The sequence below is a fragment of the Musa acuminata genome, chromosome BXJ1-7, assembly GCF_036884655.1.
Source record: "Musa acuminata AAA Group cultivar baxijiao chromosome BXJ1-7, Cavendish_Baxijiao_AAA, whole genome shotgun sequence".
NCBI lineage: Eukaryota > Viridiplantae > Streptophyta > Magnoliopsida > Zingiberales > Musaceae > Musa > Musa acuminata.
The window spans coordinates 32,048,120-32,117,416 of record NC_088333.1 but is presented as its reverse complement, the minus strand read 5'-3'; the positions used below and the strand labels follow the sequence as shown (position 1 = coordinate 32,117,416).

At 40.3% G+C, this 69,297-nt stretch overlaps 7 protein-coding genes, 1 long non-coding RNA gene and 1 other non-coding gene across 33 annotated transcripts; 5 read left to right on the top strand and 4 right to left on the bottom strand.

Annotated features, from left to right (window-relative positions):
* Window positions 1-4,992: 4,992 nt before the first annotated feature.
* On the bottom strand, window positions 4,993-8,073 carry LOC135679698 (receptor-like protein EIX2). Its single transcript, XM_065193678.1, has 3 exons — window positions 8,045-8,073; window positions 7,395-7,704; window positions 4,993-7,038 (listed from the first exon to the last, which is right to left on the bottom strand). Exons 1-3 carry the CDS (start codon window positions 8,071-8,073, stop codon window positions 4,993-4,995), a joined length of 2,385 nt encoding a protein of 794 aa, XP_065049750.1.
* A 4,359-nt stretch (window positions 8,074-12,432) lies between these two features.
* On the bottom strand, window positions 12,433-13,176 carry LOC135679697 (receptor-like protein EIX1). Its single transcript, XM_065193677.1, has one exon. It carries the CDS (start codon window positions 13,174-13,176, stop codon window positions 12,433-12,435), a length of 744 nt encoding a protein of 247 aa, XP_065049749.1.
* Window positions 13,177-25,599: 12,423 nt separating this feature from the next.
* LOC135679054 (probable CoA ligase CCL9) lies at window positions 25,600-27,695 on the bottom strand. Its single transcript, XM_065192439.1, has 4 exons — window positions 27,385-27,695; window positions 26,226-27,282; window positions 26,028-26,131; window positions 25,600-25,941 (listed from the first exon to the last, which is right to left on the bottom strand). The coding sequence occupies exons 1-4, from the start codon at window positions 27,586-27,588 to the stop codon at window positions 25,732-25,734; spliced, it is 1,575 nt and encodes a 524-aa protein (XP_065048511.1). The 5' UTR covers window positions 27,589-27,695; the 3' UTR covers window positions 25,600-25,731.
* Window positions 27,696-31,181: 3,486 nt separating this feature from the next.
* LOC135679053 (FT-interacting protein 3-like) lies at window positions 31,182-37,192 on the top strand. 2 transcript variants are annotated; one of them, XM_065192437.1, is made up of 5 exons: window positions 31,182-31,334; window positions 31,437-31,532; window positions 32,583-32,623; window positions 33,190-33,264; window positions 33,889-37,192. In XM_065192437.1, exon 5 carries the CDS (start codon window positions 33,923-33,925, stop codon window positions 36,935-36,937), a length of 3,015 nt encoding a protein of 1,004 aa, XP_065048509.1. In that variant the 5' UTR covers window positions 31,182-31,334; window positions 31,437-31,532; window positions 32,583-32,623; window positions 33,190-33,264; window positions 33,889-33,922; the 3' UTR covers window positions 36,938-37,192. The 2 variants fall into 2 exon arrangements, with proteins under 2 accessions (XP_065048509.1, XP_065048510.1); XM_065192438.1 differs by lacking the exons at window positions 32,583-32,623; window positions 33,190-33,264.
* Window positions 37,193-38,563: 1,371 nt separating this feature from the next.
* On the top strand, window positions 38,564-38,635 carry TRNAC-GCA (transfer RNA cysteine (anticodon GCA)). The gene has a single exon. It is a non-coding gene; the product is annotated as a tRNA-Cys (tRNA).
* Window positions 38,636-42,146: 3,511 nt separating this feature from the next.
* Window positions 42,147-45,713, bottom strand: LOC103973537 (uncharacterized). 2 transcript variants are annotated; one of them, XR_010515157.1, is made up of 4 exons: window positions 45,563-45,684; window positions 45,268-45,430; window positions 44,390-44,587; window positions 42,147-42,503 (listed from the first exon to the last, which is right to left on the bottom strand). It is a non-coding gene; the product is annotated as an uncharacterized LOC103973537 (long non-coding RNA). The 2 variants fall into 2 exon arrangements; XR_010515156.1 differs by lacking the exon at window positions 45,268-45,430 and having other exon boundaries at window positions 45,563-45,713.
* A 1,704-nt stretch (window positions 45,714-47,417) lies between these two features.
* LOC135679052 (aquaporin PIP1-2-like) lies at window positions 47,418-48,944 on the top strand. Its single transcript, XM_065192435.1, has 4 exons — window positions 47,418-47,817; window positions 47,903-48,198; window positions 48,387-48,527; window positions 48,632-48,944. Exons 1-4 carry the CDS (start codon window positions 47,487-47,489, stop codon window positions 48,725-48,727), a joined length of 864 nt encoding a protein of 287 aa, XP_065048507.1. The 5' UTR covers window positions 47,418-47,486; the 3' UTR covers window positions 48,728-48,944.
* A 562-nt stretch (window positions 48,945-49,506) lies between these two features.
* LOC103973534 (protein HESO1) lies at window positions 49,507-62,283 on the top strand. 11 transcript variants are annotated; one of them, XM_009388124.3, is made up of 10 exons: window positions 49,507-49,607; window positions 50,762-50,790; window positions 52,549-52,737; window positions 55,874-56,050; window positions 56,373-56,557; window positions 56,828-56,923; window positions 59,289-59,334; window positions 60,692-60,798; window positions 61,245-61,349; window positions 61,432-62,283. In XM_009388124.3, exons 2-10 carry the CDS (start codon window positions 50,772-50,774, stop codon window positions 62,062-62,064), a joined length of 1,557 nt encoding a protein of 518 aa, XP_009386399.2. In that variant the 5' UTR covers window positions 49,507-49,607; window positions 50,762-50,771; the 3' UTR covers window positions 62,065-62,283. The 11 variants fall into 11 exon arrangements, with proteins under 11 accessions (XP_009386399.2, XP_009386403.2, XP_065048501.1 ...); XM_009388125.3 differs by having other exon boundaries at window positions 49,525-49,742; XM_009388126.3 differs by having other exon boundaries at window positions 49,596-49,611.
* Window positions 62,284-62,836: 553 nt separating this feature from the next.
* On the top strand, window positions 62,837-67,892 carry LOC135679050 (serine carboxypeptidase-like 51). 13 transcript variants are annotated; one of them, XR_010515151.1, is made up of 13 exons: window positions 62,870-63,098; window positions 63,197-63,291; window positions 63,365-63,472; window positions 63,542-63,785; window positions 63,874-63,917; window positions 63,992-64,059; window positions 64,149-64,254; window positions 64,327-64,665; window positions 64,750-64,800; window positions 65,480-65,542; window positions 65,652-65,988; window positions 66,359-66,411; window positions 66,510-66,592. XR_010515151.1 is itself a non-coding variant. In XM_065192433.1 (13 exons), exons 1-13 carry the CDS (start codon window positions 62,963-62,965, stop codon window positions 67,569-67,571), a joined length of 1,386 nt encoding a protein of 461 aa, XP_065048505.1. In that variant the 5' UTR covers window positions 62,873-62,962; the 3' UTR covers window positions 67,572-67,892. The 13 variants fall into 13 exon arrangements, 4 of the variants coding, with proteins under 4 accessions (XP_065048506.1, XP_065048505.1, XP_065048504.1 ...); XR_010515153.1 differs by lacking the exon at window positions 65,480-65,542 and having other exon boundaries at window positions 62,872-63,098; window positions 64,327-64,520; window positions 64,596-64,665; window positions 65,664-65,988; XR_010515155.1 differs by lacking the exon at window positions 65,480-65,542 and having other exon boundaries at window positions 62,872-63,098; window positions 64,327-64,520; window positions 64,596-64,665.
* The last annotated feature ends 1,405 nt before the right edge of the window (window positions 67,893-69,297 follow it).

Genomic DNA, 69,297 nt, shown 5'->3' with positions numbered 1-69,297 from the left:
GCATTTAGAGAAAATGTCTTCTTCTCCCAATCATTCCAATGGTTCATTGGAAGAGAAGACATTCGAAAACCATTTTCAACAATATTCCATAAATTTAAATCCAACGAAAGCAAGAAAACTGTCATTCGAGTTTTCCAATAAGTGTAGTCTGTCCCATTGAAAAAGGGAGGACGAATGAGAGAGTGACCCTCTTGAAAGCCGAAAAGAGCCATTTCCCTTTAGGTGTTAAACCAAATGAGAAAACGAGGCTTTGATACCAATTGTTAGGATCGGGGTCGGCACTAAGAGGGGGGTGAATTAGTACAGTGGTAAAAATTACGGTTTCGAAAATTCTTTCATACGATAAAAACCGTTTACGTTAAAAACTGATCTCCGAAATATCTTAACTTGAAACACGTTTGTTAATGAATTAAAGACAGTAAGCACTTAAATAGGTTTGCAGTAAGGTAATAGCAAGAATAAAATACAAACCAGAGAACACGATAGTTTTAGAGTGGTTCGGTCAACATGACCTACATCCACTTTCGACTTCCTCCTCCGACAAGGTCACTGACATCCACTAGAGGCCTTCCTTTAATAGGCGAAGGCCAATCACCTTTTACACCCCTCTTCTCCTTTTCATGGGTTTAGGAGATAACCCTTACAAGCACTCACACTCCTCTTATAGATTTCTAACTTTGAGTGGATGAGGGAATTTCTAAAGAGATTGCAATAACATTTGTCTACTTTTGAACTCTCTGTGCTTGTGTGCTTTAACCAGGGATGAGAGGGGTAGTTATAGGCTTCAAGTTGATTCAAACTTGGAGCCTAAAACTTTCCCATCCCGGGTTCCTCGGGCACAGGCAGTACTACCGCTTGCGTTGGGCGGTACCACCGCCCAGAGTCAGTTGACACTAACATTGTCCTGGGCGGTACCACCGCCCAGGTCTGGCGGTACCATCGCTTAGGGGGTAGTGCTGGGCGGTACCACCACCCAAACTGGCGGTACCACCGCTTGGCAACCTGCCAGGGGTGGTACAACCGCCCAAACTAGCGATACCACTGCCTGACATAGTCTCGAAGACTGTGCCACGATGATGAGACTTCTTAGGGTACTGTTTGGGCTTCTTATTGGGCCCAACATAGTTCTTACATGGGCCTAGCTGGCCCCTAATTGGGTTGGCCCAAATCCAAGCCCAATTACGTACTAACTATGAAATCCTAAGACATTTGCTAAGCAAAACAAGTACCTATGTCTATTCTTCCAGTGAGCTTCCGGCAAACTCATGGACTTCACGATGATCTTCTTGGCGAGTTCCGACAAGCTTCTCTAACAAGCTCTGAGACTTCTCGGCTGGTTCCTCCAGAACTTCTGACGAACGTCCGGACTTCCGACGAACTCTTGAACTCCCAACGTAATCGCGTCCTTGACTCCGGGACTTTATTTTGCTTCATGCCTTGCTATCGTAGTGAATCCTGCACATATAAAAACACACTTCGATTTAGACAACTAATACTAAGCATTAATCAAGTTGTCCGACATGTCATTGGTCCCTCGATGCTTCGTCTGATTCTTCGGCGCATCGTCATCTCTTGCGGCCTATTACCCAATCGGCCAGTTGACTCTGCAACTCCGATATCCTTAGCACAATATCCGCTCTTCTTAGCCCGATGCCCGAATTCATGGCCCGAAGCCTTCTATCGATACATCGACCGATCCACCGGCCTGACGTCCAATCTTCTGACATGTTCCTTTGGCCCAACATGATTTTTCCTGCTTTAATTGTTTCATCCTGATCAAAGCATCCTGCATCACTCAAAATGCAGATTAAAACATAAACACATATCAATTGGTTTCATCATCAAAATATGAGATTCAACATTTATATTATTTGATGTATAAATATATTATAATATCTATGGATTTGTGCAATGAAAATTGGATCATGATGAGATCACGATAATGAGACCGATTTACCTTTAAACATAGACCATAAATAATCATGATCATAAATTACTCGAGAAGGACATCAAGATAACCAGACATACTTGTGTACTATATACCCATCTATATGATAGAGGCCGCTAATCTCATAGCTACTCGTGTGGGGACACTAGGGCTATAGTGCAAGTGTTCATTGGAGAATGAGTTCACTGATTGATCCGCTCACGAAATATTAGATGGTTGATGATAACTCATTGTCAAACAGTGATTTCGTCGTCTCAATGGTGTACTTGGACCTTAGACTTGAGATACCAAGGATGTCCTATATGAGTACTCCACTCTTTGATATCAGACTTATAGGTTTGGAAGTTTCAAATCTAGTACAAGCAGTCATTGGGAGTAATAGTCAACCTTACTAGGGCTATTGAGTATTGATAGAGGATCATCCACTCTCGGTATTACGAGAGAAATATCCCATATATTCTTGCTTAGATAAATCCTTGACCAAGGTCATTCAGATTAAGAGAGAAGGAGTTCTATGGAAGAATCCGATTAGAGCGAGACTCAAGGAGAAACCGTATGGGCCTAACAGCACAATATCTGGTATACAATCTCTGGGATATTATATGGACGAGGAACTATAGGTACATGGTAACTAAGGACGGATAGATCCAAATGATTGAATTCCCTTATATCATTTTAGGACTACGGTATAGTGGCCTAATATATCTATAGTCGATGAGTCGAGTGAATTATTATGGAGATAATAATTCACTAAGCCAGAAGGAGTTCTGACAGGTATGACTCACAACTAGCTCGATATTGGGTCTAGAGAGTCACACACATATAGTAGGTGTTGCAACGAGTAATGTTTCAGATATGAGATATCGATCGAAACCCATATCTTAATGGATATCCAATAAGCACCTAAATTATTGGATCCTATAGATGAGATCCAATAAGAACCAATGAGAGATTATTGGATAAATATCCACTAATCTAATATGCTTTGGTAGTTGGAAGGAGATTCAATACCCAATAGGGCAGAATCTATTAGGGTTAAGTTGATAGGAGGCCTCTATAAATATTTGAGAACCAAAGGGTTATAAGTTAGGCTTTTTGGTTACCACCTCCTATTCTCCTCTCCCATTCTCCTCCTCAAATAGCAGGTGTAGAGATTTGGATAGTGATTTGAGGAGCGTCTTCGTAGCCCTCGCCGTATGGCTAGAGAAGAGGATGCTTGATCTCCTTCATCCTCTCCCACATATCTGTAGAAATTCAGGGATATACGATTTCCATAGGTAACACAACTGTCTTACACATGGTTTTCAGTTTTACGAATTTTTTATTTACCAATCACAACGATGAACACTTTTAGGAAAATTTGATAATTTTGTTTTATGTTATTCCGTTGCTGTAATGTCGCCCTTAGATTTTCCTATATCATTATCATCATAGATGGATTTCATTAAAGGAAAAGATTTAGATCTCTCCAAATAGATATATCAGAAAAGTACATTAGAGAGGATAAATCATAAATTAACATGTTAAGATCGTAGAGCTTATTACAAAAATTCTTTACATAAAATCGATCATCTCTCTCTCTCTCTCTCTCTCTCTCTCTCTCTGTTCTTTTTCTATGCCATCACTCTTTTCACCGTTCACACATCACACAGCACACGTCTCCACTTCCCTTTTCTTTAATTTTTTTTAATAACCGATTATATTTGGGCTCAATGGCCCTGTTGTCTAGTCCTAGTCCACGGTCTGAACCCAATAAACACATCTCGATGACACGTACAATTGAATCAACCTAAAACGTATCTCAATGATACGTGTCTAAATCAATACAAAGCACATCTCGATGGCATGCATGGCTAGATTGGCCTAGAGTATATTTGAATGACATTGTAACCGAACTAACCCACAACATATTTCAATGACAGAAGCAGCCTAATCAACCCAAGGCACAATACAATGACAATTACGACTAGAACAATCGAGCAAACAATTCATGATTTAGTTCTGTGTTGATAGGTCAATATGGATCACATCCCAACTTGCTCACATTGTGCTCAATAAACAAAGAAGTGGGGGAGGCAACTAACACAGGGGTAGACACATGACCGACACCTCAGTGTCATGCAATTGATGCCTCATCGCCACATGCCTAAAATTTCATCACAAAGTCGAGTAGACTAGATGCAATCACATTCTAGATTCGATGCACCATGGTTGCAATTAAATCTGTAAGAGGCACACCATCTTTCCTGTAATGGATGACTATCGTACGAGTAATAATATTTGGAGTTCATTATAAAAAGACTTCGTAGATGCACCATGAGACATTTTTATTTTAAAAAATATAAACTAAATCCTTCAAATCGTTACTGACTTAGATATCAAAGGGCCATCGTCTTAAGCCACTTCTGATAACTTCAAATTAAGATTTAGATCAGACAATTGACATAGCAAAAATCATGATATATGTTACACTACGAATCTCTCTCTCTTGTTTTAAGTTAAATAAAACTCGTGTCACAACATGATACAATCGGATTTAATCATCCGCGGAGGATCATCGATCAACTTCGAGGATCGAAGTACAACAACGACATAACAACGCCTGACAAACAGAGAAGAACATGTATGGAATCCTTTGACCGTCGAACGAACTGTGGTTAGATCAAAGGGGCATTGAAATGGACATTATCGGCTCTATCCACCCCTACGTGGATGAACAACGTACACCTGACCGCATCTTGCACCCATCAAGTTGATAGTTTGGTTATTCACTTTACACATGATATTAACTTGCATATATGTCATATTAAAATTATGAAATGTTGGGATATTCATTGTCAAATATAACAAAGTAACAATACCAAGAGGGAGAAAAAGCTTCAAGTTTGTGAAGATATGGACTAAAACCTTCTTCTTACATGCTTATGTCTCAATAAGAATGAGAAGAATCTAATAACATGTGAAGGCAAAAACACTACTGCCAGAGCAAACTTGTGTGGTTGCCAGATTGATCTTACGGCAAGAACAGTCTTGCTCTATCTCGTTCATTTTTGTCGGCTTCTCACCCAATAGTAAAGCCCCGAGAAAGATATCTTATCAACCAAGCGAAAGTACGAAATCCTCCAAGCCTTCTTCAACGACAGGATGCCCCAAAATGTCCAGAATCCAACCACAAATCCTATCATCATGCCAATGAAACACCATAGAGTCTCAGACTCATCACTGTTTCTTGTATCCAACACTGGTTCATCAGATCCTGGTACTTCATCCCCTGTGCACTTCTTCGTCAATGGTGTTCCACAGAGATCAGGGTTGCCGGCATATATGGTTGGATCTGTAAGAGTCTGCATCTGGTTGCCCACCGGAATCCTCCCTGATAGTTTGTTATATGACAGGTTCAAGTAGCTCAGATAATTCAACGCAGAAATGCTCGATGGGATCTCCCCATCGAGTAGGTTCTTCGAGAGATCAAGAGATTCTAGCTGTTGCAGGTTGCCAATCTTCCTTGGAATACTTCCTTTCAAACTGTTACCTGATAAGTTTAAGCTCTGCAACCCAACAAGATCTGTGATGCTATCCGGGATTTGTCCATGTAGATCGTTTGCAGACAGGTCCGTGGACATCACCAAAGAAAGTGTGTTGCTGTATTCTAGGTCTCTTCCTTTGATGGTCACCAACAAGCTCTCTTGATATATTGCCGTCAGCTCGATCCCTACGTAGTCCACTGTGTTACCTGAAGCAGTCGTAACGAAGAACTCAGTGATACGTTTATCTGTTGAGACCATGGCACTTAGATTGGCAATCCAGTGAGGAACTGTTCCTGCAAAATTGTTCCCTGCAAGATCCAACACTTGAAGTTCGGAGAGTAGTCCTAATTGATCTGGAATAATTCCACCGAGCATGTTCGATCGAAGACGAAGCATCTTAAGATGTGTTAGGCTTTCTCCGATCCATGGTGGAATGCTTCCCTTCAAGCTGTTCTCTCCAAGATCAAGGATGTACAGGTAAGTGCATTTCTCCAAAGAAGGTATACCCCCATGAAGACTGTTGTTGTTCAAGTGCAAGGATCCCAGGAAGCTCTCCGTGCCAATCCATTGAGGAATCGTTCCCGATAAGTTGTTGTTCGCAAGATTAAGGACAGAAAAGAATCCTAATCCTGTAGTGACTTTCGAGCAGCGAGGGATTTCTCCTGATAAGAGATTACTCGATAAGTCGAGCACTTCCAACATCTGCATCTCACAGATGGACGATGGAATCGTACCAGAAATATGGTTTCGCGAAAGCGAAACGCTCCACAAATCAGTCACGTTATTGAGTATTGGACGAAGATCTCCGGAGAAGGAATTGTCTGAAAGATAGAGGTAACGCACCCCATTGCCAATGCGAGGTAGTGAGCCATGGAATTGGTTCGACTGGAGATCGATGATGGCGGCGTTCTTAAACGTGAAGGTGTCGGGAATGACGCCTCGTATATGATTATGCGAGAGATTAAAATAGTAGACTCGTGATGATGAGTTCCAAAACCAATCTGGCACGGCTGCAGAAATGTTGGCGTCGGACATGTCCATCGTCGAGAACATCCTCTGCGTCCGCAGCCATGCCGGGAACTGCGGTCCCAGAACACAGGAGCCCAGGTGAATGTTCTTGAGCTGGAACTGAGGAAGCCAACTAGAGCTGAATCTGAGAACCAGCGAGTTCGAAGACAGGAGCAGAGCTTCTAACTTTGTTACGTTGCTGAAGTGCACATCGGAGACGATGCCAGAGAGTTGATTGAAGCCGACATCCAACACGATTAGCTCCGAGAGCTGCCCGAAAGATTCAGGAATTGGCCCCTGTAACATGTTGCCTAGGTAGAGGAAGCTCAGTGACGACAGGGTTCCAAGAGATGGAGGAATGAGACAACAGAGCAAGTTGTCCTCAAGATGCAGAGACTTTAAATTCCTGAGCTCCCCAATCCAATCAGGAACTGCACCACCTAGAGCATTGTTCGCCAGATTTAATACCTGCAAGCTGTTTCTGACACATCCAGACAACTGCTTGTCAAAATTCGAGATGTCTGCACTGATCCCATTATGTGACAGGTCTAGAATCTGCAAGTTGCATAGGTTTTTAATGTTCCAAGATGTGGTATCATTGAAATCATTTCTACCGAGTTTTAACAGCTGAAGGGAAGCCAAATTCCCAAAGCCAGAGATCGGGCCTTGGAACTGGTTGAAGGAGAGATCGATACTATTGAGATTGCTGATGTTGAACAGGGAGTGATAACAGAGAGATTTTCTATGATAAAAGAGAGATATTCTCAACTGCATAGCAGATGAGATTTCCTCAACTGCACGAGGAAATCTCTCAGTTAAAGAAATATCCTCTTTCACTATGTATAAATAGACTTCATTCTCTCATTCTATCATGGTATCAGAGCGGCGTTCTTCTTTTTGAGTCTTTCAACCTCACCCATCAGCTTCACGTCAGGCCATGGAAGCTGCTGCTGCATCATCATCTTCCCACCTTTCATCGCCGCCAGTGCCCTGTCACTGACCCTTTGCTCCAGATCTGTCAGATCTGCTCTGCTTACGCGTGCTGGTCCATCGACCAGCTCCTGGCCTTCTCCCTTCAACGCCTCCGCCACCGCTGTCCTCGACTCCGGCAACATTATCCTCACTGCTTTCGAGAGGACCTTCTGGGTGCAGGCCTCCCAACAGCCAGCATCCTGCTCTGCCTTCGCAGAGACAAGCAGCCTTCGGTAACTTTCCACGCTGCTGCCTCATTGCCAAGGTTCCTCACTGCTGATCTATTGCACACAGATCTGCAGTTGTCTTGCAGAAAGCTGATCACGCCACTAGCTGCATAACTGCCCAGAGTCCCTCCTATAGAACTGCTGCATAGAAATCTATAGCTTTACACCATCTTGCATAGGTCTTTTCCTTTAACGAAGACCTTATTCTTTCACAGATCTTATTTGCCACCACCTAAGGTGATATTGATCTATACCAACACTTCTTTCTCCCTGATCATATCTTCCATATGTCATCATCATCTACCTCTGATGCTCCCATTACTGTTCCCGCAGGGAACCATAGTATCTTCCCACATACAAACCTTATCTCCATAAATGCAGCAACCCTCATCCCCTTCAAATTATCCAACGGTGGTAACTACGCATCATGGCGTGCTCAATTCTCTAATATACTATTTGGCTATGATCTTCTAGGCTATGTCGATGGCTCTCTTCGTTGTCCACCGGCGATGCTCAACATCCCAGGAACATCCGATCCAGTACCAAATCCGGATCACAAACTATGGTTACGCCAGGATCGCCTCATCCTTCAAGTAATTCAAGCCTCGGTCGCTGGATCCCTTGCCCCACTCATTTCTTCATGTGACACTACTGCCGAAGCTTGGTGCAAGTTGCAAACCACCTTGGCCAATCGTTCTCGCACTCGCATGCTTAGTCTTCTATCCAGCCTCATGAAGATAAAACAAGATAAAACAAGAGGGAAGTAATATTAATGATTATCTACATAACATAAAGGTTATTATCGATAACTTGGCCTTGGTAGGTCATTCCCTCAGTGATGAAGAAGTTACTGTTTATATCCTCAATGGCCTCGGAGACGAGTACAAGGAATTGGCAGCAGCAATACGGGCGCGTGATTCACCAATCACATTCGAAGAACTTTTCGACAAGCTGATTGACTTTGAGATATATCTCAAACGCGAGGACAAACCGCCAAGACCATCCATCACAGCTCAAGTCACTCAAAAAAGGAGGGGCAATTCGTATAACAAGATTGTCAACAAAGGTTTGACCAAGACACATTCTGAACCTATGAGCTCTAAACCAACTATTCCTCCTCCTCATCCTCAACATTCCAATCACAACAACCAAGGTGGCTTCTTCAATCATCCGCAGTCCTAGCGCCCTCACTACACAAACCAACAAAGAATTGTTTGCCAACTATGTGATAAAGTCGGTCACTCTGTAAAGGTCTGTCGATCTCGACCCAAACTTCCTACTCAATCACATTGGCCTCAAGCAAATCTCACGACTACTCCAACGACCAGTGATCATAATTGGATTGTGGACTCTAGCGCATCCCACCACATCACCTCAGATCTCCAGAACTTGTCCATCCACAACAACTATGGTGGCACTAAGGACATCATCATCGGTGACAGTAAAGGAATTCTTATTACTCATACGGGTTCTACACTACTTAATTCACCTACCACAACCTTTACACTCGATGATGTTTTATGTGCACCTTACATTAAACGAAATCTCATTTCCGTTTCTCAAATTTGCAAACAAAATAATACCTCCATTTAATTCTTTCCTAACTCTTTTCTTGTTAAGGATTTGAGCACGGGGGCATCATTAGTCCAAGGCCAAAGTAAGGACAATGTTTATGAATGGCCGTCACTTCCACAAATAAAACAGCCCACTGCTTGCTCCTCTATTGCAGCTTCAATCGATGTGTGGCATCGTCGTCTCGGTCATCCCTCTCTCCCTATCCAAAATAAATTACTTTCTCGTTATTCTCTTCCTACTCTTACAAATAATAGGGTTGTCACTTATTGTGATGCTTGTCTTCATAATAAAAGTCATAGACTTCCTTTTAGTGTTTCTTCTATATCATGTTTTAAACCATTTGAAATTATTTATACTGATGTTTGGGGCCCTGCTCCTGGCACTTCTTTTGATAAGTTTAGCTTTTATGTTATTTTTGTCGACTATTTTACTAAATACACATGGCTATATCCTCTTCGTCATAAATCAGAAGTTTCAAAAGTCTTTACCAACTTTAAAAAGCTGGTTGAAAACTTCTTTCAGTCTACAATTAAAACAGTCTACTCTGATAGTGGAGGTGAATTTCAAGCCCTCACATCCTACCTCTCAACTTGTGGCATCCAACACCTTAAGTCACCCTCACACACTCCTCAACTAGTTGGCTCTGCTGAACGTAAACATCAACATATCGTAGAAACTGGTCTCACACTTCTACATCAAGCCTCCATGCCACCAACTTTTTGGTATGCCGTCTTTCAAACTGCTGTCTACCTTATTAATCGTTTGCTCACTCCAGTTCTTCAATACCAGTCTCCATTTGAAAAACTATTTTCCAAATCCCCAAACATTCAAAAACTCAGAATATTTGGTTGTTTATATTATCCGTGGCTACGTCCCTATGCCCCACACAAGTTAGCGCCAAGATATAAAGCTTGCATCTTCATAGGATATTCTCTTGAGCATAATGCCTTTCGGTGCTACGAACCACAATCTCAAAAAGTCTTTATTTCACGACATGTTGTTTTTGTTGAATCTGCCTTTTCATTTCAAAACCATGAATCTCCTACCATTCATACCACTCCGACAAATATTCATTCCTGGAGTATACATTCGATCCCCTCAAACGAACCTCCTCCCACACCATCCAGTCCTATTGTTGAAGATCCACACTCTTTTGTTCTCCCGGTTCAACAACTCTCAACTCCCCTCATTCCTTCTCCCCTTCCTTCTTCACAAGTCTCCCCTACCACTGAAGTCGTATCCTCAGAAACACAACAACTTTCTTTACCTAGTGTCATCGATGTATCTCAACCTCTCTTGCATCCTATCGATGCCTCTCCACCACTCTTACCAATAACACAACCTGTAGTTCCTAGCCATCCAATGACAACACGCTCAAAAAGTGGTATCTTTAAACCACGTCAGGTTCTCGACCTCCATACTATCACCAATTCTTCTCTTGAGACCAGTGAACCCACCACAATTACTCAAGCACAAAAATCTTCACATTGGCGTCAAGCTATGTGTGAAGAATATGATGCTCTTCTACATAACTCCACATGGACTCTTGTACCCTCTCATCCTGCACAAAATATCATCGGGTGTAAATGGGTATTCCGAATTAAGCGAAACCCCGACGGGTCCGTTGCTCGATATAAAGCACGATTAGTAGCCAAAGGGTTTCATCAACGACCTGGAGTTGATTTTACAAAGACTTTTAGTCTTGTAGTTAAACCCACAACAATTCGGCTTATTCTAAGTTTGGCCATCTCCAGAGGTTGCAATTTACGACAACTAGACGTTAACAATGTCTTTTTACAGGGGACTCTAACTGAAGATGTCTTTATGCAGCAACCCCCTGGCTTTGTTCATCACCCGTATCCGAGACATGTTTGCAAATTACAAAAAGCCATTTATGGTCTCCGTCAAGCTCCCAAAGCTTGGTATACTGAACTTGGATCGTTTCTGATATCAATTGGCTTCATCAACTCCAAGTCTGACACCTCTTTATTCCTCCGACAACATCATGGCAATACAATATATCTTCTATTTTATGTAGATGATATTATTGTTACAGGCAATGATCCCTTGGAGGTTCAGACATTTTTAAATCAATTGGCTGATCGATTCTCCCTCAAAGACTTAGGACCATTGAGCTACTTTCTAGGAATGGAAGCAACATTTACATCCTCCGGTGTCTTCCTCTCTCAAAGAAAGTATATTCAAGACTTATTATCAAAGACAAATATGCAGGATGCGAAAGTAGTTGCTACTCCTCTCTCTACTGGTGAATCACTCAAATTATGTGATGGTAGCCCTACCACGGACTCAACTCAATACCGACAAGTACTTGGCTCCTTACAATATTTGGCTCTCACCCGTCCAGATATCTCATTTGCAGTCAATAAATTGTCTCAATACATGCACCAACCTTCTGCTATACATTGGTCTACGATTAAACGAATTTTGCGATATCTTAAAGGGACCCTTAATCATGGTCTCTTTCTCCGCAAAACCACTCAGCTTCATCTCCATGCCTTTGCTGATGCTGATTGGGCAGAAAACTTTGATGATAGAACCTCTACGTCAGGGTATGTCATCTTTCTTGGGTCTAATCCAATCAGCTGGAGTTCTAAGAAGCAAAAGACAGTAGCTCGGTCTACAATTGAAGCTGAATATCGTGCTATTGCTACCACTGCTGCTGAACTCAACTGGATCACAAATCTCCTCAAGGAACTCAAAGTTAGCTTTACTCATACTCCCACAATATATTGTGACAATGTTGGAGTTACCTACTTATGTGTCAATCCAATGTTCCACTCACGCATGAAACACATCGCCATCGACTTTCACTTCGTGCGAGATCAAGTTGTCAGACATCAACTTCGTGTCTCTCATGTCCATACGGCTGATCAACTTGCAGACTCACTCACGAAGCCTCTAGCCCGCAAACTATTTTTGTTTCATCGATCCAAGATCGGTATCCTTGATAGGAGCTCGATCTTGCGGGGGCATAATAACAGAGAGATTTTCTCTGATAAAAGAGAGATATTCTCAACTGCATAGCAGATGAGATTTCCTCAACTGCATGAGGAAATCTCTCTGCTCAGTTAAAGAAATATCCTCTTTCACTATGTATAAATAGACTTCACATGATACTAGTTGAAGTGTACCTTTTTGTTTTATCCTTATAATTTCATTCTTCGTTCTCTCGTTCTACCAGGAGTAGAGGACCCAAATAATTTGAGCTAAGATCCAGGGTTGTAAATGATGTGAAGTTAGCAGATGGAGGAAGAGTATTAGGAAGGCGAAGTAGCTGGCAATTGAAAAGGCGCAGCACTGACAACTTCGGGAGCTTGGTTACTTCGTCGAACAAATCGCCTGCTGCCGAAATGTTAATGGCGGACATGTCGAGGTACCTCAAGGAGGAGAGACGAGAGATCCGGTGGAAGTTATCGACGACGAGAGGACGAGGAGGGAAGGAGAGCCAGTGGAGATCAAGGTACTGCAGGCGAGAAAGGTTGCCGAGCTGATGTGGAATCGTGCCGCCGAAGGTTGCGTCGGAGAGGTTCAGGTACCGCAAGCTCGTCAGCGAGCCGATGAAGCGTGGGATGCTTGCTCCATCGAATCTGTTTCTGCTCAAGTCCAGGTAGCTCAAGTGCTTCAGCTCGGGCAGAGAAGGACTGATCTCCCCGGACAAGAAGTTGTCGTCGTCGTCAGGTGAGGGTGAGGGGTTGCGCAGTCGGAGCTGGATGACATGGCCGGTGCGGTTGCTGCAGCGAACGCCTCGCCATCTGCAGCAGTCGTCACCCGCCCAGGAAGACAGCCGGCCGCTGGGATCGATCAGGCCTTGCTTGAGCTTGAGAAGAGCTGCCCTTTCATTCCCTTTGCAACGAGCGCTGGAGTCGCCTGCTGCCGCGGCAGAATGGATGATTCCCATGAACAGAAACATGAAGAAAAGGGTTAGAGGCCGTGGCGCTCCATTCTCCATGATCATACATACAGACAGGAGCTGAGAGAAACATTCGATATATAAACAGAAGAACTCTTTATGTCTTCTTCTCTCACTGTCATCGTCTGTGGGCAGTTGGCAGAGGAGACTTCCGAGCTTGGTGTTTTTTTCCATGCTGACTGGACAAGCAAGGCCGCAAATTTCTGCAAAAGACGCGTTGGAAAGGTTTTATAATGGTCAAAGTCTTCCTTCAGCCGCAGTGGAAGAGTGGCTGTGACTGATCTACCCATCTCTCACGTTCTCAACACTGAGAATTAAGGATCAAAGTGATCAAAAACTGAATTTTATTCATCTGATATGTTTCGACGGACGTGATGGTCCAGCAAACCTTGATAGGTAGAGTTTAGTAGACATCTACTTTACGAGGTGTGCATTACATGAGATTTTGTGCGAGAATGCAACAGGGTGCCAGATGTCCATGCACACATCTACTTTACGAAACCTATAACTACATATAAATCTCTTTACAAAATTAGATATTATATCTTCTCCCCTCCTTTACAATTTGGTCTCCAAATTGAAGATATTACATCCATAAACTAATGTGGATATTTTTGCTCTAACTGGCCTCCATATTATCTCGTCAGGAGTGTGGCGTTGCCAGTGTAACTTTTACCAGAGGTATTGTCTTTGTTCTTAGGTTATGTATATTTTATTGTAGAATTTATATTGATTGTTCAATATAAGTAGCATCCTCTCTAGTTAATTGAAGAGATTGATAAGATAACATATATAGGAAATCTGAAATATATTTCAGAAATATTGAGTGTATGTTTGACAGTGTTGGCAACAAAGTAACTTGGTAAGTGATTGAACTTTTTTTTTTGAAGAAGAAGAAGAGCTTTTTTTTTTTTCTTTTCAAATCTCATGACCCTTTTTGTTGATGACACTTTTAAAACATGATCACCTATTTTAAATTTAAAATCTTATCTTCATCGATCAACATAACTCACTTTGAGCTATTAGCAATCTTTTACAAATCAATTGAATGATTTATCTCTTTGAATCATTTGATGGCCTAGCAATTTTCTTTCTCTCGTATCGTCCTAATTTACTAAAGATCGACATCTTCTTCCATACAATGCTTCAAAAGAGGCTATTTAGATTTCTGAGTGATAGTTGTTATTATAAGCAAACTGTAGATGTTTATTCTGTTAGGACTATGACGACACTAAGAGGGGAGGGTGAATTAGTACTTATATAAAAAATTTTCGATTTAGAAATTCTTGTTCAATGAAAACCAATATCCGAAAGATATTAACTTGAAAATACATTCGTAAGCATAGTGAAAGGAAGAAATCAGTTTATAATGAAAATGAAAAGCTTAAAGTAAATATAAACCAGATTTATAGTAGTTGAATCATCGTGACCTACATCTTGGGTTTCCCGGGTCTTGGTGGTCTCACTGCCTGTGTTGGGCGGTACCACCGCCTACAGCACTGACACTAGGCGGTACCATCACTTGACAACCTAGGAGACTATGTTTCGAAAGTACCACTGCTTGACATGGTTTGGGAGATTATGTTTGGGCGGTACCATTGCCCAATCTAGTGGTGCCACTACTTGGGCCAACTATGGGTCACTGAATGGGCCTTTCAATTGGCCCAAAATAGCCTTAATTCGGGCCTAGTTGGCCCCTATTTAAGTTGGCATTGTTACACCCCAAAACCAACTCAATTAGACTCTAAACTAACTTGATCTAGACATAATCGATTACAAGCGTGAATCCTATGTTGTTTGGTATATCATCGGTTCATCCGACGTTTCGTCCGATCCTTCGATACATTGTCCTCTCCTTCGATGTATTGTCCAATCAGCATGTTAACTCTCGCAACTTCCGATCTCCTCGGCGCAATGTCTGATCCTTCGGCCTGATACCCGAACTCACGGCATGAAGTCCTTCTGTAGACACGTCGACCGATCCTCCGACTAACGTCCAATCTTCAAACATATTCACTTCGACCCAACGTCTAATTCCTTTTGCTTTAATCAAATTATCTTTTATGATCGAAATTAGTCCTGTGTCACTCAAAATGCAGATTAGATCATAAACTCATCAATTGATTTCATCATTAAAATTTGAGATTCAACAATATCCTCATTTTTTATGATGACAACCAATTGATAACGGAGTTTAAACTAAACTCTGTTGAATCTCGGATTTTGATGATGAAATCAATTGTAAATTGTTAGATCTAATCTATATGTTGAGAAAAGTGTGTAGGATTAACTACGATAGCAGTAAGACATAAAGCAGGAGTTGTGCCGGAGTCAAGATCGAGATCTCGTTGGGAGTTCAAGAGTTCGTCGAAAGTCCGGACGTTCGTCAGAAGTTTTGCCAGAACCAACCGAAAAGTCCAAGAGCTTGCCAAGAGTCCGTCGGAACATTACTGGTAGTTTGTCGGAAATTCACTGGAAGATCGCCGAAAGCTCGTCGAAAGCTCGCCGAAAGAGCAATTGACATACCGAAATAAGATGCTTTGTCAATTATCTTAATTATTATAGTTAGTTTGTAAATTGAGTTAGGATTGAGAGTTAATCCCACTAACTTAGTTAGAGGACAAATTGGACCCTTAATAGGGCTGAATTGGGTCAGATTGAATAGCTCATTCAGCCCCTAAAATCATGGTCACCGATGGCACCGCTTGGGAGACCCAGTCTTCCAAGTGGTCTGGGCGGTGGTACTGTTGGCAGTTAATGTTGCCAGTAGTGGTACGGCCCAATGTCAGACTACAGACGGTAGTACTGCCTAGTAATGGTGGTGGTACCGCCAATACCCCGAAATTCGAGGATATGACACTTTTGGCTCCAATTTTGAAGTTATTGGGGCCTATAAAAACCCCATCATTTCTTACATAAAAGGGCACGAAAGTGTTTAACATATTCTTGAATCTCTGGGGTGTTAAGTGTTGTAAAAGTAAGAAAGAGTCCTCCCATCCCTCTCTTAGCTTTGTAAACATCCAAGAAAGAGGAGTGAGGCTTGTAAGGGTTATCTCTTAAACCCGAAAAAAGGAGAAAGAGCTGTAAAAGGTGGTTGGTCTTCCCATATTGAAGGAAGGACTTTAGTGGACGGCGGTGACCTCGATGGAGGAGGAATCCAAAGTGGATGTAGGTCACATCGACCGAACCACTGGTTTGTGTTTCTTTTTATGTAATTTACATTACTGCAAACCTCTTTAAGCTTCTCTTTACATTTTTACGAAAGCCCTCAAGTTCAACATCCTTCCAAAATGGTTTGAATCGAAACAAATATTTTATGAAATCGATAATTTTTCGCTACACTAGTTCACCCCACCCGACCCCCCTCTTAGCGTCGCTCTTGATCCTAACAATAACAATTTGTATCATAGCAAGGTCACTCTCATTTGGTTTGAAACCCAAGAGAGATGATATTTGCCGACAACCAAGAGGGTCACTCAATCACACGTCCGCCCATGTTCAATGGAACGGATTACATTAATTGGAAGACTAGAATGAGGATTTTTCTTATTTTTATGGATTTCGAATTATGGAACATTGTAGAAAATGACTTTCAAAAGTCTTCTCTTCTAATGAATGATTGGAATAAGTTAGAGAAGAAGACTTTCGCTCTAAATGCCAAGGCTATGAATGCCTTGTTAGGTGTTATGAAACAACTTTTGATATTTGGCACACATTCGAAGTTACTCACGAATGCACTGGTAGAGTAAAGGAGTTGAAAATTAATCTTTTAGTCCATACTTATGAATTATTTCGGATGAAACCGAATGAGACCATTGAAGACATGTACACCTGATTTACGGATGTCGTCAATGGTCTAAAAGGACTTGGTAAAAGTTTCTCGAATTTTGAACTTGTTAACAAAATCTTAAGATCCCTCCCAAAGAGTTGGGATCCTAAAGTAACGGTCATTCAAGAGACCAATGATTTAAATAACTTTCTTCTCGAAGAACTAATCGGGTCACTAATGACCTATGAGATGACTTGTAATGCTCATGAAGAGCTTAAGAACAACCTTCCAAAGAACAGGAAGAATATGACACTAAGAACTTAAGAAAACCACTTGAAAGAAAATTTAAGTGATGAGGACTATAATGAAGACTTGACACTCTTGACAAGAAAGTTCAAAAAATTCATAAAAGAAATAAATTTAAAAATGATACTAAAAATAAAGTTGAATCCAAGAAAGAACAAATGATATGCTATGAGTGCAAGAAGCCGGACACTTCAAAGGTGAATGTCCCCAAGCAAAGAGGAAGCAACTAGAGAAGAAAAGACCTTTAAAGCAACTTGGGACTACTCAAGTGTATCCAAAGAAGAGGAGCCAACCAACATCGAGCAAGTTGCTCACTATGCGCTAATGGCCATTGGAGATGAGGTAAATAGTTCATTAAATACACATTTATCCTTTGATGAACTATTAAGTACTTTTCATGATTTATTTTATGAATGTAAGTTAATTAGTAAAAAATATAAATTGTTGAAAAAGGAGTATGTTTCTCTTGTTAGTGATTTAGATAGATTAAAAGTTGAGCACAATGATAGTTTAGCTCCATGTACGAAATATGATGAACTAGAAATACTTCAAAAGGAAAACTTGCTACTCAAAAAAACCTTAGAAAATTTTGAGGTTAGTAGCAAGTCCTTGAACATGATCCTTGCCAATAAGGGTCACATCCATAGGAGAGGTGGAATCGAATTTATGAGCAGCTCTCATCAAAATCTAACCACCTTTGTTAAAAGCCCTACCTTGCATGTTTCATCCCACACCAAATGTAACTTTTGTTATAAACTCGGACATGTTTGTCACGCCTCCCGAATTTAATATAGATCAATAATACATTCCATGATCCAATCACACATTTGAGGACACTGAGAAAATGTTCAAGCCATTTCCATATATTCCATAATCCATAAGACCTGTGCAAATCGTACCATCATATCACGTAATGATTCACAAAATCCAAAACCCACTCAACTAAACCATAACCACATCATAAATCCATAGTTGTGGGAATCTATAAAATCATAAAAACTAATGTTTACCATATTTTCATATCATTACACAAATCAGCTTAACATTCCTAAAATCCCAATATGATGGGTACTTTTCAAATATTTACAAGATACATCAATCTAGATTTGTCGTTGATACACACAAAAGGAACTTATACAACATCAACTTATCAAGTACGAAAGATTTGCCCCAAAACCTTCTAGCTTTCCACTGTCGCTTGTTGATATGATGGTATGATTATAAATTGCACAGGTCTTATGAATTATGGAACTATGAATGTGAATGACTTAAACGTTTTCTTAGTATCCTCAAATGTGTGATTGGATCCTGGAATGGATTGTTGTTGATTAAATTTGGGGGGCGTGACAATGTTGCCTATAAATGTCCACTTAAGAGATATAGTCCACATAAATTGATTTGGATTTCTAAAAGAACCTCAAATGACTCAATGCAACATGATAAGATATGTAGATCAATTTTTGAGCCACCCAAGGTCAAATGGATACCTAAAAATCATCCTTTTTAATAGAAAAATATACCATCATAAGCTAGGAGCAAGAGATGGTACCTTGATAGTGGATGCTCAAGGCACATGACCGGAGATCCATCTCAATTCTCTAAACTCACTAGCCTAGACGAAAGATATGTCACCTTCGGAGACAACAACAAAGGTAAAATTATTAGTAAAGGAACCATAGATAACAAATCCAACTACTTTATTAAAGATGTATTGTTGGTTGATGGTTTAAAATATAACCTTTTGAGCATTAGTCAATTATGTGATAAAGGATACATCATTAGATTTGAAGCCAATGCTTGCATTATTGAAAAACCATACAAAAACATATCTATGATTGCCCTAAAATAAAATAATGTATACACTATCGACATTGATGATCTTTATAATGAAATGTGTTTTTCGATTTTGAATGATGATGCTTGGCTTTGGTATAGGAGATTAGGTCATGCTAGCATGAAACTAATCTCTCAAATCTCATCTAAAGAACTTGTAAGAGGAATTCCTCACATAAAGTTCGTTAAAGACAATGTGTGTGATGCATGTCAACTAGGAAAACAAATGAAAGGTAGTTTCAAACCAAAGAACCAAATAAGCACCTCTAGACCATTGCAATTTATCTATATGGACTTGTTTGGACCAATTGCTACATCAAGCCTAGGAGGTAGCAAATACGTATTTGTCATCGTGGATGATTATAGTAGATACACATTGACTTATTTTTTGGCACGCAAAAGTGATTGCTTTAGGTATTTCTCTTAAGTTTTGTAAACTTATTCAAAATGAAAAAGGTTTTATGATTTCATCAATTCGAAGTGATCATAGTGGTGAATTTCAAAACTGTGATTTCCAAGATTTTTGTGAATCTAATGGATACAACCATAATTTCTCCACTTCGAGAAATCCTCAACAAAATGGAGTAGTAGAAAGAAAAAATAAAAACTTACAAGAAATGACAAGAACCATGTTAAATGAACATAGCCTACCCAGATATTTTTGGGCCGAAACCGTAAATACGACATGCTATGTCATGAATAGGGTTCTAGTAAGACCATTACTTTCGAAAACTCCTTATGAGTTGTGGAACAACGAAAAATCCAACGTTTCATATTTTAAAGTCTTCGGGTGCAAATATTTTATTTTGAATGAAAAAGATACCTTAGGAAAGTTTGATGCAAAATCCGATGAAGGAATTTTTCTTGGTTATTCTTCTATTTCTAAGGCTTTTCATATATTTAACAAAAGAACTTTGGTTACAGAAGAGTCTATTCATGTGGTTTTTAATAAAGTTTCTGAAACTAAGAAAAATGATTTTGATGATGATCTTAACTTTGATACTTTAAATTGAAATTAAACCATTTCTCAATCTAGCAACTTAGATGCATTTTCTTCCAAAACATCCTTACCCAAGGAATGGAAGTATGTAGATGCTCATCCTAAAGAGCTAATCATATGAGACACATCAAAAGGGGTTCAAACTCATTCTTCTATTAAGAATTTTTATGCAGTTTTGTGTTTTGCGGAGTTTTTGCGCACCAATCTTCGCACGACGACGAACATCTTTTTGGGAATCGGGGATTTTTTGTTTTCTTGTTCTTCCGCTGCGCATATGATGTCGCCCCCCATGATTTCCCAACAGTCCGGCATGTCATTGGTCCCTCGACGCTTCATCCGATTCTTCGGCGCATCGTCCTTTCCTGCAGCTTATTGCCCAATCGGCCAGTTGACTCCGCAACTCCGATATCCTTGGCACAATACCTGCTCTTCTTGGCCCGATGCCCGAGTCCACGGCCCGAAGCCTTCAGTCGATACTTCGACCGATCCACCGGCCCGACGTCCAATCTTCTGACATGTTCCTCCGGCACAACATGATGTTCCTGCTTTAACTATCTCATCCTGATCGAAGCACCCTGCGTCACTCAAAACGCAGATTAAATCATAAACATATATCAAGTAGTTTCATCATCAAAATACGAGATTCAACATTTCATTCTTTTCTTTCTCACCACTCACTAATTTACTTGCTCATTGCCCTCAATACTTATGAATATTTTCAAGTTTAAATGTTTTTTCATATATAAGCTTTATCAAACAAATCTTTGAATCAACATCATTTTTATCGAAAGTACTAATTCACCACCCCTCCCCTCTTCTTAATGCCGACTTGATTCTAACATCGTATTTATACAGGACATCCATGGTATCTCAAGTCTAAGGATCAGGTACACCAATGGGACAATGGAATCGCTGTCTAACAATGAGGTATTATTAACCATCCAGTATTCCATGAGCGGATCAATTAGTGAACCCATTCTCCAATGAGCACTTGCATAGTAGCCCTAGTGTCCCCACACGAGCAACTATAAGACTAGCTACCTCCATCATATGGACAGCTATACAGCACACCAATCTGTCCGGTTATCTCGATGTCCCTCTCGAGTAACCTATGACCATGATTATTTAGGGTCTGTGTTTAAAGGTGAATTGGTCTCATTATTGTGATCTCAACATGATCTGATTCTCATTGCACAAATCTAATGATATCACTATATATATATATATATATATATATATATATATATATATATATATATATATATATATATATATATATATATATATATATATGCAGCAAGCAATATAAAGTGATAAAATATCAAATAATATAATGAGCAAAAAGAACACGTATCATCTCACACATGTCATCACTCACGTGATTGGCTTATATAGCACATATGACTAGCATGCATCTACGTACAAAGCACCTAAGGTGCCCTCAACGGATGAGTTCTTTAATTTATTCTTTTACATCAAGACAATCCTCAGGATCATAGTCATGGTCCTAGTGGAACTTCTAGTATTTAGACTTGCCACAACTACTAAATAGGGACACTCGATGTCCCGTAGTAACCATTTCTTGATCTAGAGGAAGACCTTAATCCAACTCGTATCAAGGAGGGAGGGGCAAGGGAGGGATTAAGTCCGGGCACAATCGAGATGGCCTACTCGATTGGGTCTTCTTTACCAATGTGACCTTAGGGTTGGGGACGGGATTGGTCGCTCCAAATTTTGGACACTTGTGTGATTCCTCATGCTTTCCTAAGACCATTGCCTTAGTCATAATGTACTAGTTAGAGCATTCAAGCATATTGGGACATGGTTTTCATGTGCCTCTCTATTAGAGACCAAAAGAGCTAAGAAGGCCTTAGCCTGAATATAAATGCTTACATGGGACTGAGGGGGGTGTTTCAGTGGTCCCTCAGGCATCATTTGTGAATATAGTGATAAAATCAGCAAACATCTCCTCAGCCTATTGGATCATCAAAAGGGTAGTGGCTGAATGTTTGGGGTGTATGTTCCCGACAAAGTGTTGCCTGAACTCCTTATTCAGCTAGCAAAGGAGCTCATTAAGAATGGTTTAAGATGGGAATACTATTCTCGTGTCATGCCACATAATATTGTAGGGAAGGTGTATCATATCAAGATGTTTTATGCTTTCATCAAATGCCTCGAAGGTCGATAGTCAAAAACTCATCAGTATCAACTCCTCTTAGATCTTATAGACAAAGGAGACTTAGTCAGGAGAAGTCAGTTGAATCTCTCTCCTTTGTTAAGTGGAATTATCGATGCATGTCTTTCAAGAGCCGATCCATTTGTTGGATTTGTGTTTGGAGAGTGTAGTTCGTGGAATCGGTAAGCCCTGAGTGGGGATGGTGAGATCCATTAACCTTGGGAATACGAGATCGCAATATTCATTGGGTGATCGATTAGCTAGGGATGTCCTAGGACGACAAGGGTCATGGCTAGCTGAGGCATCTCGTCAAGCATTGGAGGGGATATTGGCTATTGAGGAGCTAGGCCTCGAGCTCTTGTGGTGGGTTTAGATATGATTTGTGAGAGGGATTCAAGGGAGAATGTGTCTCTTGTGATATGTCAATTGAGGGAGGTCAAGACTCTACCACAAGTGTTAGTACTAAAGTAGGTGGAGGAATAGGAGCCGAGAATGATGTGGTCCCTGTTGGGAGAGGAAAGAGATCATAGTTTGAATTATCCTTGACAAAATATAGCGTATGTTGCATCTATTTTGACAAGGATAATTATGGTAGGTACTAGTTGTTATGCAAGTGATAGTATGTTACTTGTTGAGGGTACGATTTGTCATGTTGGGCCAGGAATGCTCGGGCCTTGGAGATGACGAGGTGCATCTCTTTTGGACTTAATTATGATCATGATATATTGAATCCATGGTAACATCCGGTCCACCTAATATTCTATTGAGATTTTGGTTACGAGATGACGAGGTGTCGGTCCCATATCTACCCTTACATTAGTTTTATTTTTTATTTAAACTATAAGCAAATAAGAATTTTGAGAAGAACAGTAAACAAAATAAAACATGGATTTTATGCACAAAAGCCAATATAATTATCTTAAAATATAAAAAAAAGATTGTGTAGAAAAAAGTTTAAGCTACATACACCATCATCCTGCAAAAACAACGTCTTGAAAAGTGTGGGCCATTTGAGTGGGCATGCGAACAGTTGCTTGTTTGCCTGAGGTATGATGTTATAGAAAAGTAGTCCCGTAAGCTGGATTCTAACTTACGTGTACACATGGAAGGACACTGATGGACTTTAGCTAACTCTGTCACTGGAAATTGATAGGGAACGACTTCACCACCCTAATGCCTCAAATTGTAAATTAGATTTGTGTGCGAGTCTGAAAGCTGTCTTACAAGTCCTTTTCAATGAAAGGAAACTTAACTCACTCTTATTGATTGCTTGAAGAACTCAACAACACTCTGATAGGCTGCTGTCACTACTGCTGCTTAATTCATGCCATGTCATGTGCTCATGACATGTCATATGCTGCCATGGACCGACTGAAATAAAGTGTCTTGTGGCTACTTATATGGTAAGTTCAAATATATTAATTGCCAGGAAAATGAAACATCAATTAGCTTCCCACGCAGGCTCGAATTTCTAAATCTATTTATTTTTAACGAAGAAACTGATCCTCTAATTTGTTTTCGGTTCTTCGCTCTATAATATGGGCGAGTCTTATATTCGTGACACCTAATCATTAATAATTTTTAATAAAAAATCAAATAGATGTATATTGGATAGTGTTAGGGGACGAAGTTGGTGAACTCGAGTGATTTGCATCATATCCATCTTACGCTAGAAGCCTTTGATCTTGTAATAAAATCAATGTCGAGCGTGATTCCCGATATGATCTCTTGGACGTCTAAGTTACACTTTTAAAGTAAACTAAGTAATAGAGGAAGAGAAGGGTCAAACTTTATTAACCACACACAAAAATAAATTCGAAGAAAATTTTCATTTTGAGTTTCAATTCAATTGACATAATGACTTTTTTTTTTGGACTTGGACACCATGTGTTAAGTCTTGATTAGAGGTGAATATTTTTTCTAATCAAATAGACTTTTCATCAAAAGACAGAAATATTATAAATGGTTAAATTGCTTCTCATATAAACTTGATAATGTTACTTTATATTTCAGTTGTCCAATCTTTTAGTTATTTAGATCTAATCGGAGTCCAACGTTTAAGATTATCGCTAAGTCTAGTGTTAAAAAAATAAAAAGAAAATTGATAAGTGATCATGCAAAATAGATGTATAATATTCTCAAATATGTCAAACTTGGAAGCTTCTTTTCATAATGAGCTTTTCTATGCGTAGAGGCAGAGGGGGTTAATAAAAAAAAAGAGATGATAATACGAAACAAGAACGTTATTTGGCTGTGAAGACAGACGTATGTTGAATCGTCCAGCGTTACAATCAATAACATGACATCTCAAGTCGTTGTCACAAGTTTTTCACAAAGATAGATGAACATCCTCGCTTTGACTGAGTAGACATCATAGTCATAGAACGACGTATCATTAGATCGTCCATATGTAATGTTACTTCTTCTCCTTCTTAGATAATAAGATGAGAAGAAGAAGAAGAAGAAGAAGAAGAAGAAAGAAACAATCATCAAAACGAATCTGACTAATAATATTCAACAGCTAAATGGAGAAGCAGTGGCCTCAGATCTCTTCCGTGACCGACAAGAAAAGGAGCGGAGATGCATGCATTGTGTGGAGCGCAACTCGTGGACTGAATCTTTGGGGATGATGATATCTCATCTCAGAAACAATGCAGTCCACTTAAGCAGCTGTTGCCAAGACACCTTATTTCTGGTCGGGATCTCACGGTGCAGGCGATGGGAACCTACTATTTTGCTACTCGATCCTATCTATGTAAAGAAAAGGAAAAACTTATTGATAAAAGTGAGGACAAAACTTTATTTTTTTTATTGTTATTTTCTACCAAATACTCTTCTCATTTTTTTAGAAAAATAAAATTAATATTTTAACTGCAAGAAAAAAGGTAAGCCAGCCATCTTTTTCTTTTCTCATTTTTTATTTAATAAAAAATATTAATCACGCGGGTAGCAAAATGAAATGACAGATCAACTAAACTAATTTTATTGGCTTCTGAATCAAATCTTACTTAAAAATATTTTTAAGAGGAAAAATGTACCCAAATAAAGCACAGACGTCACTCGTTCCTTTGACCCGTTGACCCATGTGATTGACCCATGTCACTTCAAACAGCGCGGTTGCGCATCGCGTGACTAACTTGCAACCATTCCCTCCCCCCTCTTCTTGGCCTCGAGAGTCCGAGTCGTGCGTTCGAGCGTCAGTTCCCACCACCCCGTGCGCCGAACCAAGACAAAACCCCGCGACCACTCCCAAGCACGGTAGGTAAGCAGTCGTGATACACCTTTGCGCCCAAATCTCACCGGTCCGCAACAGACGAATAGCAATGGTTTACATGAAAACAACATATAATGATATTAAAAGGGATTCTATTACATTGGAAATACGATATTTTTTGGGCGTTTTTTTTCCTTTCATATGATTTTGTCGTAGCCTATTAGCAGACCGGAAGCAGTCGAATATTAAGCTCCGGCCCTGGGTGCCTTGGCGGGCGGCACGAAGAACTCGGCCACCGTCCGGCGCTGGATCTTCCCCGTCGCCGTCTTCGGCAGCGAGTCCGTTATGAACACCCTCTTCGGCACCTTGAACGCCGCCAGGTTCTTCCGGCAGTGCCTCAGCACATCCGCCTCGTCGATCTCCGCGTCCTCCTTCGGTATCACCGCGCAGTTTATCTGCAATCCATCACGCATACCGGTCAATAGCTGCCGTCTATTAGAGAACCGATGGATCAGATTTAACCAGGCGACGAGCGGCTTACCTCTTCCCCGTACTTGTCGTCCGGCACGCCGAACGCCACCGCCTGCGCGATGTCGGAATGCTCCAGCAGCACCGCGTCCACCTCTATCGGAGAGATCTTCTCGCCTGTGATCAGCAGTGGACGAGAACATCAGATGGCTGAGATTACACTAGATCGTGGGATGCAACCTGTTCGAGGAAATGCGTGTTGGGGGGGTACCTCCGCGGTTGATGAGCTCCTTGATGCGACCGACGAGGTGGAGGTAGCCATCGCTGTCCAGGAAGCCGACGTCGCCGGTGTGGAACCATCCGAAGGCAAAGGCCGCCTTGTTCGCCTCCGGATTGTTCTTGTAGCCCCGGGTCACGTTGGGTCCGCGGATGCACACCTCCCCTGGCACGCCCGGCGGGCGGCGGGCGCCCTCTTCGTCGAGGATCGCCATCTCCAGCCCCGTTGGCCGCCCCACAGCGCCTGGCTTCCGCGGGCCGTCCTCTCGCAACGGGTTCGACGCCATTTGGTGCGCGGCCTCCGTCATCGCGTATGCCTCCAGCACCGGCGCGCCGAAGGCGGCCTCCAGGTGCTCCAGGATCGCCGGTGCCAGCGACGCGCTGCAGCTCCGTATGAAGCGGAGCTTAGGGTAGGCGGGCTCGGGCCGGGCTGCGTGGCGGTCGAGCAGGATTTGGTGGATGGTGGGCACCGCGGTGTACCACGTGGCGCCGGAGGCGAGCATGTCGGCCCAGAAGGTGGAGGCCGAGAAGCGGCCAGCGGCCGGAAGGGTGACCGAGGCGCCGGCGACAAGGGATGAGAGGAGTGCGGCGACAAGGCCGTGAACATGAAACAGGGGGAGAACGATCACGGTCGAGTCGGACTCACTGAGCCGGTACACGGACCGGATGTTGGTGACGGACGCGGCCAGGTTGAGCTGGGTGAGGGGCACGCCCTTGGGCCGGCTCGTCGTGCCGGAGGTGTGCAGGAACAGAGCGACGTCCGAGGGGTCGTTGACGCGACCGGCGACTGGGGCGACGCCCTCTGCCGCGGGCCTGTCTCCCGGGAGGGTGAGCTCGAGCAAGCCGGAGGGGTCACGGAGGGAGGCGGCGGCACGGGGGATCCCGAGCTGGGCCGCGGCAGCCTCCGCCGCCGCGTTGCCCTCGGCATTCGTCAGCAGCAGAATCGACTCAGAGTCGGAGAGGTAGAACACGAATTCATCGCGGGTGTAGGCCGGGTTGAGCGGGGCGGCCACGGCACGGGTGCGGAGCACAGCCAAGAACACAATCACAAGCTGCACGAAACCGAAGCAACACATCAGCAGCATGATCGCGAAAAACCCAAGGCGAAGATCAATCAAACCAAGGATAAAAATAAAAAAGGACAAGCAACAAACCTCAACGGTGTTGGGGAAGGCGAGGGCGACGACGTCGCCAGGGCGTACGCCGGCTGCAGCAAGGCGAGCTGCGGCGGCGTCCACAAGTTGGTGGAGGCGGGCGTGAGTGAGCTCGTGGCGCCCGGGGACGGTGATGGCGCGCCGGGAGGGGAAGTCTCCGGCGGCCTTCCGCAGCAGCCCGGTCAGAGTCGTGAGCCCTTCCATCGTCACCGCTCAAGTTACCACATAAAGGAGAGACGAAAACAAATAAAGAACCGCTGCAACACAGACAACCACAGAACAGACGAAACGGCGAACGAGAGAAGAGTGTGGAGGGAACGGGGCGGAGCAGTCATATATATAGCCGCGAATGCGGAACACGTCAGGAAAGGAGCGACAACCTCCCCCGCCCACAAACCCACCACCTCCTCTCTCATTTTGATACGTGTCGCGCGTTGGACGATCCGCGTTCCGCATGGCCACTTGTGGGCGTGACCTCGGCGATGACGGCTGCCACGGGTATACGTGGAGGTAGAGATCGAGGGGATATTTTTCGTGATTAAGATCAGAGCCGTTCATATCTTTATTTTATCTGTTTCCCAGGAAACTGCCTAAGGAGCGGTGGGTGGGACATGACGGTGGAGCAGATCGATGACGTGAGGCAGGAGAAAGGGTAACGGAGGGACTTCACGTGACGTCTCCGGCTTTATCTCCAATTCAGATACCACCTCCACCTGACGCACCTGCCTGACGGAGTTTGTGTGTGCCAGCGTCTCTTTTATAAAAGCCTGTGATAATTACTTCATCGAGGAATCATTGGTTACTGTAAGTAAATAAAGATGAATATAATAACAATAATAATAACAATTCTAATTGGTCGCCCTAAAGTCGGTCCGTGGATTGACTCACTGCAACACTTGATTCCGGTCAAAGGTGCAAGATTGGTTGGCGACAATGGCTTGATTCAGGTCAAAGCTCAAGTCGTCATGAGACAAGCCGAACAGTATCGCTATAGTGACTGATATGCATCAGAACTCCATGAATTCATGGACATCATGGATGGCTTGCAACCCGAAGTTTCTCGCTTCAAGTTGGGACAAACGTGTCGACGACAGATACTAATTAGCAGGCAAGCGCCTGGATAAAGAGCATATCCCAATGGGTTGGGGATAAGCATTGGAAAACGGCTCATCGATCCATGAAGAGGCAACCAACCAGCAGGTTAATATTTGCTTTCTCATTGAAGATGGACGGTTCAGATCCGTTAATATGATTATGATGGACGGTTTTGATTTGAGTATTTTCCAAAGTTCCGTGTATGTATTTGACACTTCACTTAGTGTGTCGGCTGATATTAAAAACCTTTGTTCAAAGTCTAAAGCATGCACATCTGTTGGTAGACTAGGAGGCAACTTTCATGTTCTTCGCATGGCATGCCTTCTTGTATTCATAATACTTTAAAAATTGAGTCAAGTGAAACTAGATTTAAATTTTAGGATTTCTTTCGATTGTATCATTATACAAGGTAGACAGAGAAGCCGGAAATCCGCCAGGTTTACATCTCAAACCTGCAAATCCGTAATGGGAAAGGAAGCCCGAAAGAAGGGTGTGAAGCTGGCTGCATAGGTATGTGAATCTGGACCTTACAATTGTATGTATGTGGAATCACGTCACCTGCCTGATGCAGAGAAAGGAACACACGATAAGAATCTACACTCATCCATCGCATCGCATCGCATCGCATCGCGGAAGATTCTGGCCTCTTCCGAGTGCCCGCCTAGTGGCATGCGTATTTAATCTGTCTTGGCCAACATTAGAATGCACACCAACGATTTATTATCAGCAGACGTGCCAAAGTCACTCAGAAACTGTTCGACTCACGATGGCCACTATTAAGCCATGGATATTTCTGCTAGTTCTGTGGCAGGGGATGCCTCAGGCTCTCGTGGGCCCCCGTCTCCAGCATTCCACCTCCACCCAGTGTGCCTATCGAACGACATCCTCACCATTTTACATCACATCAATGAATACTGGAACAGACGGCAACAGCAGTTGTGGAGGAGGACACAGACTCCTCAGGCTTCGTTCGTCTCCGAGGCCGGCTGATGACCTAATCGCTTGCGTCTTCGAATCCCTCCTCCACCCCCTTATCGTTGCTCCAGGAAGGCGGACAGCGAACAGCGTCTTCGACGAAGAGATTAAGTTGACGGTTTTGCCCCTGATTTATATCGCAGCTACGGACACGGAACTAATTGAAATCGAGTGCTAAACGGACCACAAGCACGTAATCCCTTATCCTCGATTATTATTATTATTAAAAAATAATCAATATTTTTATTATTTTTAAAATAAAAATAATCAGATGTGAAAACTTTTTATATCAAATATTATTCTTGAATAGACTTACAATTTTTTTGGTACATCCATTCGTAAGATCGTTGGGCTGGGCCTGTTATGGATCCATCATAGGTCCATCTTTCTGTTGCTATAGCTAAATTTCCCGCCAATTCGCCAAGGCCGACACGCCGCATCAACCGAGAAACTTCGTCGGGTCACAGTCGTAGGATCTGACCAGCTTCCGGTCCACCGACCACTCGGGCAGCCCATCGTCATTTACCACCACGTGGTCCTCGTGATGGGCCCGTCCTCGTGACCGACACTCCTCGAGCCCGATGTCTGCCCCCGCCCACCGCGCTTGACCGCACATGAGAGAAAGCGGATAACCCACACGGTCGAGCCCGTCGTTTCAGCGTGCGCAAACCACCTCTCCCCCCTCCATCTCCCTCGCACGACGACCAAGGCGGCGGTCGTGATCACGTGTTCGATCGATGCCGCGAGCGATCGGATTCTGCTGACCTGACGAGGTATCTCCTTTCATAATCGATCATCTCGATCGAGGCTATTGTTTTTAGGGCAAGGAGTTCTCCCACCACGTCCCACCCGCAGCACCATGTGAGCGGCAGTGTTTCCCATGCCGCACCGACCGAGCAAAAGAATGCGCGCAACCTGTTCGATCTTTTGCGTGCACACGCCACGGGGGCCGAATCGGCCCTTCGAAGCTGTTAGTCGTGCGTCAGGAAAGGGACGTCTTCCGTGCCATTTCCTTTTCCTTAAGACCCCCCTTTGCTTGCGGAATGAGAAAGAAAAACGGGGAGTCCTCCTCGAATAATCGCGTCTATTTTTCTCGTTCGATAGTGAATAAATACCGAAATACTTCAGTTGTCATAAATCTAATAATAACATTCAATAACGCTAAATAATTTTCTTCATATAATTACCATAAAAAATAAATATCCTAAAAATAACATCGGTGCTGATTTGGTGGCGAAGAATGATCGTAGATGCCAATTTTGTTATTTCATCCAACTTCGGGGTGAAATATATAGGCAGACACGCTCGTCGGTATTGAATTTCCACACGACTGTCCATCCTAGTTTTCATTCGATACAACAAGCGGGACCCACATTTATGTTCAGTAATAATTCAAGGTAAGCGAGTCGGGTTCGTGACATGGGTGAGTACTTAAGCATCGCCACCATTAACTCCGCGGTCTGCGAGCTGCGGGTGCTCGATGCCAGCTTTTACTCGCCCATCCGTCGGAACACTTGGCCGACATACTCCACAGTCTACCGACTTCGAAGATCAATGAAGTCCTCTGTGGGACCGACAGGGTATCAGGTACGGGTGGTGTGGGAATCTGATAACGTGTGGGCTTTGTGCGCTACCGACGCCCAACGACTCCAAATTGAAATTAGACCGTTTTATCCATTTAATTACTTTTAATTTGATTTACTTTCCGTTAAAAGCGACTACGAAGACTGAGAACAGCTGCTGCTATATTAGCATTCCACGAAGGAGTTGGGAGAAGAGATCCAAAGGATCAGAAGACAAAAGAGGGAAAGACGACATCGAAAAGGCCATAAAGAAAGAGTCGACCGTGTTCGCCTTCCCCCAGGGATATGGCCGCAGGGGTAAGCTGCTTTTCCTCCTCCTCCCTCCTCTTCCCCACCCGCACCCACTCCGTCCTCACTTCCTTGCTAATCCCTTCCGTTTACTTCCTCCTCTTTTTGTAGAGCTTGATGCTGTAACTGCTCCAGATCTCGACCGAATCGACCCCCGGAAGTGTGATTCGAGGAAGCAGGGCGAGTTGTACAAGTTCAGCTCGGAAGGTGAGGTGCTTGCGTCTTCGATCCGACTATTTTCGCTTCCATTACGCCATTGAAGTGGTTTCTCGAGAAAAAAATGAAAATTTTATTTTGGCTTTGTCGATTGTGGTTTCGCTGGAAGAAAAATTGTTCAGAGCGGCTGGCAGACGGAAAAATGGGTTCTCGTGGTAATTTAGGGACAGATCTGAAGGGGAGTTTGTTGATTAGAGCGGGATATGTTCGTTATAGCTTATGTGAGACCGTGAAATTTGGGTATCCATTGATGGCTCGGGTGCTACCTTATTTTTCGTTGTCAATTGCTTTCTTTTGAAAGGTCTTTCATCCTTTCATTGTAGCTGCAATAAGCAAGCTTGGCCCTTTCTTCCCACACCACTGGCTGTTTGTATTTCCCTTGGTTACCTTCATAACTGGTGAGCTTTTCCTAAATAGATCTGGCTATTACTGTAGGAAAACGGAAGCTTTGGTCCTTCGTTAATTGTAGACAGGGAAGATTTGCTGTTTTCATGTTAATTTCCTGTCTTTGTGCCTTCCTGATCACATTCGTCTCATAAGAAAAGATGCATCTGTCACATTCAATGTGTTGCTACCGGAAATCTATTTGTTAAAAAGGAAGGCATGATTGTTTTCCCGTATACAGGGGGGATCATATGTGTACCTCACCTGTCTGTATAGTACATCATTTGTGTAGGCTTGCAAGTCTAACAGTGTAACTTTACTGTGTTCCTCTCTTTGTGCATCCTGTCTATGCTATTTCTCGTAAAACCTTCTCTAGACTTGTAACTGAAAAATCTATGGTGGAAAAATAAATTTTAGTGAATTTTAATTGATCATTCCATTTTCTTATTTGGAGATACATCTTTACCATTGTTGATGAGTGCTTATGATATTTTGGATCTCGAACTTTTGACTCCTTTTTCGTGTGCCTCTGTCATTGTGGATTAAACCATTGGTAACTTATTTCATTTACTTAGCTTCTTGTTTATCAATGTTTAATTAGATGGAGTGAAGAGTTTCACTATGCCAATCTAACAATTTTTTGTCTTTTACTTTCAGGTAGGCTATTCTTCACTTCCTCCTTAGGCATTAAACTTCTGGTAAGCAATTGTGCTTGAGGTTTGTTTGTTTTTTTTTTGTGAATAATTACATTGAATATCATATTATAAGTATGTTAAGTTGCATCATTTGACAGACTCCAAGAATTTCTTTTACGTACTTTTATTGGATGCTATATTTGCACCACATCCGGCTATTATGTTATCATATATCAGTTTTCTTTGCTGGCTTCTCACTTGTGGCTCTCGTTTTATGTTTGGTTAACTCTTGTTTAATTTGATATGTTGTGACAATGACATCTTTTTTTCTGAATTGCATTGGACAATGTATTCAAAATTTGTTGAGTTGCATTGTTCCACATGTATTTATATTTGGTGCTGTCTGAATTTGCTATGTTGTATTTGTTCTACATTCAACTACTGATTAATTACATTATAATTTATTGGTTCTCCTTAGTGGGTTCTTACTTTCAACAATCTTTTTATGCTTGGTTGGAACTCTTGTTAATTTGATGAGTTTAAATTATGATGATTTTTTTCTTTTTTTTCTCTTTCGTTAATTTTGCTTAAATTAATGTGGTTGTCCTTCTTCCGATTATCTTTTGTAGGAAAAGGAATGGTTCTTTCACACTGCATGAGATCCAAATAATCTGCGGTTTCTCAGTGTCCAATCTTTCAAAAAGGTAAAGTTTTGATTCTCAATGTCTAGTTTCCCATGCAAATGTTGTTATGTGCTACGACCAATGCATATTGTACTGGTTAATTAACACACTTGATAAGAGAACACATTCAACAAGAATTCAAACTGGTAAGTGGTTGTATAAATTTGCAGAATAGCAAACAACATTCAGCAAAAAGGCTTTGTAAAATGCAGTGGCTGAATGATATTATTCACATAATAACTCAGAAATTCTTTTCAATTTTCTATTTCTATTCTACAATAAACTTGTCACAGGCATTTACGTTTGCTAATATATGGTACTAAAAAAATTGTAATCATGTAATTGTGAATCCTTTTTTGTATTGATCAGTGTTGCTTCTATATTTCTAGACTATCTAGTTTGTTTATGGTAAAATGATCCCTGATCTGTTTTCGTAAGTTGAATTTTCTTAGTCTTTCAATGCCAAAGAATGTCCCAGAGATAAGGTATTCGTGGTTAATAATTATCAACATAGGTACTTGTAGTTATAATGGCCAGATTTGGAATATCTTCTTCTGCTCTTTGCTCAGCATGAGAATATCTTGCTCTTTTCTTCACCTTCCAGACATGACTACTTATATTGTCTTGAATCCTTCAACTATGTAGAATTTTGACGAAACTCCAGTAAGTTTTAATAGAGATGAGCAGTTATAAATTGGGTGTGGAAGTTGTAAGTGCCCATGACCTCATGCCCAAGGATGGGCAAGGTTCTGCCTGTCCGTGTGTGGAGCTTCAGTTTGATGGCCAGAAGTTTCGTACCACCATCAAGGAAAAAGACCTTAATCCTGTCTGGAATGAATGCTTCTACTTCAACATTGCAAATCCTGCTTCTCTTCCTGAACTTGAACTTGAAGCTTTTGTGTACAACGTGAACAGAGCTACACATTCCAGGCCATTCCTTGGCAAGGTCCGAATTGCTGGAACCTCGTTTGTTCCCTATGCAGATGCTGTAGTCATGCACTATCCATTGGAAAAGCGTGGCATATTTTCACGTGTGAAGGGAGAACTTGGCCTTAAGGTTTTCCTTACTGATGATCCCTCAATAAAACCTTCTAGTCCACTTCCAGCAATTGGTCCTCACTCAAATGATATTCCTCCAAGTCAAGCACATCAAGTACCTGCCCAAGTCTCAATATTAAATACAAGCTCACCTCCAGAAAACAGATCAGAAGCAAGGTATAACTTTCACAGTGTCCCAAAAGAAGTCCACCAGCACCATTCTTCTGCTCCAATTAGTGAGCCAGTGAGGTATGCAGCTGATCCTATGAAACCTGAGCCTCAGCCCCCCAGAATTGTCAGGATGTACTCATCGGCGTCCTCCCAACAACCAGTGGATTATGCACTAAAAGAAACTAGCCCTTTCCTTGGTGGTGGTCAGATTGTTGGAGGCCGAGTTATTCGTGCTGATAAGCCAGCTAGTACATATGATCTTGTGGAACAAATGCAATATCTTTTTGTGCGTGTGGTGAAGGCAAAAGATTTGCCAGCCATGGATGTTACAGGAAGCCTAGATCCTTTTGTCGAAGTGAGAGTGGGTAACTACAAGGGAACCACAAAGCATTTTGAGAAGAAGCAGAACCCAGAATGGAATGAAGTATTTGCATTTTCTAGAGATCAGCTGCAGGCATCAATTGTTGAAGTTGTGGTCAAAGACAAGGATCTGGTTAAGGATGATTTTGTTGGTTTGGTTCGCTTTGATTTAAATGATGTACCGTCACGTGTCCCACCAGATAGTCCATTGGCTCCAGAGTGGTACCGGCTTGAGGATAAGAAGGGTGATAAAACAAAGGGTGAACTGATGCTTGCGGTTTGGATAGGAACCCAAGCTGATGAGTCATTTCCTGATGCATGGCACTCGGATGCGGCGGCACCTGTTGGTGCCTCTGCTGTTGGCTCTCACATAAGGTCGAAAGTCTACCATGCACCCAGGCTATGGTATGTTCGAGTCAACGTTGTTGAGGCACAAGATATTGTAATGTCTGACAAGACCCGCTTTCCCGATGTTTATGTCAAGGTACAACTGGGCAATCAGGTCTTGAGGACAAGAGCAGTTCAGGCACGGACATTCAACCCTCTTTGGAATGAGGACTTCATGCTTGTGGCTGCAGAACCCTTTGAGGATCACCTCATTCTCTCTGTAGAGGACCGTGTAGGACCAAACAAAGATGAGGTGATAGGCCGTGTTATTATTCCATTGGGGTCTATAGAGAAGCGAGCTGATGACCGTATTATCTATGGTCGGTGGTTCAGTCTTGAGAAGCCTGTTGCTGTTGATGTGGACCAGCTAAAGAAGGACAAATTTTCAAGCCGGATTCACCTCCGTGTCTGCCTGGATGGTGGATATCATGTGCTTGATGAGTCCACCCACTACAGCAGTGACCTCCGACCAACAGCAAAGCAGCTATGGAAGCCATCAATTGGGTTGCTTGAGCTTGGCATACTTAATGCAGAGGGGCTTCATCCCATGAAGACACAAGAAGGAAAGGGGACGTCAGATACATACTGTGTAGCCAAGTATGGGCAGAAATGGGTCCGTACTCGTACTATCATCAACAGCCTGTCCCCGAAATACAATGAGCAGTATACTTGGGAAGTTTATGATCCAGATACAGTTCTTACAGTTGGTGTCTTTGACAATTGCCAACTAGGAGAGAAGGGTTCTAGCGGTAACAAGGATGCAAAGATTGGCAAGGTTCGCATACGTCTTTCAACTCTTGAAACAGGCCGTGTGTACACACACTCATACCCGCTTCTAGTTTTACACCCTTCAGGCATCAAGAAGATGGGTGAACTCCATCTTGCCATACGGTTCTCATCGACATCATTGATTAACATGTTGTACACATACTCAAGGCCTTTGCTGCCTAAGATGCATTACATTCGGCCATTAACCATGATGCAACAGGACATGCTGCGGCACCAAGCCGTCCAAATAGTAGCTGCACGACTTGGCAGAATGGAGCCACCCCTCAGAAAGGAAGTTGTCGAATACATGTCTGATGTGGACTCCCACTTATGGAGTATGCGTCGAAGCAAAGCAAATTTCTTCAGGCTTATGTCAGTTTTCTCTGGCTTGTTTGCAGTGAGCAAGTGGTTTAAAGATGTCTGCGCATGGAAGAACCCCATCACCACTGTGTTGGTGCACATTCTGTTCCTAATGCTCGTATGCTTCCCAGAACTGGTACTTCCTACTATATTTCTGTACATGTTCATGATAGGCATTTGGAATTACCGCTATCGGCCACGGTATCCTCCACACATGAACATAAAAATTTCTCATGCGGAGGCTGTGCAACCGGATGAGCTTGATGAGGAGTTTGATACATTTCCCACCAGCAGGAGCGCAGAGCTTGTTCGAATGAGGTATGATCGGCTAAGGAGCGTTGCTGGAAGGATACAAACTGTGGTTGGAGATTTAGCGACTCAAGGGGAGAGGGTCCAGGCATTGCTTAGTTGGAGGGATCCACGGGCGACAGCTATATTTGTGGTATTCTGCTTGGTGGCAGCACTCGTGCTGTATGTGACCCCATTGCAGGTGTTAATTGCCCTGGCAGGCTTCTATGTCATGCGGCATCCGAGATTCCGACACAGGATGCCTTCTGCGCCTGTAAACTTCTTCCGGAGGTTGCCAGCAAGGACTGACAGTATGCTTTAGATGGTATGAAGTTAAATGTTTATGGTGTAGTAGTATTTCCATCGTCGTAGTATGATAGTTAATAGCTGCTTTATTATTTTTCTTTCACGTTGTGCTCCTTTTTCGTTCCAAGTCTTAACCAAACCGTCCATGAACATTGCTAGTAAAATGTTGAAAGTTCTCTATGACAGAACGCAGCTTATGTGCGAGTTCTTGAGACTCGAGAGCTTCCGCTGCAGGTAAACAGTTGATGACACACCAATTAGTTTTTCTCTATGTGCTCTTGCCTTGTGCTCCTCCTGTTTGGAAGTCTTTAAACAGTTGATGAACATGCGTGCAAATAATCCACGGGAACATCTTTCTATGACACTGGCACTTGATGTGCTGAGTTCTTGAGCTTTGTGTGACAGCTTTCAATATGCAATTGTTCACGGTTGGTCTGTTTTCTGTGTATCTTTGTGTTTCTGAGCTATAAAGAGTTGATGAGGGTTGCAACTAATCTACCGAGACTTGTGTATCACACAGAAAACAAAGCTGGATCAAACCTTTAATGATCCAAAAACATTCAAGGGGCTCACAAAATGGCTTTGACTTGTTGCGACTTTTACTTGTCATAAGGACTTTTGCAGCAGTGGCATATAATTAATTAAACGGTTGTAAAACACTTGGATCATCTGCTAGAGAGCATATCCATGCTTGATCACAAGTAGTCTACTCTCTTTCAAGCTAAAAAGATGCGACAGTCGAGTGAAATGATCCCTAACAGGAAACTGTAGATAATGTATATGTGCATCTTGGAATTATTAAAAAAACTGTCACACCCCATATCACAATAATCCTATTTATGACACCGAAGACGTACCAATTGGGACGTGGACCGAAACACGGACAATCCCTTTTCGAATGGTCCGATATGGTCGACGATTTATTTTCCTTCTCTCTCGTAAAACAAATAGAAAAGGAAAAAGAAATATAATCATTAATGTAATTCCTTCTTTCTCTTTTGTCTCTCTTGTAAAACAAATAGAAAAGGAAAAAAAAATCATTAATGTAAAGAAAGAGTGAAAAGAAAAAGAAAGGAAGAGAGACACAATAATCCACATGGCGTAAACGAAATCTAGATGCAATTTATCTTTTTACATGGGGTAACAGGGATTGGAATCATTCTCTATCAATCATCTTCTTATGGCTTCAAAGATCTGACAGACACGAGGTTCAACACCCGTCATGATAATAATAATGATGATGATGACGATGACGACGACGATGATGATAGTGAAATAATAATAATAATAATAATAGTCATAATAATAATAATAATAATAATAATAATAATAATAATAATAGTAGTAGTAGTAGTAGTAGTAGTAGTTATGTAATATTTATACTATAATATATGAACAATAAGAGCTAGAATTATTACTTATATTGGAATTTATAGGGAAGAAAAATGATTTATAAATGAGATCAAATACACATAATATTTACAAAAGAAAGTATTCAGTCATTGGGAATAATCAATATACTTATAATGCCGATATGATCAAAATAAAGAATTAGATTAAACTCTTCCGGAAGAATTAGTCATTATGGGACTTGTATATTTGTATATTACTTTACAGAATTAATAATTATTTAAATATTAAAGGGTCCATAGCTCAGTGGTAGAGCATTTGACTGCAGATCAAATGGTCGCCGGTTCGAGTCCGGCTGGGCCCTATCATAGTTTTTTCTATTATAAACTATGTTTTTTGTCAAAAAAAAAAAAATAGATGTGGGTGAGGTATTTAAGTCACTATTAAATTATTTCTTGGATAAATTCATAAAAAAAAATTTAACCTTTTGAAAAATTCTCATAAAACACTCTTAATTGACTAAAAAAGATCATTTTATCTTTATCTGTTTTGTTTGATCCACCGTCACTCCGCTCGTCAACCATTCCTATTTTTGAGCGGGTTCCTCGCTTCCTTGTCGATGGCAATATCTCCTTCCACAAAGGCGCAGTGACCCCCGTCGCCCTCCTTCCTCGTGGTAAGGTCTCTTTCCTTGATGATGGTAAAGCCTTCGCCTTCGTTGAACTTGCCAGCAATAAAGGCATAGTAGCCTTTGCCGGACCCCATTGGATCTAGTAATAAAGGCACAACCTTCGTGATCATCATCTGTAGCCCCATTTTGAGGTATTTATATCACTATTAAATTATTTCTTAGATAAATTCATAAAAAAATATTTAACATTTAATTTAAAATGTCTAACCTTTAAAAATTCTCATAAAACACTCCTAATCGACTAAAAAAGATCATTTTATCCTTGCCTTTTTTGTTTGATCCACCATCGCTTCTGCCCGTCGGCCATCCTTACTTTTGAGTGGGTTCCTCACTCGATCGCCCAATGATAAAAGTACAACCTTTGTAGCCCTCCTTCCTTATCGAGGGCAATGTCTCCTTCCACAAAGGCGTAGTGACCCTCGTCGCCCTCCTTCCTCGCCGAGAGGCAAGGTCTCCTTCCTTGACGATGGTAAAGCCTTAGCCTTCGTTGAACTTGCCAACAATAAAGGCATAGTAGCCCTTGCTAGACCCCATTGGATCTAGTAATTAGAGGCACAACCTTCGTGATCGTCATCTGTAGCCCCGACTCACTATCGACCATAGGCAAGGAAGGAGGGGGGGTAACTCGCCCTCACTCGTAGCCTTTGTCATTGCATGTAAAGGGGTCGCGCAATGTCCTCACACCTCCTCATTGCCATCAACAGCCGATAAGGAACATGGGAGCACACCCTCATCGTCGCCCATAACCCCCTTCATCGGAGCACTTTCACATGCAGTCTCTGTCGTTAGTTGCGAAAAATATGCCTCCATCACTAGTCTAACGACGGCTAGTATGCCTTTGTTGCTAGAGAAATGGGTCGATCGATGTGTTGGAGGAACTACCATGGGCTAGGCAAAGAATGGTGGTCAACGTGGGTAAAAAAAAAAAAAAAATGCTATATAGAAATTTTTTAAAGTTGAAGCACTATTTGAGAAATTTTAAAAGTTAAAATTTTTTTACAAGAATTTGCCCTTATGTTTATATTAAAATATATTAGGGTTTTTTTTTCTAATTTTACATAGATAATTTGGCATGTTATCCATTTAACCTACAATACTTATCTCTAAATCTTTTTACCTATATTATTATAAACTATATTAGGTTCTCATAATTTTACATTTTACCTTATATGATTTGACATATCATCCATTTAACCAATAAGAGATATCTTTTAACTTTCATTACTTTATTCTAAACGAGATATTAGGGTTTAGGATTTTTCTTGGCATCTACTTATTTTTTTTAAGGAAGAAAAAAAAAACATGTTGGATGTGGGCCCTACTAAGGTTCTTATGCCACTATTAAATTATTTCTATATTTAATTATATAAGGGTCTCCTTTTCAAAAAATTTACATATATAATTTGGCATATTATCCATTTAACCTATAATACTTATCTATATATCTTTTAACCTACATTATTATGTTCTAATCTATAAATTAGGGTTTAGAATTTCTCTTAACATCTCTTTGGTTTTTTTCTAGGAAAATAGAACATGTATGGATGGATGGCCTATATCAATTATTTCTTATAATATATTTTCTTATTCTTAAAAAAGGAAAAAAACATGTTGGATTATTGACCTATGTTACCTATCTCTTTATCTTTTAACCAACATTATTATCTTCTAATCTTTCTTTTCTCTCTCTTTTTTTTTTTTTTTTGTGCTTACCCATGTAATTTGGCACATTTTGTTGGCTCCTATTCAATTATCTTTTAGGTTTTATCTATATAGTTTGATATCCATTTAGCCTATATTACTTATCTTTGTATCTTTTGACCTACATTATTATCTCCTAATAGATTAATTACATATTATCTTATGTAGTTTGATCTCTTTAGCATATCAATCCGTAGACTTAAAAATTTTACATTGGAATCCCTATAGTTATGAAAATAAAATATCTAGCTCCATTTACCCTAACGTCATCAGTTTTATCGATGGAAGCACGAAAACGATAGACAAAAAGATAATTTCAATACCCTAGTGATGTTTTCAGTGGTGGTAGACAACGATACCACTAGGGGTCGTATGTGGCTATTGTGGATGAGAATGGAAAGCGACGACGGGAGTTGAGGTAGAGGGAAAGAAGGAAGAGGATGACGTAGACATCGATGCTTTGCATCTATGTTAGTGTTGCTCAGCAATTGTGTCGATGAATTGGGCTTTGCGTTTAGTGACCCGAGCAATCCATGATACAATAGTGACAATTAGCCTTGCAGGCACTTCAAGGCACACTTCCAATCGTTAGAGCACCACCCAATTGCCCCTTTCTATTGTCGCATCCTACTCTCGGAGCTTGATGGCAAACCACAACACGGTTGCGAGGGCCACCCATAGTGGTAGGGTCGCGATCATTTACTAGTGCAGGCCAACCACGAGGGTCGTTGCTTCCATGCACCATCATCCGCTCCACAACCCCATCCTCCAACTTCAGCCTAATAGGACGACCTCCACCCTCTCCTCAACCTCCTCGCATCGTTGCTTCATGGTCTTCTGCAGTCTTCTGCCTAAGATCTATGAGCTTCTTTGGCCAAGGCATCATTGTAGACTCGGAGGTGGAGAAACAAGAGCTAGAGAACAAGGAAGCAGTATGATCAAGATCGCAAGAAGCGCAAAGGGGGTAGACTCATTGCGGACCTATATCGAAGATGTTGTAGACAGTGTCGACGGAGTGACAAGTGACACAAGTGACTCGTGTTGAGCCACAAGGAAGTTGGTGCTATGGACGAATGTGTCGCAAGCCCAATAAAAGAAAGTCGTATCCGACTCGCAATAGATCGTCACCCTTTCGCCACTCTGTATTGGTGTCGCCACTCTCTTTTAAGAACATTATTTAGTTCTTAGCTTTTTTTTCCATAGAAAAAGAAAAAAAAACATATTATTGGACTCATCACATGAATCGGTGCCAATGGATCAAACATGAGAGGACTCATGATATGCAGCTGCCACCAAATATGGAATCACAACAATACAGCATAGAACCTGCATCTAGTTTTCAATCCACCACAGCAACCAAAACTTAGTATTGCTATAACCATATTGACATAGGAGACACTGTCATGTTGGATTGGTGATATGAATCGGTGCTGCTTGATCAACATGAGAGGATCTAATCATAACAGAGTTGACAACAGAAAACTAAGAGGGGAAATCACAAAGTACAACATATAACCTGTACCTAAATTTTCAAGATGCCACAGGAAACCAAACTTTGAACTAATACTAAATCAAATGGATTCCCAAAGAGGTCTCTATTTGCTTGTGAGGAAGTAGAGAGTTCATAAGACACTTAAAACCATGGCTATTTACATTCATGTATTAAGTGCTACAGGCAATATAATAAACAGACCTGATGACCAGAGTTGCTCTTGCTTGATTTAGGCAGCCAAGATCACTATTTTGAATGTACATCTTCCTCATTCTCTCGAGTCCCATCTCCTGAGCCAAATACAAACCTCTTAAGAGATGATTCCATGGATTTGATAGCTCTCGTAATCTGAAACTCAGCGAAAGAACATGTCAATTAATCTACTGTGGACTGGAAGATACCAACTATTAGAATAATAAATTATTATGATTTTTTTAAATAGATCATATAATTGAGATGTCTCCAACTCAACAGGCACAAGAAAATGAAAATAAAGTATATACAGATTAAAAAACCAGTTTGCCAGACTGAAGAACTTGTAAAGAGGGAAAAACTCACAATGAAGGAATGTGATGGGAAATTTATTGGATGCTTTTAGAAAAAAAATGTCATCAATATGCTAAAAGAAAAAATCTATATCAGAATTATACACAGAACATGGTGAACATGAAGATGTTCTATGATAGAAACTCTGCAAAAAAAAAAAGATAGGATGTCTATTTTTTATTCTTTCCCTTTTGTGACAAAAATGTTGCAGAGCAACCTAGATTAAATGACAAGCAATTACAAGAAAGAAGCATGGCAAGCACCGTGTCAGTCAGCGGGAAACTGCCTGGTTTCCTCGAAAAAGGAAGATCTCATCCTACACCTAGTCAAATTAACCAAAAGATCAGTAGACCCATGGGCTTCTCTATTGACATGCTGAACTTTTATAACTTTCTTATGGAAATGACAGCTTTATAGACAAACATGAAAAATACCAGGGCACTTAGAATTCAAATATAAATGCGTTCTAAATAATTTGTAACAAAACTAAATTATTTTGTAGCCAAAATATCTGACTAGAGACTTATTTTGGCCAATAATTTTGTTGAACTAGCACCAAAAATATCTACACCAGAGCTAACAAGCCTTGCTAATATAATTGCTTGAAAGCCCGATTAATATGTATGGAGAAGAAAAAACCACAAGGTCAGGTACGAGTTTCCTTTATTAAAGAGAGTCATAAGGTCTGATGTGAACTGATGATTCAACTCAAAACAAACAAAACATTGCCTAGTTATTAAGATAATTTCAGAGCCTTAATTATAATATAAAAACTCACCAACGGCTGCATGTTATAAATTATTTTACTCCTCAAACTTTCACCACAATTCAGCATACAAAATAGGAAAAAAAAAGAAATACACACGTTGTTTTCTGGGTTGGATAATATAGAGACGTACTAGGATGTCAAACACAACTAGAAAAAGAGGGCATATATGCTCAAAAGCAAAAATTCTTAATGTCTCCGTAAGAAATTTTCATTTTTCATAGTGAACTCAAAAATTTGTTCTTGGATTGTCACACTAAAGCCTTATTTTCATATATGCCCATTATTTATTTTGTTTCATATTTATTTTGCCATTAGGGTATAAGAAGTTCACTTGAGTTGCCATAATGTGATTCATTTATACGACACAGAGAAACAGGTGAGCCAAGTGACTGGTGTGGGCATCCAGGTCGTGATCTTCCACCTCAATTTGCGCTGTTGTCAGATTCCTGCTTTTAGTGGCTTTTCTCAGTTAGCTTTTCTATTTGCTCGTAATCATTCGTATATCAGAACTCTTTTACAAAGCAAAAAGCTAATTGTAAAAAAATCAAGAAAATTCAATTTATCCTAATTACCTACGTGGAGAATAAATAAAGAACTAGAAAAGTTCTGATTGCTACGTGATAAACTGTTCGTAATCCATCTTTCAGCAGTATCAGTCGAGCTAATTTACCAGCCTGAGTAACAAAGAAAGGACCAAATGTCATCATATCATCCGTATAGAAAATATTAAATCAGGATCTAGGGTTTTAGCGCTGGGAAAAACCAGCCTCATCCGACCCAAAAAAAAGAATTAACTCGTCGTCCCTATGAATTGACTCCTCCGTCAATTTGACAAACAGGAAGCGGGCGTTGGGTCTCAAAGAGAGCGAGACTCATGGGCGGCGTAAAGGGAACGAGGGAAAGGAAAGAACGGACTCACAGCGAGGAGAGCGTGGTCTTGAGGACCGTAGTCGGCGGTGATGAGGAAGTAAGCGGCGGTGACGGTGCCGGCCATGGCGGTGCGCCGTATTAGTTTGTCCGTCCTCGGGTCCATCGCTATCGCCCTCTATATCTTCGCTTCCACAACACACGGAGCTTGCGAACTCAGTCCGATGACTCCGAGGAACACCCGAAGCACCTAATTGTCATAAAACAGTGCTGTTAACGGGTCGGATTTGTTTGGTATTCCAATATACTCATCCCTTTATATCGGATTCGAATCACGGATTAAAGTTGAGACACCTAAATAATTAATTGGATGATTGTCCGAGGAAATATATCTTTTAATTTCTTAAATGATATATTGTTTTTTTATGATTCTCAAACAGTCATCTCTTATTTTTAATGTTCTAAATATAGTCTTTCAAAAAACCATTATCTTTTTCACCCAAATCGAAATTTTTTTTTCATCAACTATTTATAGTGTTTTGTAGATTAATATTTATCATAAAATACTATACAGTATTTTAAAAATATTATTTAATGCTTAAAGAAATATTTTTATGTGCGTATATATATATATATATATATATATATATATATATATATATATATATATATGCACACATACACACGCGATTAAAGAAATAAGAAGTAGCGTGAAACTTGAATTGAGGCCTCACTGAAAAAACATTATTTTTGGTTATATAAAAAAACCTTTCTCTTTGTCCCAAAATGCCAAACCATTTTCTTTTGAAGACGGACGCACAACTGCATTTTGCAACTTGTTACAGATTTATACTAAATGAGACCCCTCCAAGAAATTGCTTTTAGCAAATACGTGCATCAAATTTTGCTTTAGAGAATGAAACACACAACTGATCGATAAAAAACGTCAGATCTGTAAAGCTCTTCGTTTTTCTTCTAATAATTAGAGCTACAATCTTTGCTCAGAAATCCTTTGCAGTTTTAAGAGATATCACACTGGAGACGACGCTCCAATCACTCATCGTCCTTTTTCAAGATTTCATCATTGCAAAGCCTGAAATATGGAGGGAAAAAAACTCTCATTTTATGATTGAAGGAGCAAAGATCAAAGTAAAAAACGAAAACGAGTGACGAAAACAAAATCGAAGAATTCATCAGTTGAGACGCAACGCGGCGAAAGAAAAACCTTTTCGTAATCGATGAAATAGAACCCTCGATCCGAAATCTCAGCCGTCTGCGGTGCCGATGGAAACCCTAGATTTTTGAGTGAGTGTCCAGGTCTGTTCGGCGAGGGATATATCGAGGCAGAGAACGACTCAAAGCCATCCGACGCGGTATTTCGAGGAGAGAGATCTGTCTGATGAAGTCCATCAGGCAATGTTCCATCGTCCGATCGGTGAGAGTATTAGGCACAATGGCCGTCGACTAACACGGTGTCTACCCTCAACCTTAGCCTTACCCTCGAAGAGATCTTCATGTTCAAGAATTCTGATCCAAAAGGACGACCCTTAGCAGTCCGACCGAATCACCCCGGAGAACTGTCAGGGGTGACGTGCACTGCGCGGAACATGGGTCCCACGCTCACGAACACAAATTGGTGTCAGTTTTCTGCCTTTTTAGAATGAAAAATTTTTACGAGAGGATTTTCCTAGAAAATAATCCTATTTTAGGGTAATTTTTAAATCAATACTTTTCATTTTATTTTTTTTTCAAATAATATCTTTAATATAAAAGATCTAAAATACTCTTTAAAAATTTTTCCATCAAATATTTATCCCCCCCCTTTTTTTTATCAGTTATAAATTATAATTATGTTTTTACTTGGTTCGTTTATAGTAATTTTCAATGGTATTTTTATTAAGATACCGAAAATATTACTAAAAATATTATAAATTACATCATATTGTATATCTTTGATTATTATTGTTTGTAGACAATTATAACATTATTTTTTTATTTTGTAATTAGTATGATTGAGGTAAAAAATTTATCTTAATTATTTATGGTATCTTCAAGTATATTTTATGATATTTAATTGTGAAGGTCAAAATATCATAATAAATTAATTTTTAATTTTATTTAGGTTATTAGAAATATCTAATAGTTTCGAGTATGTTTTAATTCTATTTAACTTATTTACATTTTTTTAAGTTGATCTATTTTAATAATTTTATTATGATGATTAAAATATTGTGATAAATCAAATTTATTATAACAAGCCAAAATATTATAGTATGTGAAAAATTTTGAGGAATAATTTAAATATTTTTTTAATTAGGAATACTATGTAAGAAAAATCAAAAGAATGGTCCTACTTAAAAATATCTAAAATATAAGTATTTTTTTAAAAAAATCGCTCTTTTTACAAAGGTATTTCTAATTATATTGTAATTAAAACTTGAGCTTGTGTTTCTCGTGTTAATTTAACGAAACTGAATTTTGGTGACCGGATCCCGATGCATGCTCGGGTGATGTCCTCTTCTATGCGTTGTTACTTACAGTACCATATCACGCGCGGGCCCCACTCAAAGACGCTACCGCCGCGTGGATTTACTTTCGTCGAAGGGATAAGACGTGGCTGGCGGCTTCGGTCGGCCATGCGTCGGTTGATGACTGGTGAACGGTGGCTTCCGGTTGTGACCGCCAGTCGGGGCCGCGTCCGTCCCCGGTTGGTGTCTCGCCGGAGGCAGGTGAGCGGGTCCCCATCGACGTTGGGCGGTTGGAATTAAGTGCACAGTCTAATTAATTAAGCGCAAACCATATTAACATATTGTTAGTGCTTAGTCTCATCCAAATCCTCCTCTCCTTAATATGTGGCCAGGAAAACAGGAGCGGCTGTAAGAATTGGCAAGGAGTTACCTAACGTGTACTGATGTAGACATTTGCCACTCATTATTTGAGAGACCGCTATACTTTACTAAGCGGTCGGCTCAATGTGACGAACTGATTAGCGCACCAACCTTATCCCATTAGTTATTGTACGCAGAGAGATGTCAGCACTTCTATAAAAGCCCCAGCTTAGTCTTGATTGCTGGTCAGGCCACACAACATTTCTTTCCTGTGCTCATCATATAGTTCTAGAGTCCGGGGAAGAGTGTCCTCGGGGTAAGATGGAGGGGAGAGAGGAGGATGTGAGGGTGGGAGCAAACAAGTTCTCGGAGAGGCAGGCAATAGGGACAGCTGCCCAGAGTCAGGACAGGGACTACCAGGAGCCACCACCAGCTCCACTGTTTGAGCCAGCGGAGCTCAGCTCATGGTCCTTCTACAGGGCTGGCATAGCAGAATTCATGGCCACCTTCCTCTTCCTCTACATCAGCATCCTCACCGTCATGGGTGTGGTCAAGTCCAACACCAAGTGCTCCACCGTGGGCATCCAGGGGATTGCCTGGGCCTTTGGTGGCATGATCTTTATCTTGGTCTACTGCACCGCTGGGATCTCAGGTGAACAAACACATCCTCTGCTTGTTTCCTTCCTCACTTGTGATCACGGCAATATCTTCGACTGAGTTATGCTCTGGGTTTTCAGGTGGCCACATCAACCCGGCTGTGACCTTTGGGCTGCTCCTGGCCAGGAAGCTGTCCCTGACCAGGGCTCTGTTCTACATGGTGATGCAGTGTCTAGGTGCCATATGCGGTGCAGGCGTGGTGAAAGGGTTTAAGAAGGGGCTCTATGAGAACAATGGAGGTGGAGCGAATGTTGTGGCCCCTGGTTACACCAAGGGTGATGGCTTGGGTGCTGAGATTGTTGGCACCTTCATCCTGGTTTACACAGTCTTCTCTGCCACTGATGCCAAGAGGAGTGCTAGGGACTCTCATGTGCCTGTGAGTTTCCTTCCTGTTTTAGCAATATCTATTTGCTTGTTGCATTTCATATGCAACTTAGATTAATGAGCACTTGTGAGCAGCCAAATGACCTAACATGCATAAATATTTTGATCGACTTGCATGATCCACCATAGCTCCTTGTTTCTGTCCACTGTGGGGCTTATATCTTGTGGAGTTTCTTGCAGGTTCTTGCTCCCTTGCCTATTGGATTTGCAGTGTTCCTTGTTCACCTGGCCACCATCCCCATCACCGGCACTGGCATCAATCCTGCCAGAAGCCTTGGAGCTGCAATTGTTTATGACAAGAGCCATGCATGGAATGATCATGTAAGTCTACAAGGAAGTGATCAAACGATCTTTTTTTTTTTTGCTCCTTTCATAGCTATTGACTGGATCATGAACACTAAGCAATTCCTTTTCTCTCTCCTCAGTGGATTTTCTGGGTTGGACCGTTCATTGGAGCTGCTCTTGCTGCTATGTACCAACAGATAGTTATCAGGGCAATCCCATTCAAGAGCAGGCCATGAGCTTTCTTAAAATTTCTTGGTCTCTGTCGTGTCTCCTTTATCTATCTTGTCTGTGGCTTTCCTCCGTTATGCTTCTCTGTATTGCACCGCAATTGTTGCCTAGTGTGTATATTTAATGTCGCCATGTTGCTATATGGTGGTTCTCTGTATTGCAGCAAAATTGTTGCCTAATATGTATATTTAATAATGCTATGTTGCTACCTGTGTTTGAAGTTTATTTTCTAGCATTTTCTTTGACTACTTCTAGCATGAATAAATGCAAGTTGCTGTGGATGAGATGGTGCTTCAAAGTTTGATGATCACACCAGCAATTGGTTACTATCTCACCACTTCTGACCATATATAACAAAACAATGAAGCCAATGCCTTGACGCGTTAGCTAACCGGACAGAACCAGAAGACTGACCCACTCTTGGCGTATTATTCCATCCCCTATCTCTTTTTGCTTCCTCTGATCAGATATTTAGTTTTAGCACTTAATGAATAATTTCCTTTTTATTTTAATTAAAAAAAAGCCGATGGCTTGATGAACCGAATCTAGGCCGTGACCCGCAGCTTGAGCCGGACTAGCAACAGCCTAGCCCGTAACGCCGTTGACTACGAACCCGGTTCAGCTTACTGCCCCGTCGGGTTTGGGCCAACCTGCTTTTGATCCGCACTGGAGATTATATGCCGTAACCGGCCCGAACCGACTCTGGTGCACGACCAACTTCGCACCCAAGTCAGACCGGACCATAGTCGAACCACAACCTCAGCCCTGCTCTTGGTTTATCTCCTTTCCGTCTCTAAACGATCGACCGAGTCGTCTTCCCCCTCTCCTCTTCTGCCTCGGAGCAGCCCGTGCGCGTCTCATCGTTCTTCATCGCTCGTGAGGAGGCAGGCTGGTTCTTTACAGCCCTCTCCTTAGATTTCTTGTTCTCGCTTCCCTCCTTCCCTTCCCTCGTCTCCGTCGAGGGTCTCCCTTTGTTATATCTCCGGCACTTGGATCCGAGTTCTTGAACCCGCGCTCGTGGAGGTTCTTGACGTTGACCTATTCCCGTCGTGTGTCGTTCAAGATGCAGGATCGTGCTCTTTTCTTACCTTTTACCAAGAATTTCAACTCCGAGTTCTCCTTTCTCGCTTAGATGTGGTGCATTGGATTTCTCAATGTGATTCTTGGAGTTCTTTTATTTCCTTGTACCAAGAACCTCTACTTCGACTTCTCCTTTCTTGTTTAGCTGTGGCGATTTTTTATCTTTAATATGATTCTTGTCTCTTTTTCCCTTTTCCAATCTCTTAGTTATTTGAATCTGAATCTATGATTTATTTCTTGTGGAGCCTCTTGCTTGTTTCTATCGTTTCGTTCAAGAATTAGACTCTGATGCGTTCGATTCCTTCTACGTTTTGTTCTGTTCTTGTTTAGCTGCTGATACAGCGCTTAAAACCTCGATTTGCGTGCATATGAGGTGGATGCATGATTAATGTTTATTTTTCTTCTTCAGTCAGTTCATGGTGGTACTTAAAAGTCTGCAAAGCCTAAAAAAATTTATAGATGTTTTAGTAGACGTAATAAAATGAGGAAAAGTCTCTAAGAGACATTTTGTGGCTCGGCTGCGGCACACGTCTAGTACGCCTGTCGTGTAATACTTAACGGAGGAAGTAAATAAAAAAATAATTAAACCATGGACTAATTGCAGAAACCAATCACATGAATTTATGCTTCTTAGACATCCAATTGGATTTTCGGTTTACACTTCTTTAAATTAGAGCATTTCATGTATTTTTGATATTTTAATGCTACATAATTAAATTGATGAGATTTTGAGACTTAGTGTGTCTATTTTTCTACGCTTGAAATTATTTGGCATGCAAGCAATTAGCATGTAACTTTGTATCAAAGGAACTAGTGGTCTTTTTTGACACATTAAAGAATGGGAACCTTTCCTCTTGAGGAATGGAGTGTTCATAAGCTGAACGAGCAAGCCTTCTAGTAATGCTTTTATTAGATGCCTTTGCTTTCTACATGCATGATGCTAGATTCTATCTTATTTGCAGGTTATGCGACATGAGCTTGGATGCCTCAGGTACTGCATTTATGACTTATATGCTCCTGTGTTGTCAATTATTTTGAGATAGGTCATTCTGTTTCTCGTACATTATTGCTTGTCCCACTTCAACTGGTGCTTTTACAATATCCTGGTTGCAAGTCGATGAGACCTTCAGTGTAGGCACGGATGAAAGCTTCCAGACAGGATGAACATGTGTGTTATGACTGTACAAATCTATTCAGATCTTTGGAGTTGAAATGCGAGAATCCACTCCTTTCTTTTTGTCACATAATTGGTAAATAATATAAATTGAACCAAAGATGATCTCATTTGTTAGCACACGCTTGTAGAATTTACCACAGAGTCTCATGTCTGTTAAAGAATAAAAGAGGGAGAAAATCGAAGTAAGCAGGATTACCTAAGGGCTCTATTTAGCAGGTATTGACTTCTGTATGGGTGTCTTTTGACTGATCAGATATTGGACCATGTAGGGTTCTGTTGTTGAGCTTTAAAAAAGGGCTGTTGGGCTGTTGTAATAGTAGCTTTGTATGCTGTTTTATGACATGTAAGATAATGTTGTAGCTTACTGTTGGAATTTTTGTTAGCTGAAAAATTTTATTGGCCTGAATAATTAAAATTTGATTCTTTTGGGTTGAAGATAGAAAAGAACAGTTAAAAATTTAGATTGCGGAATTTAGGTAGTAGATTTCTATGAATGTTGTAAATCAATTTGCGTCAGAGAACATATGCAGTAAATTTAGGTTGTAGGTGTATGTAATACAAGAACACAGAGCGGAAGTTCAAAATATAAACGGTGATAGGGAGTTCAGAGTTCGGAATTCGTTCCATTTCCTTGGGATCTTGCTTATTAATTGAGCAATGGTCTGATTATAATGGTGCCTTTCACACCAGAAGTGGAAACATGAAATTGACTTTTGTTGCCATAAATTCAATAATAAATCCTTGAAAATTGAATATATAATCCCGTATATGTGTTTTACGATGGTACCATGGTTTGTTTAAAACGAGCCATTGAGACTGATGATAGTTGTGATTTGGTGAATGTACTTGGGTCCTACATAGTTGTCTTGCTCTACACTTGATAATTGGTATTATGTAGCTGTTTGATGCTATTTAACACTTGGAGTTGCTTACAGTTAAAATAATCCTATTCATTTATTATTTGCATAATTAATTCAGTGGGTCCACTATATCTTTTGTTCTCAAGGTGCAGAATCCAATTCACTTCCCGATTAAATAATGCTTTTCAAAGCAAAACAAATACTTCTGAAGTGTCTTACCATACTAATGGTGTAAGATCATTTATGAATACTAATGAATACTTCTGAACTATCTTACCATGCAATGGTGCAACCTTGGATGAGCTTTGACGAGGAAACATGTCATTTGGCGATGATACCTTAGATTATCCAATTTTTATTGTTAAATATCCGTTGCTGGACCAATTAAAATTTTCTCGGTGAATATTAATCGATTGCCAGTTCTTTTTATGTTACAATAACTTTTTAATAACTACAGTTTTTGGAAGGCAACACTTTAAAATGTGTATAAAATATATTTCTATATTTTGCAATATTTTTATATTCTTTTAGGAATTATAGGTTATTGGAAGAAAAACAAGTTGTTGCACCAAAATTCAGTTGGAAATTAAAGCATTTGTAGTCTGTACTGATGTGCCTTTAGAATCTATTGCCAATTGTTTTGTTTGATTTCAGATATTAGATGTGGTGCCTTGGATATTATGTTAATACCTTAATCTTGTTCCCTCTTCAGCTTTGCTTAAGCATGCAGCAAAAGCTGAATTAAGGGAGTCGGAAAATATCTTGTTTGGTCCTCAAGTCTTTTCCACTCTTGACTCATTGCTTCTTGATATTCATGCAATGTTGCAACCAAGGCCAATTGATTATGAGCAACGAAGGCTCTTAATTGAAGAGTTTAATACTATGGCAGTTGATAGATTTGGTACTCTTGTGGTCCTTTATTTCTCATGTTTTTCTCTTTTTCTCGTACAAGTCATATCTGGATATATCTTGCATTTTTTAATTAATCAGTAGTTTTCTTGAGTTCCATTTGTTCAAAGATTGCTGTACAAAACTTCATTTTGCCTCAATGAGTTAATCAATGTTAAATGCTAAATTGAACTATCATTCTTTGAAATATGCTTAACATCGAAACACTTGTTTGTTTCTTAATTTTATATATCTTTAGACATGGTTCTGTAACAATAAGATTCCAACTAGATTTAATTATTTCTTTTATTAGTATTGTACAAAATACGAGAGATTTATCATGCTAAATATATATTTGTTGTGGTGTCTTGCAGACTTATGTTGGATTATTGTACTGGTCCAGGACTCGCTGGTATACTGGTTCACCATCAGTTCTGTCCTATGTCAACATGTTAAACAATCCTTAGCATCTTTTATTGATGTAAGGAAGTATATTGAACGATACTGAGCATGTATTTGTACTGTTAAGCAACCTTGTCATGGTGATGTAATTTTGTCCAAATTTATACCAGAACAATTAAAGAGAATATTGTTGCTAATTTTAGGGGGCTAAGGATCAATTTAGATAGTGTAGGGTGATATTGAACTACTACAATAACCAAACACTATCAAGCATGATTCTAAGTAATCTAGAATAGTTTTACACTTTTACTTGATAAGGTTCGCAGTTTTGGTTACTAGACCTGTGCTGATCCATGGTCGGACAAGTCCAAGCTGTTCTGATGTAGTGTGTGTTGGTCTGCTAGAACGTACAATGATACCATTAGGTGAGGGAGAGGAGGGGAGGAAGATGGAAGAGGAAGAAGGAAGAAGAGGAGGAACAAGAATGAAGTTGAACAAGGAAAGGGAGGAGGGAGAGGAGGCATATTGAAGTGGGTGGTGAGTGGTGGTCAATACATGAAGACATCTTCACGAGGAGTCATCCCGAACCATAGTTAAAAAAATATTACATACATACATATATGTGTGTCTTGTGTGTGTGTGTGTATGTACATATACATATGCATACACATATATACATGTATACGTATACATTTATATATACATATTCATGTATATATAATGAATTACTCCATTAACAAGATTTCAGTAGCAAAAATTAACTCTTTACCAAATGAAATGACCATGTAGAAAGAATCAATATTTGTAAACTTGGTGTAGTATTCACGAACAGGACAACAGTTGATGCTAATTTGGAGAACTGTTTTCCACAATTCATCAAGAAAATTTTATATTCTGCAGTAGAGCCATGAGAGATTCATTTTGAAGCAGCATATATGTTATGCTAATTATATTAGAAATCATATTATTCAACGGTTGCTGGTGTAATTGGGCAACATTTTCCTTTGACCCACAAAGAAGTTCGTAATTGTTTTCATAAATGCTTGAAGAAGTTTATTTGGATCCATTATAATGCACATCTGCGGTTGTGTTGCCTAAAGATGGATAGATTGAGGAATAAGCTCAAATATTAAATCAGTTACAATAGTAAATAACCAATGAACTCTTCCACAAGGCTGGAGATCTCTTCCACAAGTTAGGAGATCCATCATATGCATCATGGTTCATTTTGAAGTAGATCAAGGATGAGAATGAGGCTTCTTGGTATAACAAGGGTCATAATTCAAATGTGAGGACATGGTTGGGTGTTTAACAGTTAATTCTCAATAGGTGCCACCGAGTCAATCTTCTTTATATTATGCGACAAGGGAATGGCTGCTCATCACATGAAGTTGATCCATTAGATGTTGGAGCAACAATTTCAGGATGAGATTTCTCCATCTGATTTTGGTTTGTATGTGGTAAAAAATAATGATAATGATTTTTGTTTTCCATGGTCGAGTCGGGTCGGAGCTCCTCATGGTTGAAGTCTCCCTATCGCCAGGACTTAAGGAGTTACAATAAAAAGTGGGCAACTGGTTGGACAGCTGCCTTACTAATAAGTTATCTTATATAGTGATTAAATTCCTGAATTTACAACTTGACTTGTATGTGTGATGTATGATTAATACATGTCTTATGTATCATGTGCTAACTTCATACATTTTCACAAGTTTCTTAGGTATGTGTTTCTGATATATGATGCCTTATAGGACTTAAAATGTGTTTTGATTCATTATTGAGGCAAAATAAAAGAAAATATAAAATGTATGATTCAATAGGGGGTCTAGGGGCGTATTGTGCCGGTTTGGCCGGAGTTTGGAATCAGCATTGACTGAGCTTTTAAGCATAGGTAGCAGCCCTTTTTAAACAATAGGAACTGTTAACTTACCTTTTTGAGAAGCGGGCCATGTGGACAGTCATCCAATAAGTTAACCCATCCTGATGATTGAGTTAGATTTTAAACTGGCAGCAGTTGATCAATTGTACCTATTTAAATCAAATTAAACAAATGCTTTGTAGCAAGGCTAACCAGATTTAAGGGCTGAACAACTTGTAGGATGACGCCATGATAAAGGTAGTAGGATGTTGTTTCAGGTTCAGGTACCACACGAGGAAGACAAAAGCAACACTTCACTAAATTTTGTATACATGTTGAGTATGCCTGAACTGCACAGAGAATAGGCTAGCTTGATATAATATATTGGATGAAAAAGTTGAAGCAAAAAAATTAAACATACTTATGGTCATGAATTTGATTTTAATTGGTTGATTTTGCTGTAGGAAAAAATATCAATAGACGGTCATATTTGTTATCAGAAGGTGCTTGATATATTATGGATTTGCATGGAAGTTGGATGTATTAGATGTTAGATGATGATACCATGTATCTCTGAGTATCTGTTATAAAACACATTGTTGTCTTGCTTATTAGAAGGGCTTGATCTACTGGTTGTCATTGCATGGGGCATGTATTTCAATCACAGTTCTTTTACAGATTTAACTTTGAGTTGCATGCATACAATACAAATGCTTCAAAACATGTATTTTTTTTTTCTTTTTTTGTCTATATGTGTAAGTTTCATCTTCCAAGGAGCTGCCATATTGCAAGTTATTTCTTTTTCTCATCTTTTCTCATATTGAAGTTCAGTATTTTGTACTGAATTGACATGGTTCTCGGTTTTCTTGCTTTTGATGCTTTTATTCAGGTAATAATGGTGGCTTCCCAACTGTTGAGGCATTTGGATCTTTTGTTATGGACTTATTTACCTCTAGCAGTGATCTGGATCTGTCTGTTAACTTCAGTAATAACATGAATAACTTCCCTCGTAAGGAGAAGATTTCTGTTCTTGGGAAGCTTTCCAAAGTCTTGTATGGTCATCAAAGTAGGCTTCAGTTTTTATCTGTTTCTATATGTTGTGGCTTTGGTATACTTGTTTTCTTTGTTTAGAATTCTCTTAATCTACCAAAACACAAAGAAATGTTATGGATGAAATGTTGGTAAAATTTCTTATTATGTTCCATTTTATTTGATGCTACCTTGGATAGGAATTGTTTGGAGTAGATTTGGGGCCAATGTGAATTCATTTTAATTATTGTGCTTTATGATGTTCATATGTAATATATAGGAAATCAAATTGTCACCACCCATTGTTCTTGTACATTATGCATCAAAATAGTCTCTAACTCGTCCTTCTAAATGTATAGGGAAAGGACATGTCACTGGAGTCTTGCCAATTATGGGAGCTAGAGTTCCAGTTTTGAAGGTTGTAGACTGTAGAACTGGAGTTGAATGTGATATTTCAGTTGAAAACAAGGATGGTATTTCAAGATCCTTGATTTTTAGATTTGTCTCTTCAATTGATGAAAGGTTTCGGATATTGTGTTATCTGGTAACATTTTCTATTTGTCCTTCATTAGTGATTATGTTAGAATTCTTGATTTTAGGTTTCATTGATTGTGTTGGATATGTTCTTGATTATTTAGCTAACATCAATAAATTTCTTAATTGTGCTTCTTGCTATACTTCTCTCACCATGTGTTTTGGCTTTTGAGAGAAGGGTATGAAGTTGTTTTGATTTCATAGTAGTCGTGTAGAATATTTAGACAAGACACACTTAAATATATTGTTGACTATGTAGCTGATATATGCTCTCTTGCAGATGAAGGCTTGGGCAAAAGCACATGACATTAACAGCTCAAAAGACCGCACTATGAACTCTTTATCCATCATAGCGTTAGTTGCTTTTCATTTACAGGTGAATGTGCATAATGTCATGGTTTCATATGATTGTTATTTTTATGCTATATAAATTGACATCATAGTTGATGCGATGCTAATACTTGGCTCCTCCATCTTATTCAAACATCAAGTTTTTAGGTTAACACTAAGGTTATTCGGCTATGATGACAGCAATTTTAGTTCTAGGTTATGCAAACATATTTTGGTACTCTTCGTGCAGTTTGAGGCTTGTGGTCCCACCCAGTGACCCCTTCTTTATCTACTTCTCTTCCTCTCCTTTCTCTCATTCTGTAACTCATATATTTGCAGTCACCTAAGTGAAGAAAAAAGGTTCATTTCTTATGGTAGAGTGCATTGTTTCATGTAAATAATGATAGGCTTTAACATGTATCATATGATTTTTAACAAGATTTGATGCACCGAAACATACCGCTCAGCATGAGCGGTACATACCAGTTCGATAGAGGACTGGCACGGGCGATATGTCGAGATATCCCAATGTATCATGTGTTGGTTTGCTCGGTACAACTTAGTATAGTTTGGTACGTACCGTACCAACAGCTGCTTGGTACACTGGTATGGACCGGTAATACGAACCATGATTTTTAGTATTTTGTTGGATTTGACATGATTAAAAATTTTTTTTTAGAAGATCGTAATTGGATTTGTGATGCTTTATAAATCTGAGTTTTGGACAGTTAAGGAACAACATATATAAAAAGTTTGTGATGTTGAATTGAGAATATTGATGTGGATGTATGGGCACTAGGAAAGATAGAAAATATTTTCATTCATAAACAATTAGATGTATTCTGATAAAAGAAAAAAAAGAGGAAGAATCGTTTAAATTGATATGAACATGTGCTAAAAAGATATGAAGATACTATAGTAAAAAATATGAAACGATTACTAAAGTGCCAAGAGAGGTAGAGTGAGACCTAAAAAAACTTTACAGGAAATGATAATTAAAAATACAACTTTCTACATATCTTAATGACATCAAAAGTTCCATGTAGTCATCCCAAATAGTTGAGATGTTATGACTCTGTTGGGACGTTATGACTTTGTTATTAATGTTGTTGAACTCAACTAGATGCAACATGTATGTTGTTTCTATTATTATAAGGACCACAAGACACATAATATCAAATATCAAATCTGATTATTGTTTAAGATCCATTTGAAAAACTATTATATACCTAATGAATTTGTTAGTGTCACATTGTTTTCCTCCATTCTTTTTCTGAGTATCTTACAGTCGGAACTCATGAAGACACTATCATTTTAAGTTTCTTGGAATTTGTAGGCCAAGTCAAACAACCTTCATTCTTTTTCAGGAATATCATCTTACAAAGTTAGATTTTCATCGAAGTAATATATCAGTCAAATGATAGCGGGAAAGGTCTTCTGTAACCTCCTCAAGCTTCACCTCCAGCATCTCACAACTGCTTCGGTAGCAGTCTTTACTATTTTCTATTTTGATACTTTCGGCTAAGGATTTTAATTTCTAATAACACCGCCCGTATTAGCCTGGCTACGGCCTAGGTGCGTCGAGGGAGAAGACGCTCGAAGAAGAGGGAAAATCGGGAGAACCTCGACGCTTTCCGATCTTATCACTGTTTTTCACATTATCTAGTTTTGTCACTAATGCTTATAAGTTAATAATATGTATCTAATATAGTGCAGCTGATACCTTGTGCCTTATTTACACCAAGGAAGAAACTTCTAACATACTAAAGAACTTGTTATTTGGTGATTTATATTCTGATTCTACCCAACTCAAATGCTGCTTCGGATGCATTTGTGCAAGGAAGACAGAAAGACATGGATTGTGACAAAGGGAGAGCATGATGAACATGATGATCTATTTGGTTTAGTGAGGATTTGGCTAAACGATATGTTTTTTTTTTAAATATGACTAAGGTGATCATTCATTACCACATTGTGGATATATTGATGGATTCCAACTTTATGTTTAACAAGTCTACATATGTTAGTGAAACATAAATGAAATGTACACGAATGTGATTTTCATGTTGTTTTTTCTGTTACTGCCCAACCTTAGTTATTGAGTTTCTTTAGGAAAAAAAATGCATTTCTCTAGCATTGCTTCTCATGCCTATATCAAATGGTTCACAACTATTTTTTACTTTTTAATTTAATTTTAACCCATTGCTGTGTTCGTTGGCCATTGGCATGATAAGCAGTGTGGTTCAGATCTGAAATGTTGGTGAGGCAATCATCACCATTTTGTATCCTTGTTTGTGCCTGCATGTTGTGTACTCTATTGAATTCCTTGTTATGCTCAGGCTGTAATCTTATGTAGAGTTGTTTGCTGCAAACTAACACAATTTTCATAATGTATTATTTCTGCAGCACAGACCCGGAATCCTCCTATTCTTCCTCCTTTCTGTGCATTGTTAAAAGGTATCGGTCCTTTAGATTTGTTCTGAAAGCTTAGGAATTCTTCTCACAGCTTGGAGATTATTGTGGTGCTATGTGGAGACAGTTTTCTTTGTTATCCATTATTGATTTCACTTTACCTAGTCCTACTATTTGCATGTATACTTACAAGGTTTATTGTGAGAATTTCTGGATAATGAGGTAGTTAAACTGGAAAGATAATATACAAACATCAATGTGAAATTATAGCAAGACAAACTACCACTGAAAGTAGTTTGGTTTTGTGGTCTTTGAAATTATAGTCTATGATACATAAAGAAGCTGGAGCTATTAATTTGTTAAGAGGCTTTAGCCATTTGTCTAAGTTAAGCCTATACAAACATCTCATTATTCAGTAAAGTGAACAGCCGCTTGTTTGTCCATGGTGCTCCACATATAGCATTCTTTTCCTCCAGAGTTCAATGTTCGCATTTTATTTATGCTATGCTAGATTTACTGACCAATTAATTTTGTTTTACCTGAAGGCTTACTAAATATGTCTCTATCTAAATAACAGATTGAGTCTTTTAGTCAGTAGAACTTTTTTTCAAATTGTTGATGTGTATTCTACAGATACAAGGAAAAAGAAAATGAGGCCATTAAAAGGCCAATGTCCTTTTTTAAGCTACTGAATAGATTCTGCGGAGTTATCTAGTATTTACTTGAGCTATGGTTATTAGGTATACAAGGTCTATATGGAACCATAGATGATATTAAGACAGTCTTGCTGAGGTGGATGGGATAGGTTTGGTTGTTGCAGATAAATCTTGAAGAATGTTTTATGAAGTTGGTTGGATTCCAATTGTTCAGCTACTGTATCGTATAAAGTACTTATACTTGCAATAATGAATCTAGCACATTGTGATGGATTATTTCAGTCGGTGTTACCAGTCTATAATTTTTCCTCCATGACTAACACAGTCTTGGTTGATGTGATGTAAAACATCCATATAGTTGTCATTGAAGTTTTAGAATCTTAGTCCAATGCTAATTTCAACATCTTCTCAACCAACCAGTATGGTACCAGCATACTGTGCGGTGCACCATTGTGTGATACCAAAAAAGAAAAGAGTGAACACCAATTAATAATAGTAAGCTATCTCGTCTGATATTGGTCCTTGTTTGACCGGTATTTATCAGTCTGACCTGTATGAGGACCGTAGTTCCTGTATCAAAGTTGCATAAGAAGCAGGAGAAAAGTGATGATTTTGTTGCAAAGATTGGTGGCTTCAATAGTTACTTGAGCCCTTTGTTCTTTTCATGCTAGCTAAATTAGACTATTTTACATGCTACTAAATGACTTTCTTGTAGTTTGAATTCCTCAACTTTTTCTTTTCTACAGATGGGACAGATATGTTAAGTATAGAGCACAGAGTTGCTGGATTCAAGAACTTTGGTATAAGAAATCGAGAATCTGTAGCTGAATTATTTGTGTCTCTATTGAGGAAGGTGAGTTTTTTTCTTTCAATTGTATCCAGATGAAATGGACATTAAATCAGCTGTTAACTGAAGAGCTCTGATTAGCTTATACAAATGAACATTAAATCATATAATCCAGTCCATGTAATAAATAGTCAGTTGTGATTAGCTTGCATAAAGTAATTGACATATATTTGAGTAGGAATTGGAGGCTTTACATTTATTCTCCTTTGTATTTGCTTGCTACTCATTATAATTGAGCAAATATTTACTTGGATATTGTTTAGATCACTGAAAGGGCGATTTCTATTATTTATCAATTGCTACTAATCTTTAAATTACATGGTTCAACAACAATTGTCAATGCTAAAGCTTCCCATTCACATTTTTGGGAAGTTTTGAAAAGTACATACAGACAGCACTAGCTAATTGGTAACTTTGCCGGATTTTTTTTTTTTCCTCTTCTTCTGTTGTAGTTGTTATCAGTTATGCATTTGTGGGGGCATGGTCTCTGTGCCAGTACCTGCGAAGGATCATGGATTTGTAAGAAGCAATGGGCATCTGGAGTTGGCAACATGAACGTAAGTTGCTTTGAAGTGATTCCTCAACAATGTTGATGTACGTGGGGCATGTATAAATTTCTTTTTTTTTTTCCTCTTCCAGGTGGAAGATTTTCTGGACCGGTCCGAAAATTTTGCAAGATCGGTCGGGGAAGCTGGGATGCAGAAGATCTATGAATGCATTCGACGTTCTCTCAGTGATCTATCACGTTTTGCAATGCGTCAGATTGATGCACTGGAGTTAAAGGAACTTATTTTCAAATCAGTTGATGATCTGAATGCACCAAAGAAAGAAGGTGTTCACAAAGAAGTAGTGCAACATAAGAGGAGATACCCCTTCCATGATGCTGGTACTTCAGTTAAGCCTATGACCTCGAAGAGGCCAAGGTACCTGGAACCTATGCGAGCTCCAGACCATGCTCGCTATCAGACTCCAAATCCCTTGGCTGCACTTCAATCACAGGCTACTAGTTATGGAATACACAGGCCAGGTCTCATCTTTGGTTCCCCTCAACCAGCTTTCACGCCATACCACCATCACCGACAACGTCCGGTTGCTTCTCTCGGAGCTGGTTATGGGTCACCTCCCCTACAACAACACCCATTTGCTTCTCAACGAGGTTATGGATCATATCATCAGCCAGTCCTCCCCGGTCCTCCTTACATCCGTCATTCGCAGCAGCGTGACCAACAGGATCAAGACTACCTGTTTCCTGGCCGTGGTTCATCAAAATGAGAGCCATGGCCATAAATTGCATCTTCATCCTTGATGGGCTAGATCAACGCATGTTGTCCAACAAATGTATTCCTTGTTTTCTTTAAAGGACGAAGAAAGAAGAAGCAGTCAGAGGCTGGTTCGCCGGAGTGATTATTCTGTAAGCTCTATTGTGAGGCTTAGGTTTGACCTATACCAACCAGTTAAATGGTAATTTATATGTTTTTTGTGTTGTTTCCATTTTTTTTTGTTTTTGTTTTCTTTCATCAACAAGTTTGGTGATCCAAATCAACTGGCCACTGTGGTGAACAATAGTAAACATCAGCCTTCCATTGTTCTCATTTTCTTTTCGTTTTTTTTTTTGTTTGTTCCTATTAAATTACAGGGAATTCGAAATTTAAGCGGCTCATAATTTCGAGTGAATCTGATGGCTTGCGCTGTTTTCGGGGAACTGAAAAGGTTCTCAAATGTTTTTTGTTGGTTATTATTCTTAGAGAAAAGTTTACTTGGTGATAGTGAATTCATAATAATCGTAAACGAGTGAGTCGGTGGGTAATAATAAAATAATAAATAAAACCCAAAAGAATAATTCATGTCTTGTTAGTGTTTATCTAAACATCATTTCATTAATGATTGCTGCCATCTAACCAAATATTTATATTTGCAGTAAAAATTCCTCGGGGTGGCGTGGTGAGTTTAAAAAAAACACACAAAGGCAATCCTCCGTCCCAACTCCCGGAGGGACGTGCACACTTTTCCCGCTCCACACGCCTTCTACCTGCATTAAGTTTCCCCGTGCCCTTCTACAGCTGCCTTACCTGTGTGCATCCCATACCCCCCTCCCCCTCCCAATTCCCTCTGTCCATCTCACATCGCCCAGCCCTGTGTCTCCCCCTGCCCTTCCTTTCCTTCCTCCCTCATGCCAATCTCTCCCCTCCTCCTCCTCCTCCTCCTCCTCCCCCTCCTCTTCTCTTCTTCTCTCTCTCTTCTCCTGGTCGATGCCGCCCGCACCGCCGATGGATCCGAGGAGTGGGGTTACGTCCAAGTCCGACCGAGTAATCCTTCTATCTCCGCCTCCCAACCCAGGCGCGTCAGTCTCCTACCTCATCTCACCCTATGGAGCTTAAGTAATGCTACTCGTTTGCATGCGCAGGAGCGCACATGTTCTGGTGGCTTTACCGGAGCCCGCAACGAGTCGACAACGGTTCCGCTCCATGGCCGACCGTGCTGTGGTTGCAGGGAGGACCTGTAAGCCTCTTCTCAACCACCCCTGCTTCGTGATGCCAACTCTGCTTCTTACGTTCGGTTTGCATTACGCAAGGGCGGCTCGGGCGTCGGGATCGGTAACTTCCAGGAGATTGGGCCCGTGGATGCCAATCTACAGCCTCGGAGTACGACATGGCTGCAGAAGGCCGACCTTCTCTTTGTGGTGAGCCTCCCGTCATTCCCAACGATCATTGAGCTGCTGTGACTTCCATCGGATCCTTGGGAATCGCAGGACAATCCGGTGGGCACGGGATACAGTTTTGTGGAGGACGAGAGCCTCTTCGTGAAGAGTGATTGGGAGGCAGCCGCGGATCTGACCACCCTTCTGAAGAATCTCTACCATGAGCAGGCGTCGTCATGGCAGAACAGCCCACTGTTCATCGTGGCAGAGTCTTACGGAGGAAAGTTCGCCGTGACCGCAGGCTTGTCGATCGCCCAAGCCATCAGGGCTGGAGAATTGAAGCTCAACCTCGGAGGTACCTCTCTCACTCTCTCATCCTCCTCCACCTTCCCTGAAAGATCAGGACAGATCCGATCTGTGATCGAGTTGATGTGTGCAAGCAGGTGTTGCATTGGGAGATAGCTGGATCTCACCTGAAGATTTCGTGGCAAGTTTTCTCAGCTTTCTACGACCATTTTGGATGCCATTCATGATCTGCTTCTCGTAACTTCACGCATGCAGCTATCGTGGGCGCCTCTGCTTCTCGATCTCTCAAGAATTGACATCATAGATGCAGAGAAATCAAGCATGTAGTCTCTCTCTCTCTCTCTCTCTCTAGCCATCAGAATTGCCTACCTGCGGCAGAAACCATCTAATTCTGGCGTGTATCACATATCAGCATGGCCGAGAAGATCAGAGAAGAGATAAAGAAGGAGCAGTACGGTGATGCCACGAACTCATGGGGCGAGCTGGAGGAGTTCATTGTCACAAGCAGTAACGATGTCGTAAGTAGTCTTCAATCCCGAAATCACGGAGATCAGTTCATTCTAATCACTACTACTCAAACACATTTCCAGGATTTCTACAACTTCTTGTTGGATTCTGGGAGCGATCCAGTTTCACTGACAGCAGCAGCTGAAGCATCGCAGAAGCTATCATTGAAGATGTACCCGACCTACCTGAGCTCAAAGGCTTCCACCTCTCCTGACATTTCAGGTCTCATGAATGGTTTGATCAAGGAAAAGCTGAAGATCATTCCAAAGAATGTTAGGTATGTCATTTCATTTTACGATCGATTCCGAGGAAAACAGACAATCAATTCTCTTGGACTAAGTTTGCTGAACAGCTGGGGAGGGCAATCTGGCCTCGTCTTTGATTCACTCTCGAATGATTTCATGAAGCCAAGAATCAATGAGGTAGCCTTATTATACCATTAAACTAGATTCTGCGGCAACTACACAGATTAATCATGTTCCTTTGCATGCTAACTACTGCTACAGGTTGATGAGCTCCTTTCCCTGGGAATCAATGTCACCATCTATAATGGACAGGTATGGATGCATAACACGCCATTTCCTCGTTACATTTTGGTGTTCACTTAGTGATCCTAAAAACAAAAAAGCTCAACCTGGTCTACTTGGATTCAACTTGAAATGCTGATATCCATTGAACCCTCCAGTTGCTGTAATGGGGCCAATTAGAGGTGGATAGAAACACACTGATGTGGTTAAACATAGTTCTAGCTACTTTTTTGTGGGCCGAACAAAGTGAATGCCTTTTGTGTTCCCTGCATGCTTCTGGTTGTCATCTTCTACTGGAACTCTTCTGTTTGGCCAATTTCGTAGGGGATGATTCCAACTTGAACAAAACCAAATGTGGCCGACATAGGTTGCAGGTTAAACACTGGTTGAGATGTACCAGGTCGAAGACCACTCATTAATTACCAGAGAGAAAGATTATTAGAGTGAAATATTGATGTAGGCATGTTGAAAGAAGACCTCTAAATACTGTGGTCAAACAAAACAAGTTAGAGAGAGGTCTAAGAAGATTTTACATGATCTTCTACTGGTACCAAACCATACGAACAGCACAACTAAGTTTACAGCATGTCAAGCTACGTTTAGCAGTTTGTCCTGAAGAACACTGAAATCTGATGATGTTGTTTAGGGGGGGAAGTACAATGTCTTGATTGACCAATTTATGAAGCTCTCTTTGTTTCTTTCTCTGCAGAAGAGACACTCTACACACACATGAATTTGTCGGTTGCGCAAATAAGATACAATCTGTTTTGGAGTAAGCTAAAAGATGTAGTGAATGTGGCTGGCTGGCTGGCTGGCTGGCTGGCTGGTACTCTTTTTCTTCTTAACATAAGGTATCGGTATTTTCTTGTCCTGTACCGTAGCCATGAATGCAGGGCCGTAGTTCAACATCATCAGATGCATAGAGAACAAGCAACCTTAGGTCAAGCGCAAGAGAAATTGTAATAGCCGAAGAAAGATGGAGAGAGACAAGGCGGGCGGAAGACAACCTCTTCTGGTTTTTTGTGCTTGCCAAAGACACTAGTGCTCGACATAGACGTGGAACTTGTAATAGGAATCCTCACCACGAAGGAAGGAAGGAAGGAAGGAAGGAAGGGGTACACCCTCTTCCCTTTGGTTATAAAAAAGGTAAGGATGAGTACATCAACCAACCCTATCCAGATTCTACGTCGACGGACTCCTCCCACGGAAGGAAGGAAGGTAAGGGGGTACGTACACCCTTTGGTATGATTATAATAGAAACTAACCCCGAGTTTATTGATTGATGAGTAAGAATTCTCAACAGTAGTATCCAACAGCAATTCATGGGTCCCACAAATTGGACTTTGTTCAATGATTCAAATCAAAATGATATGTCACTAGTACTGAAGTTAGGTCAACTGTAGTCATCTTTTTTCTTTTTTTCCATCTATAAAAATAAAAAATAAAAAAAAGTCCATGAAAAGCAATCTGTATCTGTTAATTTTGTCAATATCAAACCAGCCTTATTTTTCCAAGAAGAAGAAGAAAAAGAAACTGTAATATTTTCTTGTGACTGATGTATGTTGGTGGGTTCTTCCTCTTTGTGAAGGTTGATCTGATTTGTGCAACCAAGGGCACTGAAGCATGGGTTCAGAAGCTCAAGTGAGCATCCTAAACCACTTGTAATCCTTCCTCTTTTCTCCGATGATTTCCACCTGGAAAAATGTATACCTTATTTTTATTTTTTTCTTGTTGTTCAGATGGGATGGGCTGAAGAACTTTAACAGCATGGATAGAAAGCCTATATACTGCAGCAGCGAGGAAGTGGGAGTCACCAAAGGCTTCCTTAAATCTTATCAGAACTTGCACTTCTACTGGATCCTCGGAGCAGGGCATTTTGTGAGTGTTCTTCATTCATCATCACCATTTTTATATGCTAGGAATAGTTAGTTCCTAGTTGAAAACAACAACAACAACAACAACAACAATCACTGAAGAAAGGAGAAAAAAGAAAAAAAAGTCTTACTGTAGAAATCACAAGGGTTGGTATTTTGATGTGCACCAAAAATATTACCATCCATGAAAGCAAAACAAGATCAGGAGAAACATTATAGATTGATTTATAGATCTTCACTTTACAACATGTTGGCCTCTTCTCGTGATGTAACTGAGACCACACCCACTTTCACCTCAGAGTGAGCATATGAACGTGTTTGACAGCACTTATCAATCACCGAAATTGCAAGATCAATGCATTTAGGAATGAACCAAAAGGATGCATATTTTGTGTCCAGAAGAAAAAGAGTAGGCATCCATGAGGAAGCACACCATGAACGATCACCACCATGTCTCCGAAGAAAACAGTCCAAGATCTTTTGTACTGGTCTCTGCAATCTGCATGTATCATTTTCTGCTGTGCTGGCCTTTGGCCTTGGCCTTTCTTCTTGGTCGCTCGTGGTAATCTTCCACTCGACCATGGTGTCCCCGGCTGCAAGTCGGATGCTTTATCTTAGAAAGGCATCTTGTTCTGATCTTTAAGGCTGAGCAGTCGGTCGGTGAATTCGACGTTCACACTCTCTAACATGTGAGACCGATCACTTCCTACAATTGTTGGGAGTGGGAAGTTCGTCGAGGAGGAACAGCATGCAAGGACAGACCACAACTTTTTCCTGAGTACACCTTGGAAACGATGCTGAGATCATTTTAACCATTGAAACAGTGGTGAGACCTCTACTTTTGTGCAGGTGCCGGTGGACCAGCCTTGTGTTTCACTGAAGATGATTGCCGACATCACCCGGTCTCCTCCTGCTGGTCCTTCCTAGAAACGGGAACAGCTTTCCCCGACTTGCCGATGGACACACAATAACAGTATTTATGGCTTGGAGAAAGTTCTTTCCATCTGCATCTTACTGGGTGTTTTTGGATGAGAGAAGGTGAGACGAGGGCAGCTCGAATGACATCATTCATGTTGTGGTGGTGGGTTTCAGGCTGTACATTTAGGACACAGGTCAAAGGGAAATGGTGGTGGTAGGTCCCATCCATCACTGGTCCCAGAGTGATAGATAGTATTAAAGGGACTGCACTGTGACACCACAATTGTCATGAACATTTCTTTCTTCGAGAGTGCCTTATGATTCCTCCTATCCATTGCAAGAAAAATCTGAAATGTTTTTAGTGTCAATATTACTTACCAGGGGTTGGTTGGGTATATGGTTTTTAACCAGTGGTCCTAAATTGCATCACCAGATGATTCATAGTGCATACAGTCTCTCTTGTTTATGATTGGCTGCCCAAAATCGAGTATACAATACATACATATAAAGGATCCATTTAATTTGGAAGTTTGTGATTTGCCGGAATCTGAAACCACCCCATATTGAGTGAGTATACATACATACAAAGGGTTTATTTAAGTTGGAAGTTCTTAAAAGCAATATCACATGATCTCTTTCTTATGATTTAATTAAGATCTTCCTTTTTTTTTTTGTTTTTTGACAAAGGGTTCATTCCAAGAATTTGTTAACTGATCTTTTCCAATTAATTCAAGATATCTTCGTCCAACTAATAACTAAGATTCCAATTTAGGACATTGCAATGAATTATTTATCAATTAAGATATCTAAACACTTTGGATTCTTAAGAATATTACTTGCACAAAATTTAATCGATTGTGTCTCTCAAAACAAGCACTCACAAGTTTCCATCGAAAACATGCAAGAATTATTTATCAATTATGATAGCAAACCATTTTTGGATTCTTATGAATATTACTTGCACAAAATTTAATCTAATTGATTGTGTCTCTCAAAACTAGCACTCCCAAGTTTTGATAGACAACATCCAAGAATTATTTATTAATTAAAGTAGCTAAATATTTTTGGTTTCTTATGAACATTCATTACTTAAATTTTAATCTAATTGATTGTGTCTCTCAAAACATGAACTCATAAGTTTTGATCTATAACATGTAAGAATTATTTTTCAATTAAGATAGCTAAACAATTTTGGATTCTTAAGAATATTAATTATACAAAATTTAATCTACTTGTGTCTCTCAAAATAAGCACTTACAAATTTTGATAATATACAAGAATTATTTATTAATTAAGATAGCTAAACACTTTTGGATTCTTATGAATATTATGTTAGGAACGAGTAGGCACTAACAGGGGAGGGAGGTGAATTAATGTAGCAGATAAAAACATCATCGGTTCAAAAATCTTCGTTTCGATTAAACCTATTTTAGAAAGATATTAATGATCTTCCTTCAATGGATGAAGATCAACTACCCTTTTACACTCTTTTTCCTTTTCACGGGTTTAGGAGAAAACCCTTACGACCTCTCTTTCTTAGACCTCACTTCTCCCTTTAAAAGAACTTTCTAAATACTAGGAAGAAGGGACTCTAAATCCTAAGAGAGTTTTCCAATTTTTCTTTCCCCCTTTTTCAACTAAATTTCATGCTCAATTCTTGCTACTTCATACAGGAATAGCTAGGGTATTTATAGACCCCAAATGACTTCAAACTTGGAGCTAAAAAAGGTCTCAT

What these genes read in the sequence shown, in the direction of transcription:
- LOC135679698 (XM_065193678.1), bottom strand. Translation starts at nt 8,073, where the DNA reads ATGAGGGTTGCTGCATTTATGGAGATAAG. An exon ending in GCTGCATTTATGGAGATAAG is followed by an intron (nt 7,705 to 8,044) that starts GTTTGTATGTGG and finishes GCAATGAGGCAG; the next exon opens with CAGCGTGGAAAGTTACCGAA. An exon ending in ACGTGAAGCTGATGGGTGAG is followed by an intron (nt 7,039 to 7,394) that starts GTTGAAAGACTC and finishes TGCAACTTGCAG; the next exon opens with ATTCTAGACCTGTCACATAA.
- LOC135679697 (XM_065193677.1), bottom strand. Translation starts at nt 13,176, where the DNA reads ATGGGAATCATCCATTCTGCCGCGGCAGCAGGCGACTCCAGCGCTCGT.
- LOC135679054 (XM_065192439.1), bottom strand. Translation starts at nt 27,588, where the DNA reads ATGGAAGGGCTCACGACTCTGACCGGGCTGCTGCGGAAGGCCGCCGGA. An exon ending in CCTTCCCCAACACCGTTGAG is followed by an intron (nt 27,283 to 27,384) that starts GTTTGTTGCTTG and finishes GGTTTCGTGCAG; the next exon opens with CTTGTGATTGTGTTCTTGGC. An exon ending in GGAGCTCATCAACCGCGGAG is followed by an intron (nt 26,132 to 26,225) that starts GTACCCCCCCAA and finishes TGCTGATCACAG; the next exon opens with GCGAGAAGATCTCTCCGATA.
- LOC135679053 (XM_065192438.1), top strand. Translation starts at nt 33,923, where the DNA reads ATGAGCAGTTATAAATTGGGTGTGGAAGTTGTAAGTGCCCATGACCTC.
- LOC135679052 (XM_065192435.1), top strand. Translation starts at nt 47,487, where the DNA reads ATGGAGGGGAGAGAGGAGGATGTGAGGGTGGGAGCAAACAAGTTCTCG. An exon ending in CTAGGGACTCTCATGTGCCT is followed by an intron (nt 48,199 to 48,386) that starts GTGAGTTTCCTT and finishes AGTTTCTTGCAG; the next exon opens with GTTCTTGCTCCCTTGCCTAT. An exon ending in GCCATGCATGGAATGATCAT is followed by an intron (nt 48,528 to 48,631) that starts GTAAGTCTACAA and finishes CTCTCTCCTCAG; the next exon opens with TGGATTTTCTGGGTTGGACC.
- LOC103973534 (XM_018821473.2), top strand. Translation starts at nt 50,700, where the DNA reads ATGCTTTTATTAGATGCCTTTGCTTTCTACATGCATGATGCTAGATTC. An exon ending in TAGTTGCTTTTCATTTACAG is followed by an intron (nt 56,924 to 59,288) that starts GTGAATGTGCAT and finishes TCTGCAGCACAG; the next exon opens with ACCCGGAATCCTCCTATTCT. An exon ending in TTTCTGTGCATTGTTAAAAG is followed by an intron (nt 59,335 to 60,691) that starts GTATCGGTCCTT and finishes TCTTTTCTACAG; the next exon opens with ATGGGACAGATATGTTAAGT.
- LOC135679050 (XM_065192434.1), top strand. Translation starts at nt 62,963, where the DNA reads ATGCCAATCTCTCCCCTCCTCCTCCTCCTCCTCCTCCTCCCCCTCCTC. An exon ending in TGTGGTTGCAGGGAGGACCT is followed by an intron (nt 63,292 to 63,364) that starts GTAAGCCTCTTC and finishes GCATTACGCAAG; the next exon opens with GGCGGCTCGGGCGTCGGGAT. An exon ending in TCCTCGGAGCAGGGCATTTT is followed by an intron (nt 66,649 to 67,493) that starts GTGAGTGTTCTT and finishes ACTTTTGTGCAG; the next exon opens with GTGCCGGTGGACCAGCCTTG.